Consider the following 72,089-nt stretch of genomic DNA (forward strand, 5'->3'; position numbering starts at 1 on the left):
GTATTTTCATTACTGTTCTTTGAAACAACGCTTAAAATCGCATTGTCTCAAAGAGGGGCAAAATGTAGACACCTAAAAATGGTCAACGCTTGCGAGGTCATATTTTAACATTTACGCATTGCCTCATTTTAGGTTTTTGCGTCTCATTAACATTTCTCCTATGATTCGCACTTGGTCTTTATCATTTGTGAGCATCGAGTCATTCTTCTACATTCTTCATTCATCTTGCCTTTGAATTTGGTCTTGTCGACAACAATCTTCAGTCATGATTTTGGTCGATCTTTGTCCTTGTCAATCTTGTCATATTGCAATTGATTCGTCATCGATCCTTGTCCTTTTCAATCATGTCAATTTGGTCAATTTGTCATTGATTTTTTTCAACCAACCTCAATCAAATCATTTATCAACACTGGTCATTTATCAATTCAAAATCATGATCGAGTCAATTATCTTTCATCAAGACCTAATTCATCTTCTAGGGTTTTGTGATTTAATCATTTAACCTTGATTGTCATTTCTCTCTCTAGGATTAATAAATTATTTATTTATCCTAAGTCTTCTCATCGCAATTAAATATTCATTTAATTGGCTAATTATTCCTCTTTGGTGAATTAATTAATAAATGACAAATTATTAATTAATTTACCTAATTTCCTCATTTTTTCTAATTTCTTAATTTTCTAATTCCTAATTTCAATTTCCTCCTATTTCTCTCCTAAATTCATGGAAATGACATGTCAATTTGTCATAAATTTGTCATAATTGACAATCAATCAATTTTGACATAGAAGTTGTCATAATTTGTCATCAATTATCAATCAATCAAATTTTGCATAGAAGGTGCATAATTTGTCATAATTTGTCATAATTGACACGATTGATTTGCAATTTCCATTTGAATTGAGTCATGCTAATCTTTTCATCTCTCCAATGCTTCTATAAATTGGATGATCTTCATCAATCAAGGCTAATGGGTAATTGGTAATTGGTAATCAGACTATTGAATTTCTAGTACTCTTGATCAATAATCAATGTCAATTTTGCTTTCAATTGTGTATGTGCACTTGTAGGTGAGATCCACAATCCAACCATTTGAAGAGGAAAGAAGAACAATGGAGCCGCATGAAGGAGCGTTCAAGTCATGTCTATGGTTTGCATAATCTTTCATTTTTGAATGCTTTTATCTCATGTCTCTATTGAGTGTTGTTTAGGATTAGATCATTACATTTTGTGTTGTTGTGATTGAGTTAATGTCTAGTGTTTTGATATACTTGTTTGTGATGATTCCTAATTTCCTAACGTACAGGTATATTCATATTTGCATATTTGCTTTTACCGACAAATAGGTCCAGGGTTATCTAGGGTTACACCGGCAGGTTTATCTTTTCCAGATCAACATGGCATGCTATGGAGATGATTAATTATTGTTGTAAATGCATTAAGCCAACATGTTTAATCAGTTATTGCATCGGATATTATATTGTTTGTAAAATGTTTTTATTGTAATATCTTGTAGAGATGACCTACTAAAATTGGTCTTAGGCTATGATATAAATGTAAGATCTTATTTGTAAGATCAAGTGTGGAATGCGAAAAAGGATTGTGTGAAGGTATATGCGACATTAAGAAGAGATATACACAAAGACATCATTTGAAGGTGAAGCTAGGTTTTTGTGAAGGCATATTAACATTACACCAGTACCGAATCCAGCATATGAAGATGCTATTTTGTGCAGTAAATTCTTATTGGATTTAACCATCCAACTATAGTCAATGTGACTCCCATTTTGTGATTGAGCAGTGAGCTCTAGGCACTTGGCCTTTCTACATGTGCAGACCCCATTTATGTACACTTAGTATCTGCAGTAGTATCATCTGATTGTGGGTAAGGTTTCCACCATGGTTTTTCCCCTAACAGGGTTTCCATGTACAATATTGGTGTTATGTGTTGTGGATGACTTTGTGTTTATGTTTCATGCATTAATCTTTATCGGTATAGCAATTAACTATTTAAACTATCTACCAACACACTTAACTGGTTTACCGGTATTAAGCGTTAAGTTGGTTAAGTTGCTTTTGGTTTGAATTTAGTTGACAACTAATTCACCCCCCCCCCCCCCGCCCCCTTAGTTGTCTCTAGGACCTAACAATTGGTATCAGAGCTTAGTCCTCTTTTGCATAAGTTTAACAACTTGATGAGATCTAATGTATACTAATTATTTCAAGAAGGACAGTCCTAAACTATGGCATATGGAAGATCAGAATGGAGACACATCTAAATTGCATTGGTAAAGATGTCTGGGAAGTTACAAAGAAGAGTTATACTGTTGCTGTACCTGGTCAGCCCAGTCCAACTAACTTGACTAAAGATGAGGAAAATGATTGCAAAGAAAGAGAAGCACTTTTGAGCACATTATCAGTTCAACAAATCATGGAACTATTAGATAGGTCTACTGCTATAAATGAATTGAGAACAATGCTTAGTACATCAATAACTAGGGATACATTGATTGGAAAACTTTCAACTTTTGAAATTGAAGAATTTGGTCCTGTTGCTACTATAAAGACATATTTGGCTTTTAAAGAATCAACATCATCTACTCCATCATTCGACAAATCTGATTAGAAAGCCTTTTATGCAAGAGAACTTGAAGAAAGTAGGAAGGAGAATGAAGAACTTGAAGAACTTGAAGCACTGTTTGCTAGAAAAATGCCTAAAGGTCCAGTTAGAAGTAAGTATGAAGGTAAAGCACCCTTTAAATGTTTTAACTGCAATAAGATTGGTCATATGGCTTCGAGATGCCTTGATAGACATGCTAGACTAAGAGAAGAAGCTAGAAGAACATACAAGCCTAATCCTAAATATCAGAGATACAGATTTAAGAAGAATAAAGATAAATCTTGTTACATTGCTGATGAAGGTGTGACTGATGATTCTGATGAGGATCCAGTAGATAATGGATGCGTTTTTGTTGCTATAATAGAAGATCAACCGACACCTACTACTCAACTGGTAGAACAAGCCCTAGCAGCTAAAGTTGAAGTAAAGGATGAATGGATCATTAATTCAGGATGCTCACATCATATGCCAGGAGACAAAGGTAAATTCTTGAACTTTCAAGAATACAATGGAGGTTTAGTAAGATTTGGAGATGATAAAGCCTATTCAATCAAAGGTAAGGGTACAATATCTCTTGACAGTAAGCATAAAATTGACAATGTCTACTATGTTGAAGGATTAAAGCATAATCTTTTGAGTGTTGGTCAATTAGTTGAGAAAGGATTTCAGTTACAATTTAAGAATAGAAAATGCAAAATCATGAATAGAACTAGTTTAGAAATTGCAACCGGTAATTAGACTAGAGGTAATATCTTTCATTTGAATAACAGTGAAAAGACATGCTTGATTGCACATATAGATGAAAGTTGGTTATGGCATAAGAGACTTTGTCATGTAAACTTTGATTGCATGGTGAAGATCAGTACTTCTAAGGCAGTTAGAGATCTACCTAAAATTGTCAAACCTCAGAATACAATATGTAAGGAATGTCAATTTAGAAAACAAGTTAGAGCTAGTTTCAAAAGTATTCCAGAAAAATCCAATAATGCTCTTGTAGTCACATAAATCTATCCAGTTTAATTAAATAAATATTTTCTATTTATTTGATTAAAAATCCACTAGCCATCAGTTAATTAAATTAATATTTAATTAATTCATCTCCAAACATTCTCCTATTAATTAAATAAATTATTCAATTTATTTTAATTAATTCATTAAACCAAATTCACAATCAATTAAATGAATAAAATCTATTTATTTAATTAAATCCCCCTATTCCTCTTTTAAATAAATTAAATTAAACATTTATTTAAATCATTATCCCCCCCACTTGCATTTTCCTACAAATGCAACTTGCACACATTTATTGAAATAAATGAATTTTTATTTTAATAAAATCTTATTTTCCCTCACCCACCAAATCCAATTGCATTCCTAAATCCCCTTCTAGATTCTTCTAACCCCTTCCTAATTAGCCTAATCCACTCCCTAATTATTGTCACATTCCTAAACAAAATGGAGTCACTTCTCAAAGACTTCAAAAGTCTTTGAAAAGCATTTAATGCTTTGTGTGTTCAACAAATTAACCTCCAAAGTCTTCAAAAACCACTAATGGCTAACTTGTCTCCCCAAACATTTATTGCTTTGACCATGTTTATCCCTCTTGCCTTTTGCACAAGAGTTTATCCATTGGATAAAAGATTTATTCTTTGAGTAAAGAGTTTATTCATTCAACTAACCTTGAACTTAAAACTCCCAAGGTCATGTCAAGCATTTAATGTTTATTCCCTCTCCTCTCAACCTATCTCACATTGACACTTGTCATCCTGGGATTGGGTTGAAAGCCCTCACATGGATTTGAAATCATTCAATCCTAACCCTTATTGAGATTTCTCAATCTCAACCATCCATTGCTCCATTTTTCCTATAAATAGAGCCCATTTCTTCATACTCTAGATCCTGAAAACTTGTATGCATTTAACCTATAGGCATTTTAGAGAGCATTTAGCATAGCAAACTAAAATCTTGTTATTTTGGTTAAAATCAATCATTTTAATATCATCTAGTATTTTAGCTTTTTATTTTACATTTAGAGCAAAATACTCAAATCTCAATCCTCCATAAGCATCCATAGTGCAAAAAGCTGCTGAGAGCTACACTATTTTGGAACTTGGAGAGGAGAGGAACAAGGGAGAAGGAGCTAAGAGCATGTTAAGAGGCATTTGGAGATGCCTTATTATCTTTGTTTCATTTGTTAGATATATTAGCATGATTTTAGTATCTCTTTTGATATGTCTGTTTAGATTAGTTTTTGATTGACTAACACTAATGATTTTCTTGTGTCTTGTGTTGTTTATCATTTGCTAACCTTGTCCATTTAGCAGCGCATCATTTGGTGAACCCGACGTGAATCCAAACACCTAAGAGATCATTTTTTTTTTAAACCAATAACATGTTTGAATGTTGAAATTGTCACATAGGTTGTGCTTTAGCACTATTGATCGCATTCTAGCGCTATCGATACTTGTTGTTCTAGCGCTATTGTTCTTACAATAGCGCTATTGTATCAAGTTTAGCGCTTTTGACACTGTTTTGGTGCTTTCAACACTGTTTTGGCGCTATTGAGCCTATTTTAGCGCGTTTGCCTTCTCTGTCTTTCTTTTTCTTTTAGCGCATTTGTGTTAAATAGTGCTTCTGTTCAAACATAGACTAGTGCTATTGTAATAGAATGTTGTAAAAAGGACCTTGTAACTGAAAAAGTGAAAGCTTTTAGGCTTGTGGGAGCCCCCCCCAAACATGGATTTTACTAACCATTTGTTGTTTGTGCAGGTTTAAAACTTACCATTAAAAATCACAAACTTTATTTTGGTGCTTTAAAAACTTGAACAAACAAACTTTCCTTGCTTTCTAGTTAGGGTCAATTGTTTCTTTGGTGCATTAAAATTGAACAAAGAAAACATTTGTTTTCTTGCAAGTTAGGAAACACACTTCATTTGGTGCTTAAAATCAACACTTCCATTTTTCTTGCATCAAAAGAATTTACAATCCACACTTCTATTTTTGGTGCACATAAAATACACAATCAACTTGTTTAAAACTGTTTGCAAAATGATTTTTTTCATGCATAAGTGCTTCAAGTTCAGTTGACCAGGATTTCCAATTTCTAGATTACAAAACATTTTGCCATTTAAGTTAAAATGAACACCACGACTGTTGGAGCAACATCTCCAAATAGTTAGATCACATTGCAATGGCAGATTAAAAAGAACAAGTGTTTTTCATGCTTAGCACACTTGTGCAAAAAGTCGATCGAGTGGTCCCACTTCTAACACACACTATCCTCTCCGTTAGCTTTCGTGGTCCTAGGTGCAAGAGAAAAGTGTTAGTAACACTCAATTTTTTTAATATTTTTAAGAGAGGCCTACCAAGAGACACATCACTCTTGGGAACGACCTCAAACGGTAAATCCTTTGAGCCGCTATAGAAATCAGGTGAGAGCAAAAGCTGTAGCCTTGGGTATAGTTGTTCCTACAGTGTAACTGGCCGAAAGGACATATGGGCCCCACCACTAGTTACAAGGCTCTTAAGTGAGTCACTGGAGAATGAACTTATGTCCAAAAACATCGAACATGACTAAACACCTTTAAGTAGTAGCCCACTTGTTCTATTGGTTGAGGATATTTGCGATATATTTTAGTACAAGAGCATAGATGGTTTTGCTCCCAAGATACTCACCATACATATTTCCTTGAGTAGAAGCATAGCTTTTTGAAAAGTCACTTGTGGCTTGATAAAAGTGGTGACTCCCCCATCATAGGGATCATCTATTTTTTATGCTCATGCAAGACTTAGTATATCACATCCTTACCTACCAAGGTGAGATTCATAAGGTATGTAGTACCAAAGTCGAAGAAATATCAAGATGTGGGCTAAATTTATCACAACTGGCCATTTGACCTTAGGGATAAAAAGTGTTTGAAGTGTGCTCATTTTAGTCAAGACCAAGTGCAAATTAAGCCAACTTCAGGCTTTGCAAATACACCTTAAAATACATCTAAAGGAAGGGTTATATACAAGTCCAAGGATTGGGTTGATCTAGACCCATACTCATTTGTGCCTTTTTAGGCAACATTCTTGTGTTTGTGAGCTTGCTTTGTTTTCTTGTCAAAGAAAAAAGAAAGAAAATATCAGAAAAATCACTTCCAAAAACAAAGTATTCATCCAACCAAACATTTCCCAAAACAACCAAAAATATCAAAAAAACAAAGTGCAAACAACAAAGAATCAAAACTTTATGACCATTCTTCACATCTTGCGAAAGAAGAAGCATCATCAGAATATCAACTTGAAAAGAAGACCATTAAGCTCAAAGGCTTTTATCAAAAGGAGGAAATTCTTTTATCTAAATAGACAAATCTTTGTCTCCCATAGAGTTTTTCTACAACACATGCGTCTCTACCTTCAAGGCAAAACAAACGAATTTGATTCAGAATCATTGAACCACAGAGCTTTTATGCAATATAGAGCTCTGAGTTATCATAAAAACCAAGGAGGTAAGATTAATCCCAACTTTTTCCCAAACGTCTGTATCACATACAACGTAGCTCGAGAAATACCACTAACACCCGAAAGGGAAGAGGTAGAGTTTGTCCCATTTGTGACACAAAGTTTTCATTGAAGTTGAAAACATTTTCATCCATCATCTTTTTCATACATCATCACTTCATCATCAATCCATTCCAACTCTCAAAAACATTAAGAGGTTCTTGTCCCAAGTTCTCTTTTTGAGATATTGCTTGAGTCAAACGCATCACATCACTTTTTATATTGTTTCTACATCTAGGATAAGCTCATCCTAAGAGACACATCTACACAAGTTAAAACTAGTTTATGAGTGAATCCTCTCATTACTAGGTAGTTAAATCTGTAACACATCTCAGATTTCTCTACACCTTATCACATCAAATATTACCAAAACAAACAAGCAATTCAGAGAAGGAATTTTGGTTACATCTACCTTAAAAGTGCTAGAGATCTACATGCAACACAATTCACCAACCATCAATCTCTCATTTCATCAAAAACTCATCATCATTTTCACTCAACTTCAACAAAGACTCATAAGCAAAATGGCTCAAACCCGATCACAGTCAAGGCAATGAGAAATAGAAATGGAAGAAGAAGAGGAAAATATCAATGAATTTCAAGAAGCACTTGGAGGAAATGCAAATGATGAAAACCCAAGTACTCCTACTCCTACAACAATAGAAAGGGCCCAGCATAACCCTCTCTTTAACAGACTTTTTGATGAAATACTCAAGAGCAATGCGGATTCTCACTTCTTAAAGCTCACTCAAGAAGGAGCAAAACTCCCCTCTGACTTTGATCTGGCCCAATTAAGGCAAGCATTAGAATGACAAAGTCGCCATGAAGAGGACAAAGGAAGAGATCCCATTAGATATAACATTCCTCGAGGTAACCCACCACCTCCTCCTCCAAATGAAATGGAGATGTTGCCACAACAAGTCAAGAATCTCGCCCAACAACTTCATAGTGGTGTCAAAACTAACCAATTCTCACTTAATGACATATGTCCCTATCCTTTTGATAGGAATCTTTATATGCCACCCTTTCCATGAGGATTCAAAACACCCAAATTCAAAAAATATAGAGGAAAGGGAGATCCTCGTGATCATGTCAGAGAATTTCATTCTGCTTGCCTCGAAGTGGCATATGAAGACACCTACCTAATGCGCCTTTTTCCCCAAAGCTTGGGAGGAACAACCACATCACGGTTTTCCTGACTATCAGGTGGCATTAGAACATTTGAGGAACTTATCTAGAAATTCATCGCTCATTACTCTCATAACATTGAATGCGACATCACCATGGCCGATCTGTGCAACACCAAACAAAAACCAGGTGAACTATTCTCAGTATTCCTGCAACAATGGCATCAAATGTCTAGCAGATGTTCTCTTCAGTTACCTAAACAAGAACTAGTGGAAATATTCATTTCCAACTTAAATGAAGAAATGGAATTTCACCTGGATGTCAAAGACAGAGACTCTTTTAATGATATGATCACCAAGGGTTTGAAATGTGAGCGGGCCCTCATCAAGAAAGGACTCATCAAAATCTTTAATGAACCAAAGGATGGTCCTTGCCCATGCTTCAATAATGATAAACCAAGCTTCTAGAAAAAAAACAAGAATATCATCAACGATGGGGTCATGGATGACGAGACTATACAAACTACACAACCTGTGGTTCTGTTTGCAAGACAAAATCCTCCACCTAAGAATAACACAAATGTTCCTACCAATCAAGGTCGCATCACATCTCACGATGAACCAAGACCTCGTCAGTAAAAACAAAAACACACATACACTCCCTTAGGGGAACCTATTGAAACAGTATTGCGACAACTCATTTCTCAAAATTTGGTCACTCTCCCTAAGACATCAAACTATGAACCTCAGGTCAAACCCGCATGGTGGCGAGATACTAAACACTGTGATTTCCACCAAGGGAGAGGACACAAGACAAGTAATTGTCATCAATTGAAAGATCTTATTCAGGATCTTATTGATCGAGGAGAAATTGAAATAGAAGGAAATGACCCAAAAACAACAAATAATGATCATCTGATGTTCAAAAATCTACTTCCATCACAAGATCAAAGGGGTCCTTCCACTTCTAGACAAGGCACTGATACCACTAATTATACACAGGCTGCGTATAATTACACTATAAATCATCTGTATGATGCCAGTGAACAAGTTGCAACTATAAGCTTCAAAAATCCCAACTCAAATTGCAATGTTGTTACACGTCATGGCAAGGTCACCATAAAGGCAGCTCCACAAGGCACCACCTCCATCCCAAAGCAATACAATCTTGTGGAACAATTAGACAAAACGCCTGCACTTATATCCATTTTAGAACTATTGCGCCTATCGCCATCTCATAAAACTATCTTGGATCAAGCACTCCAAGAGGCGTCAGTCCCTGCAAACCTGAATACAGACCAATTTCAAGCCATGGTTGGAAGTCTAAGGTCATCACCTTGTCTCACTTTTTCTGAAAGTGACAACTCTTCTTTCCAGCAACCTCATAATGCTTTGCTACACATTGAAGGCTTTATCAACTAGCATAGGATCAAGCGAGTCTTGATCGATAATGGAGTAGGCCTGAATATTTGTACACTATAGTTGGTCACAGCATTGGGATATGCCATAGAATCAGTGGATCCTCGCAAGAAGATCACAATCAAAGCCTATGACGATGCAGAGCATTCATCCAAAGGAGCTGTGGTACTCCCAATCCAAGTGGGCCCTATGGTAAAACACATCATCTATCAAGTTCTGGACCTTCCTCTACCATACAATCTATTGTTAGGAAGACCTTGGATACATGCCATGCAAGCCGTTCCATCTACCTACCATCAATGTATCAAGTTCCCACATAACGGTGTAGAGATCACAATCCTGGGCGATGCAAATCCCTTTGCGTATTGCCATAATATCAGCCATCAACCAGAGATCACCATTCCTAATAATAGAGAAGCCATTTCCTCCACATCATATATAAGTCCTGCCTCTCTTTCTAGTTCGAACACCACTATACCAAAGCAAGAAAAGCTTAAAATGAAAATAGCAGAGGAAGGTCCTGGGGAATACAACTTAAGTCAACTCTTTTGTGTGGGACAGATGCCCACTTCTCCTAGAACACATGGTAAACCACAACAGATACTCCAACAACCAGTAATCATGCTAGCATGTGCTTTGACGCCTTTCATCCTTGGAAAAAGTCAAGAAGAATAAACCCAAGATGAGGACTTAGCGGAATGGATCTATAAAGATCCCATCACCACTGATATACCGCAAGTTAAACTTCCTATGGATCAATATGACAAAGGTCTCCTCATTATGCAAAGAATGGGGTATGATGGTCAGAGTGCTTTGGGATATTGCAAACAAGTATGACATGAACCTCTACTACCGGAATTCAAGCCCAAAGGTAATACAGGCCTAGGCTTTGAAAAAGAGATCTTTCCTAAACTCAAATTCAAAGGAAAACCTAGCAAACCATTATGTCAGCCTACTGCAAAGAGGACACATTTCATTATCAAAGCAGCATCAAGCACCATCACAACTACCCCACCGAAGCTCAAAATCCCAACACCACTGTCTACAATACCAATCATCCCACCAATAAAACCAGTAATCCCATTCACAACAACCATTACATCCATAGTACCATTAGCAGTAGCAACTATATCAAAGCCCGCAACAACATCTATAACACCAGTAGTTCTAGCAGAAGCGACTAAGTCAACACTACCGATACTCCCCGTATTGGATTCCTTAATCCCCATTGACCTTCTTGCAACACCGATCATTTCATCTACAAAGGTACATCAACCAATCACACCTGGAGTATTTAACTCAAAGGACATCCCAGTATTGTATAGTAATTAGATGCTGGAAAGTGACTCAGAGACTGACTCACATGAGTGGGAATTTGATTTTGTACAACTTAACACTTCAGATGAGGAAGATGTATCACTACCTCCGCCACACAAAGATATCCCTATTTATAGAGAAGCATAGATAAAGACCACTTGGGTTCCCAAACTGGAAACATCTTCCACAGACCCTACGTCTCATCCTATGCCTGATTCTGATAGGGAGAGTACCATCAATGACCTTCACCATAACGTCTTAACCCTCACTAATACATCTAGCACACTTAACCTAATCGATGAAGTAATGCCCATTATCCACCGTGAACTCATTGAATGGAACCAACCTAATCCCCCATGTCTTGACCTCTTCCAAAATGATGAGGCCATCATTGACTTTTTGGAATTAAGGGATAACCTGCCAAGCGGGGATCATAAAGCTGGATTCGCCATAGAACTAAATAGTGCAGCATACTTTGGGGTAGATGCCAAACCTTTCAGCTGCAAAAATATAACAATAAAACATGGATCTTCTAGTGAAAACCACACCGTGGCACAGTTTGATTCAACAAAAGTAAAAAGAAAGAGCATATCCAATGGTGAAAACCTCTCTGAGGTGCCTGCGGATGAAGGGTTTGACATTCTCCCTGCTAGTACACACAAAGAACGATCAATGATTCTCATCGAGGAAACCAAAGAATACAATGTGGGGACTCCTGAAAATCCTCACCTCATACATCTGGCATCTCTTCTCACTCCAGAGGAACAACCTAAATTTATAGAGTTCTTTCAAAAGCATTAGGTCAACTTTGCATGGTCATATGCAGACATGCTTGGGCTTGATCCTGATTTAGTCATGCATCACCTCACCGTAGCAGAAGGAGCCAAACCTGTCAAGCAGAAGCTTCACAAGATGCATCCTCAAATTGCAGTGCTAGTCAAAACAGAACTCAAGAAACTCCTAGTTGTTGGTTTCATTAGACCAATTGATTATGTAGATTGGATATCCAACATTGTTCCTGTCGGCAAACCAAAAGGGGGCATCCACATTTGTACTAACTTCAGAGATCTAAACAAGGCATGTCCTAAGGATGACTTTGCCCTACCAAATATCGACATCATAGTGGATCTAACAGCAGGACATGCCATGCTTTCACTTATGGATGGTTTTTCAGGATACAATCAGATAAAGATCGCACCAGAAGATCAACATAAGATAGCCTTCACATGTCCATGGGGCACATATTGCTGGAATTTAATGCCTTTTGGTCTAAAGAATGCAGGAGCGACTTATCAAAGAGCAATGACCACCATCTTCCATGACATGATGCATACTATGATGGAAGATTATGTTAATGACTTACTAGCAAAATCACTCACCAGAGCAGGGCATCTCCACATCTTAGATAAAATCTTTGATAGACTGGAACAATACCATGTTCGACTCAGCCCAAAGAAATGTGTCTTTGGAGTAACCTCTGGGAAGCTCCTAGGATACATTGTCTCAAGCAAAGGTATTGAGGTCGATCCGGCAAAGGTAAAAGCAATCATGGACATGCCACCTCCAAAGAATATCAGTCAGCTAAGGACATTATAAGGGTGGCTTCAATCCATCCAAAGATTCATTGCACAATTGGCTGATAAGTGTCATTCTTTTACACACCTGCTACACAAGAACATCCGCTTTCAATGGGATGCCAAATGCCAGCAAGCATTTTAGACGCTCAAAGACTATCTCATGAATCCACCATTGTTGATCCCACTAGATCCAAGTAGACTGTTGTTACTCTATATCTCAGCAACAAGTACAACATTGGGTGTACTACTGGCACAACATAATGCAAAAGGAAAAGAGTGTGTTGTTTACTACATCTCTCGAACACTGGTGGGCTATGAACTCAATTACACACCTATTGAGTGAGCTTGCCTAGCAGTAATCTTGTTAGCAACAAAACTAAGGCATTATCTGTTGACGCACAAGGTACAACTCATTGTAAAGATTGATCCACTCAGGTATTTACTCAGCAAGACAGCATTGACAGGTCGCTTGGCCAAATGGGTGATGATTCTAAGTGAATTTGACATTGAGTATGTGGACCGTAAAGCTATCAAAGGTCAAGTTATTGCAAATCAGTTGGCTGATGCACCACTCATAGGCGATCATCCTCTCATTTCCAATTTTCTAGATGAAGAGATATTCATGATCACAACAACACAACCATGGAAATTATACTTTGATGGTTCCTACACTAGGCACAGCTCGGGGGTAGGCATTCTGTTTATCACACCTCAAGGTGACATCATCCTGAAGTCTTATAGGCTCACATTTCCATGCACCAACAACATAGTAGAATATGAGGCCTTGATCACAGGACTCAGGCTAAGCGTACAGTGGAAAGTACAAGAACTACAAGTATATGGTGACTCACAATTGGTCATTCGACAAGCAACTGATAAGTATCAGACCAAGGATGATAAACTCATGCCATATAAGCAAATGGTGGACAATCTAAAGATAACATTTACTACTATCACTTTTAAGCAGATACCAAGAGATCAGAATTGAGCTGCTGACGCTATGGCTACCATCACATCTCTCCTAGATCTTCCACAGAATTCAACACGCTACAAGTTCTTGGTAGAACTGCTTTGGATTCCTGCTTATGATATCCCTGAATCCAAAATGATATGTCACCTTGTCAGTTTTGAATCCCCGTGGTACAGTGAATTCTACACCTATCTCCGCAATCACACCCTTCCTCCCAACCAATCGAATAACCAACGTAAAATCTTCATTCGCCAAACTGCTCGATATACCATTATTGCTAAAACCCTTTACCGACGTGGTCTTGATGGTACTCTCCTTCGATGTCTGGAACAAGGTGAGATAACAAAGGCTTTGGAAGAAGTCCATGATGGAATTTGCGGGACTCACTCAAATGGTCCATCACTAGCCAAGAAACTCCTGCGCAATGGATACTATTGGCCATCTATGGAAAAAGATTCCTACTACTTTGTCAGAAAATGCAAGAAATGTCAAGTTCATGGTGACTTGATACATGCACCAGCCTAGGAACTGCAACCAATCACAACACCATGGCCTTTTTGTCAATGGGACCTTGACCTTGTGGGTAAGATTCATCCATCTTCATCTAATGGCCATAAATTCATTATTACCGCCACTGAATATTTCACAAAGTGGATCGAAGCTGTTCCACTTACCCAAGTCACCAGCAAGAAGATCACCTCATTCATCCTCAACTACATCATCTACCCATATGGTGTGCCCATGTCCATCATCACAGATAACGGTCTTCCTTTCAAAAATTAGGATGTCCGTGAGCTTTGTGAGAAATTTCATATCCAACACTGCTTTTCCACTCCCTATTACCCACAAGGCAATGGTCAGGCTGAAGCATCCAATAAAAACATATTGAGGATCCTAAAGAAGACAGTCAATGATGCCAGCCGTGATTGGCATGTTCAACTGAATCCAACACTATGGGCATATCGAACTAGCATTCGAACCCCTACAGGTGCAACTCCTTATTCATTAGTCTATGATGCCAAAGCTATCTTACCTATTGAGGTTGAGATACCATCACTATGGGTTTCTTTACATAATCTAATAGATGATGAAGCATACAGAGTCTCACACCTCCAAGACTTAGAGTTACTTGATGAGAAGTGACAAGCTGCATACAACCATCTCAAAGCCTATCAGCAGTGCATGAGCAGAAGCTACAATCACCGAGTTAGACCTCATACATTTGAGGTAGGTGATCTTGTTCTTCAAGAGAATCCTCACAACCAACCAAACAAAGAACATCAGGGAAAGTTTGAATCAAACTGGCTGGGCCCATATGTTGTTAAAGTTGTATTCAGGTCTGGGGCATATCATTTGACTACATTAGAAGGAGAACCGCTCGCAGATCCAATCAACAACATGCACCTCAAATGGTTTTATACCTAAGCTATATAGAGCATTAGGCTCCCTTACATACCAGAAAATACCAAAAACATCCAGATAAAATGACCTAAAGAAAATACAAAAACATCAAAAAACAAAAAAAAAAAAGTAAATAAAAATCATGCATCCAAATGGTGAACAACCACTCCAGTGGCACCTTGGGTAAGTGCAATGGTGAAACCCTGGCAAATAGGTGCCACTCGTAAAGACAATGGCTCCAGTATCTTTCAAGCTCGTTGCGATCACATTCATGCATACACACACCCATCCATCTAAACCATGGCTTGTTATTTGATCTGTAATCAAAGAAAGTACTTCATGTGTCTAGCATCCCGCTTTTTCATAGTCATGTCCAACTTGGGGGCAATGCCCTTAAAATCTAGTTGATGGAAGTGGATTCTACATTACTGGTGATTCATTGGCTAAAACATTCAAAACCGTCTCACAAAATCCAAAAACATTCAAAACTATATCACAAAATCCAAAAACATTCAAAAATGTCTCACAAAATCCACAAACAATGAAAAATCATTGAAAATCACACAAAACCATGGCAACATCTTGTACATACTCATCCGAATAGATACAAAACAAACATTGACAAAATAATCACACGATGACCATTTATCAATCACACCAGACAATCAACATCAACAAATTGGAATTGTCTTTAACAAGGATGCATCCTTCCTTACCAAAACAAAGACAAAAGTGACGTTTTCTTTGACAAGAAAATTATGTTAAGCTATCAAATACTTGATTGATTTGTGAGTACAATCATTCATTTATCTATATCAGGATCTTTTAGCATTATTTTGTATCATTTGCGCATTATTTCTGATGAAGTTCTGGGGCATGTACTAATGGTGTCTACGTGGGAAGTTCACCAAGCTACGTGATCTTATGCAAAATGTAGTCATAGATCATTACGGCTTGCTGACTACAGCATATACCCTGACCATATGAGCATGAACCATTACCAAGGATCCATATTCTTTCTTCTTTATGTATATACTATTTGTTTGTAGGTACAATGCTCCTTCTTGGGTTCCCCCTTGTCCAATTTGGATAAAGGTTTTATCTCTTATTACGGTATGCACTTGTCTTAGGATATGATCAGCCTAAGATCAAGGAGGACGATCCAAGTCATGCATTTATGGAGATAATCCTTGTCTGTTCCACAAGCAATACTCTGGTCGACTTGACCCTTATGTCAAGTCATTGGTATTAACTTGCTATATAAAATCCATGTAAGGAATACTCAGGTCATCTTGAAACATTATGTCAAGATGCTTGTATTCTCTTCCAACATTTTAAAGCTCAATGATGAAAATAGAGCACTATGGATCATCATTTCATCTCATATGTTTATATCTTGCATTCTGTTGCATAATCACCCATCCATTCACTCATTCATATGTATGATTTATATGCCAAAAGTAAACAAGGTTCATATGAACAGTTATGTAAGAATTGAGCTGGTCTTGGATACAATCACGACTGAGTACTCTGATACATCATCAATGCATCATACAAAATCTCAAAAACCTTGCATTCCTCATGAACATATCATCATTACATTTAGTTGCATCTTGCATTAAATACATTCATGTCATTTTAAACTTAACATTGCATATAGTTCATTTTTGACATTAGTTTTCATTAATCATTTGCATCATTGCATCAATCACAAATAATTAGATTCATTCGTGGGATCAAATTGTCCTTGATTGTATTAAGCCATTTACTATGCATTCATTTAGTGTCAATTATCCATCATCATTTCATTATCATTTATCATTGCATACTTTCATTTATCTATTTATTACTTAAAAGGTGCATTCATTCATCCATTATTAAGTATCTTATTATGCTCATTTTTAGGATTCACTCACATTACATTCATTATCCTCTTTTTAATTGCATTAAGGTGCAGTTATTAAAACCAGGAGTTGTATTATCATCACATTATCATTTTTTACTTAATCATATTTAAGCATTTAGAATCATAAATCCATTTGTTTCCAAACATTGGTTCATACCATTTTATATATATCCATTATACATAGGCATTTATTTCGACATTATCATATAAAAATTTGTACTTTACATTTTGTTTATCCGTATTACATTCATTTAAAAACATCTAGATGCATATCCATACATAAAATCATTCATTTGCATTAACATCATCGCAAAAATTATCTCATCATTATATCACAATAGGAAACACCAAAATCCTATTCCTAAATCATCATAAACATACATCATCATCATGGCATTACATACATAAAGCATTACATCCCAAATCAAAACAAATCATACATATATAAACCTGCATTCATATGTCAATATCCGACATCATAAATCATCGTAAAAACATGCATATAAGAAACATCTCATCAAATGCATACATATACACATATCCATCTAAGCAATAACTCATCATCTTGCATAAACATCCATACATAATCAACTACATATCATCAAAATATGGGATCTCCTCATATATATCATCTCATATATCAGAGTACAAAGAAGTCTACAAAATCGGCTACCAAGAGCCATCCAAGATACAGTAAAAAAAAGAAACAATGATACAATATGCACAAATTCTCTCTCAAATGCCACTCTGGCCAGATGTTGTACCACCATCACCACTTGCTCCCCCATTGGTACCTGCACCACCTGATCCATCTCTCTGTGGAGGCCTCATCGAACCCCCACTCACTTGTGCATCCCCTGATCTCTCCCTCCGCAAAGGACCCATCACACCCCCACTGCTCTGCACCCTCTGTGATCGCTTTGATCTGGCCTGCCACATCTGAGAATAGCTAAGAGTTTGCTGACTAGCTAGCACCCCCTGCTCATATAAACCCCACCAGTAGTCTATCTCCGCCTATGCTCACTGCATCTCCCTCATCACCTCTCCCATAGGCCCCTGTGCTCCTACTCCAACCTGGACTCTCTCCTGCAGCTCTGCCAATCTCTCCACTGCACTATCCCTCTCCTACAGCACCACCACTAGCTCTAACTCCTGTGCAAATAGCTACACATCCCTAGCCACCACCTCTGCCTCCAAATCTTCTACTCGGGTCTGCAAATGTGCTATCATGTGATCCCAAAGATCTCCAGTGGCTCCCTCCCCAGTATCCATGGCAACCTCACTTATACCACCCTCTCCAGTAGCTCTCTCCCCTCTGTCCATCGGGATCTCCCTCTCCATACCCCTACCACCCAGTTGAACTCCTCCCTATATCAACGGTCCCTATGCTATCCGTAGTGGCAGTCCACCTCTCCCTCTCTACTGAATCTGCATCCCCAACCCACCACCACCTCCTCCTCCTCCTCCTCCTTCGTCTCCACCCTCTCCTCTACCTCCTCCACCTGTCCTCGGTCCTCAACCTCCTGCCCTCCTCCGTCTCCGTCCCTCTCATCCTCAAAATCCAGAATCGGCTCTGCTGGATCAGATATCCATAGGATCAAGTGCACCGCCCGGTACTGTGTGTACTCATCTGCTACTCCTGCATCCATGACCCTCGGTCGTATGTCCCATGGTCTCGCCTATAGCATCCAAAACTTTGCCAATGCCTAGTCATACGGTAGCACTGGCCCCCATGCATACCTCTCCCGAATCACTCATGCATACTCCCCTGATCTACTAGGCAGTCCTTGTTGCCATCCAAATTGTCTCATCACTCTCCCCGACACCTGTCTCTCTACATGGTACGAGGTCCTCCCAGTGAGGAATCGGGTCATAAATGCATAGGGCAGTGCCTCTGCATCAGCATCCCATGGCTCACACTCTAGGTATGGTCGCCATATGACTGCATCTAGATCATCTAATGCCCGTTGCCACCACTCTAACTTCCCCAGGTGGGGCTGGCTCATCATGCCACTATACATAAACATATACGATTGATCTACTGCACGAAACCTCAAACTCACTAGTCGAGTCACTAGTAGGTGCTCCTAGGCCCAAATATGAAGCAGTGTCACTCCCACTACTAAGGAACCCCTCCCCCGGTAAACCACCTCATGCAACTCCTGGTAAAGGTGCACTAGCATGCACGACCCCCAAGCAAATCGGGTCCCCTCGGTAATCATCATCTCGATCACCTGCTCCCACCCCATGGCCAAACCATGTGATCACCTATCAGGACATAGAAGTCCTCCCACGATACCTTATAGAACTGCTAGTAGAGGCTCATATAATGCAGCTATCTCCTCCCAAGCAATAGAGCCATCATCAATAAAAACATCCTCATCAAAGAACCTCTGAACTGCAAGGGTCCCCCAAGATCTGTCATACGTGACCAGCTCCCCCCGAATCGGAATCCGCAGGATGCACCACACATCCTCTAAGGTCACTGTCATCTCCCCCTGTGCCAAATGGAAGGTGCACGTCTCGCTGTGCCACCGCTTGGGTAACGCTGTGATCAATCTGTGATTCATTCGAATCACAGGCATGTGCATCACCTCATACAATCTAGTCATGGCAATACAATCTCTCTCGGCCTCTCTCAATTGATTTCGCAACCCCTCTATCGCAGGATGTCTCTCGCGTAACTTCAACATGCCTAGATCCTCCTGCACATGGATATTCATCAATAATCATTAGTTATTTTGTTTCAAACTTTCTTAAGTTTAAACCTAGATTATCAATAGATACTTTGATCAAGTATCTTCGAGTCTCAACAGGTAAGCAATCATGGCCACCTAGACTTCAACAGGCATTTATCCTAAAAATGACCTAGGTCTCATCAGGTTGCTATGGTTCAAAGCAACTCCCACTTCACATCGCCATCCATCCATCATTGGCATTAGGAGATTTTCTTCATCCAAACTGGGGCATCTATTTATCCTAAAACAAAAGCGCTAGTTTCTCAACAATAGTGCTACAACCCTAACAAAAGTGCTCAATTAGCTATCCAATAGTGCTCAAACTATAAATGCACTAAAACAACTATACAATAGCGCTCATTAAAAGCAATAACGCTCAATTAAGCACTCAATAGCGCTTATTAATCAATAGCACCTAAACATGCATACAATAGCACTAAAACATTTCAAAAGTGCTCAAAAAATAGTCCAATAGCGCCATTGCGACACAGTAGCGCTAGTTAATTGGGCAATAGCGCCAAAACATAGTTTCGGCGCTATTGCTCCGACTCAACTTGGACTCAGCAAAAAGCCTATCAAAAATGCATAAAACTTCAAAATTCAAATTTGCGTACCACTGGTCCGTAGTCATCTGGCCGCTGGAATCGACGGACTTGCTCAAATCTGTGCTCTGTAATCAATACCGGCATCCTGACTACTGTTCACTCCTCCCAAATGTCACTATCAGAGCTCTAGTTTCACACTGGTCGTGGTCACAAATGATCCTGTTTCCATCTCTTTCACCCCATTTATACCCTTCGCCGTCACCATAACTTCCTCCCGCTCACCATCGTGGTCCCTATGAACATCCCGAGCCCCCCATTTCTCCATTTTTCCTCCGATTTCTTCTATTTTTTTACCCGTATTGCTCACTTCTTCTTTTCTAACACCCTGCCAATTTTCATTCATTTTCGAAAGATCACCCGATTTTTAAAAAAATTTCGGCCCATCTCTCGAGGGGGCATACCACCCATTAAATTAACATTTTATGGGGCATTTTCTTCACACAAGTTTTTTTTTTTCTTTGAGACGGTGCGGTAGGGCATTTTCTTCACACTAGTTTTTTTCTTTCTTTGAAACGACGCGATAAACTACACTGTCTCAAAGAGGGGCAAATGTAGTCACAAAAATCTGTCCAGTTTAATTAAATAAATATTTGCTATTTATTTGATTAAAAATCCACTAGCCATTAGTTAATTAAATTAATATTTAATTAATTCATCTCCAAACATTCTCCTATTAATTAATTAAATTATTCAATTTATTTTAATTAATTCATTAAACCAAATTCACAATCAATTAAATGAATAAAATCTATTTATTTAATTAAATCCCCCTATTCCTCTTTTAAATAAATTAAATTAAACATTTATTTAAATCATTATCCCCCCCCACTTGCATTTTCCTACAAATGCAACTTGCACACATTTATTGAAATAAATGAATTTTTATTTTAATAAAATCCTATTTTCCCTCACCCACCAAATCCAATTTCATTTCTAAATCCCCTTCTAGATTCTTCTAACCCCTTCCTAATTAGCCTAATGCACTCCCTAATTATTGTCACATTCCTAAGCAAAATGGAGTCACTTCTCAAAGACTTCAAAAGTCTTTGAAAAACATTCAATGCTTTGTGTGTTCAACAGATTAACCTCCAAAGTCTTCAAAAACTACTAATGGCTAACTTGTCTCCCCAAACATTTATTGCTTTGACCATGTTTATCCCTCTTGCCTTTTGCACAAGAGTTTATCCATTGGATAAAAACTTTATTCTTTGAATAAAGAGTTTATTCATTCAACTAACCTTGACCTTAAAACTCCCAAGGTCATGTCAAGCATTTAATGTTTATTCCCTCTCCTCTCAACCTATCTCACATTGACACTTGTCATCCTGGGATTGGGTTGAAAGCTGTCACATGGATTTGAAATCATTCAATCCTAACCCTTGTTGAGATTGCTCAATCTCAACCATCCATTGCTTCATTTTTCCTATAAATAGAGCCCATTTCTTCATACTCCAGATCCTGAAAACTTGTATGCATTTAACCTATAGGCATTTTAGAGAGCATTTAGCATAGAAAACTAAAATCTTGTTATTTTGGTTAAAATCAATCATTTTAATATCATCTAGTATTTTAGCTTTTTATTTTACATTTAGAGCAAAATACTCAAATCTCAATCCTCCATAAGCATCCATAGTGCAAAAAGCTGTTAAAGGCTACACTATTTTGGAACTTGGAGAGGAGAGGAACAAGGGAGAAGGAGCTAAGAGCATGTTAAGAGGCATTTGGAGATGCCTTATTATCTTTGTTTCATTTGTTAGATATATTAGCATGATTTTAATATCTCTTTTGATATGCCTGTTTAGATTAGTTTTTGATTGACTAACACTAACGATTTTCTTGTGTCTTGTGTTGTTTATCATTTGCTAACCTTTTCCATTTAGCAGTGCATCAGCTCTTGATTTGATTCATACTGATTTATGTGGTCCAGCTAGAACTAAAAGCTTACAAGGTGATAGATATTTCATGCTAATTATTGATGATTATTCTAGAATGTGTTGAGTTACTTTTCTCAGAGAAAAATCAGAAGCACTTGGAAAGTTCAAACTGTTCAAAGCAATGGTTGAAAATGAAACCAGTAAGAAAATAAAATGTTTAGGATCAGATCAAGGAGGTGAATTTACAACTAGGGACTTTAATACACTCTGTGAAGTGAATGGAATCAGAAGACAACTATCAGCACCTCGGACACCACAACAGAATGGAGTTGTTGAAAGGAAAAACAAAACTATCTTGGATGCAACAAGAAGTATGTTATCAGAAGAAAACCTACCACATGTATATTGGAGAGAAGTAGTCAGCACATCGGTCTATACATTCAACAAAGTTCACATCAAAGGTGAAACCGGTAAGACCCCTCATGATCTATGGTTTGGTAATACTCCTACTCTTAAGTATTTCAGAATTTTTGGAAGCAAATGTTATATCAGAAGAGATCAATATATTGGCAAATTTTATCTTAGAAGTGATGAAGGAATATTTCTTGGTTATTCATCTAAGAGCAAGGCATATAGATGTTTTAACAAGAGATTGCAGAAAATTGTTGAGAGTACAAATGTAAAGATTGATGAACAATTCAGAGGAACTTCAAGGTATATAGACTCTGAACCAGCAACAAAAATTGTGACAAATGAACCTACACAAAATCCACCGGTACAGAATGAAGATCCAGTTACCCCGATACCATCTGAGGATTCCACAGTAATTGAAGAACAACAACAAACAAAGACACCCCGGTATGTAAGATTGAATCATTCAGAAGATTAGATAATTGGAAACAAATTTAAAGAAGTTATGACAAGAGGAAGATTGGAAAATGAAGAGGTATGTCTTATTTCTCAAATTGAACCATCATCTATTAATGAGGCATGTGAAGATAAATTTTGGATTAAAGCTATGGAAGAAGAATTAGAACAAATTGAGAAAAACCACACTTGGACATTAGTTCCTCAGCCTAAAGATAAAAATGTAATTGGAACCAAATGGATATTTAGAAACAAACTTAATGAAGATGGTAAGTCTGTCAGAAATAAAGCAAGACTATTGTGTAAGGGATATTTTTAGAAAGAAGGAGTTGATTACAATGAGACCTTTGCACCAGTAGCTAGAATTGAGGCAGTCAGATTATTCTTGGCTTTTGCAGCACACAAGAACTACAAAGTTTATCAAATGGATATTAAATGTGCATTTTTAAATGGAGATCTTGAAGAGGAAGTCTATATTGAACAACCTAATGGATTTTCTTTGACAGATGGCAATGATATGGTTTGTAGGTTAAGAAAAGCTCTGTATGGACTAAAATAAGCCCCAAGAGCATGGTATGCAAGATTAGATAAGTATCTTTTAAAGATTGGTTTTACTAAAGGAAATGCAGACAACAATTTATATTACAAAATAACTAATGATGACATCTTGATTATAGAAGTATTCGTTGATGATATAATCTTTGGAGGAGAAGATGGATTATGTAAGGAATTTTCTATTAAAATGCAACAAGAATTTGAAATGTCTATGATTGGATAAAAAAAATTCTTTTTAGGATTGCAGATTTCATAGACTAACAAAGGTATATTCTTGAGTCAATCCAAATACCTAAAATAATTACTAAAGAAATTTGGGATGGAGAGCTCTGAACCAGTAAGCACACCTATGACAACAAATGACAAATTATCTCAAAGGGATGAATCTACACCTGTTAATCCAACTATATACAAATCTATGATAGGAGGTTTACTGTATTTGACACAAACCAGACTTGATATTATGAATGCAGTATGTATTGTTTCAAGATTTCAAAGTAATCCTAGGGAAAATCATGAATTAGCAGTAAAAAAGATTTTTCGGTACTTACAAGGCACTATAAATCTTGGATTATGGTATCCTAGAGATGAAAAATTTGAATTATGTGCATACACAGATGCAAATTGGGCAGGAGATGTGGATGATAGGAAAAGCACCTCCGACGGAGCATTCTTTATTGGAAATAGATTAGTTTCTTAGTTGAGTAAGAAATAGAGTTCTACATCTTTATCAACAGTAGAATCAGAATATGTTGCAGCATCAACTAACTGTACATAGGTACTATGACTTATTGAAATGTTGAAAGACATAAAGGTAAAATGCAAGGAACCTATTACTATATATTGTGATAACACTGTAGCAATTGATATATCTAAGAATCCGGTATTACATTCTAAAACAAAACGTGTTTCTATCAAACTAAATTTTCTAAGGGAAAAAGTTGAAGAAAAAGAGATAAAATTGGTTTATGTGTATACTAAAGAACAACTTGCAGATATTTTCACAAAACTTTTACCTAAGGAGACTTTTGAATACCTTAGAGATCAGCTTGGAGTCATACCACCACCGGTAGAGACTTAGATAGTTGATGATTGTCATCAACCGATAGAATTAAAAGACAAATCTTTTATTCCGATCTTTGATGAGGAAGCTACTTCTCAGAGGGAGTAGTTGGTATATTGAAATTGATTGGTATTTTGTATATGAACTTGGTATTATTATAACTTTGGCATTTGATGTCAAAGGGGGAGGGATATCTATGGAAAAACACTTTATCTTTTGAGGAGAGATTGGTATTGAAAAACTTTGCATAACACATGTTTCTCCCAGGGGGAGAAATTGTTAGTTTTTGGTATTTGGCATTTCTGTTTTGACACTTTGATGGTTTTTTCATCTTATGTTTCCATCAATGCCAAAGGGGGAGATTGTTGGTATTTTGGTATGGTTTTGTCATTGATGTCAACACCTACTAAAACACTAGCACTTTGGAGATCCAGCAACATTCACCAGCAAGCAAGTAACTATTGCACAGTTACTGGTATATGGTTCATCGATGGGATATAATGATCACCGACACTCAAAATTATATGGATGACACTTGGTAATGTCAAAGACATCATTTGGACATCTTTTCCTAGAGTTTTGTTCATTGATATATTCATATTTGCATTTTTTTTTTTACCGACAAATAGGTCCAAGGTTATCTAGGGTTACACCGGCAGGTTTATCTTTTCTAGATCAACATGGCATGGTATGGAGATGATTAATTATTGTTGTAAATGCATTAAGTGGACATGTTTAATCGGTTATTGCATCAGATATTATATTGTTTGTAAAATGTTTTTATTGTAATGTCTTGTAGAGCCGACCTACTAAAATTGGTCTTAGATTATGATATAAATGTAAGATCTTATTTGTAAGATCAAGTGTGCAATGTGAAAAAGGATTTTGTGAAGGTATATGTGATATTAAGTAGAGTTATACATGAAGACATCATTTGAAGGTGAAGCTAGGTTTTTGTGAAGGCATATCAGCATTACACCGGTACTGAATCCAGCATATGAAGATGCTATTTTGTGCAATACATTTTTATTGGATTTAACCATCCAACTGTAGTCAGTGTGACTCCCATTTTGTGATTGAGTAGTGAGCTCTAGGCGCTTGGCCTTTCTGCATGTGCAAACCCCGTTTATGTACACTTACTATTTGTAGTAGTATCATTTGATTGTGGGTAAGGTTTCCACCGTGGTTTTTCCCCTTACAGGGTTTCCATGTACATATTGGTGTTATGTGTTGTGGATGACTTTGTGTTTATGTTTCATACATTAATATTTGCCGGTATAGCAATTAACTATTTAAGCTATCTATTGACACACTTAACTAGTTTACTGGTATTAAGCATTAAGTTGGTTAAGTTGCTTTTGGTTTGAATTTAGTTGACAACTGATTCACCCCCCCCGCCTCAGTTGTCTCTGGGACCTAACAATTTCTTGGTTATTATAATGAAAACAAAGCATATAGATATTATAACAAGAGATTATAGAGAATTGTGGAGAGTGCTAATGTCAAAGTAGATGAGATGAACAAAAGTTAGTTTAGAGTTTATTAGAAAGAACCGATAGTGGAAATGATTATATCTGACTGAGGGCACCTTTTCTGGAATAGAGAGTTGAACTAGTTACTCTGACAATATCAGAGAATTCTACAGTAACTAAAGAACAAGAAAGAGGAAGAGAAAGTCAGAAGACTCCTAGGTATGTGAGATTGAATTATTCAAAAGATCAAGTCATTGGGGATAAGAGAAATGGAGTGATGACAAGAAGAAGACTAGCAACTAATGAGGTATGTTTAATTTCACAAGTTGAACCAGTATCAGTAATTGAGGCATGTAAAGATGAACATTGGTTCAAAGCTATGGAAGAAGAATTAGATTAGATTGAGAAAAATAACACATGGACCTTGGTTCCATGACCTCAAAATAAAAATGTTATTAGAACTAAATGGGTTCTTAGGAATAAATTAAATGAGGATGGTCAAGTTCTAAGAAATAAGGCTATATTGGTATGTAAAGGATATTTTCAGAAGGAAGGAATTGATTATGGAGAGACTTTTGCACCCGTAGCTAGGATTGAAGCTGTAAGATTATTTCTTGCCTATGCTACTTATAAAAACTACAAGGTTTATCAGATGGATGTTAAATGTGCATTTTTGAATGGGGATCTTGATGAGGAAGTTTATATTGAGCAACGTGATGGTTTTTTACTATCAGATGATACAAGTATAGTCTGTAGGTTAAGGAAAGCTTTATACGGATTGAAACAAGCATCGAGAGCTTGGTATGCAAGGTTGAATAAATATCTTTTGAAGCTTGGTTTTACTAAGGGCAGTGCTGAAAGTTTTTTATATTATCTCTGATGATGACATACTAATTATTGAAGTATTTTTTGATGACCTTATTTTTGGAGGTGAAGATAAGTTATGCATAGACTTTTCTAAGAATATCGAGAAATAATTTGAGATGTCTATGATTGGTGAGATGAAATTTTTCTTAGGTTTGCAGATTACTCAGACTAACAAAGGTATTTTCATCTATCAAACTAAATATGCTAAGGAATTGTTGAAGAAATTTGGTATAAGAGATTCTAAATTGGTAAGTACTCCTATGGTTACAAGTGAGAAATTGACAATAAAAGATGTTTCTGCATCGGTAAATCCTACAAGATACAAATCTATGATTGGAGGTTTGCTTTATTTGACTTAGACTAGGCCTGAATTTATGAATGTTGTTTGTATTGTTTCAAGATTTTAGAGGGATCCTAGAGAAAATCATGAGATGGTGGTGAAAAGGATTTTTAGATACTTGCAAGGTACATCAGAATATGGTTTGTGGTACCCTAAGGATGATAAATTTACTTTATGTGCATATACAGATGCTAATTGGGCTGGAGATGTTGATGATTGGAAAAATACTTCTGATGGAGCTTTCTTTCTTGGAAAGAAGTTGGTTTCATGGATGAGCAAGAAAGTGTCATGTACTTCTTTATCTATTGCTGAGGCTGAGTATGTTCTTTCTTCTACTAACTGTACACAAGTTTTATGGATGAAGAAAATGTTGAATGATATAAATGTGGATTGTGATGCACCGGTAGTTATTCACTATGATAACTCTATTGCTATTGATATATCAAAGAATCCGGTATTTCATTCTAAAACAAAGCACATATCTATCAGGTATATCTTTTTGAAGGAAAAGGTGGAAGCAAATGAAGTTAGACTAGTTTATGTGAACAGTAAAGAGCAAATTGCAAATATTTTCACTAAACCTTTGTCCAAGGAATCATTTGAGTACTTGAGAGATAGATTGAGAGTTTTGGCCCCTTTGGTAGAGACTTGATTGATGTGGTTTGACATCAATCTAGCATTCATTATTAGAGATACTATTCATTCCAACACTCATGTGGGATGCTACTACTCAGAGGGAGTAGTCAAATTTGTGATTCAGTGGTTTATGTTTTTCCTTTGATATTTCTATTAGATTTTTGGCATTGATGTCAAAGGGGGAGTGATATTCATGTGAAAAAGAAAAAGAAATTTAGAGCTTTAGAGAGATGTTATTCACAAGGGGAGATATTGATATTTAGAGCTATATGCCTGAGATTTTTGGTTGTCTTCCATTGGGGGAGACTTGTTTGGCATTTCTTGGTACTTAGATGTTTTTCACATCTAGTGTTGGCATGAATGCCAAAGGGGGAGATTTTTGTCCATTTGGTAGAATTGATTATGTGTTGGGTTGATGGTTCACCATTGATGCCAACACTAGCTGTTTGGATGCTTTACATGACCCTTCTGTTCCCGGTAGGTTGAGTGGTTATTGGTTAACTTGGATTTGACATGATCTAGTAGGCTCCGATATAGTGTGGTTATGGAATTGGATTGTTCATGATACTCATGATCATATTTGGTCAGTTGGTTTTGGTCTGGAGATCAAATGCTATCCTGCTTGCTTAGAAGCTTGGCTTCTGGTTCTGGTGAGGGTTTCACCGATAGAGATTTTTGTGGAGATCCTTGATGAATTGCATAAGTGGTGTTGATGCAGCTTTTGGTGATCATGTTTGAGACTTGCCGGATGGAGATCATTTCTATAGCGTATGGACCTATACTTGGTCTCAGTTGATCTAGGTTATGGATTGACTTTAATGTAACATGTGGATAGGACCTATTGATATATTTCTATGATGTCTTATATGTTGATATTATTTGTTTGGCCTAATGCCAACATGGTTTGTAATTATGTGATTGGTTTATTGTCTGTTGGCCGACCTAATTGTTTATAGTCAAGTGTTTGTATATATAGATGTAAGATCTCATTGTAGATTATCATGGTTATTGTTAGAGGTCATGGTCAAGGAATGTAATGTGCAAATAATGTAATATCATTCAAGAAAAAGAGTTGGTCGATCATTGGAGATCGAATTGGGTTTGTGTAAGAGGATTTAGTCCTCTGGTATTGAGCTTAACCAGAACTATACTCAGGCATAGGAGATGATATCTTTTGTTGTTCAACACTTCTCTGGATTGTAGTATGGATTTCTATGTAGTTAGTGAGGCTCCTTTTGTGATAAGCAGTGCGCTCTAGGCTGTTGGCCTTCTTGCAAGTGCACTCCCCTCAATTGTAATTCACATACTTACTACAAAAGTACTATCTGACTATGGGTAGGCTTCCCACCATGGTTTTTCCCTTTACCAAGTTTTCCATGTACAAATCTTAGTGTTATGTGGATGGTATTTATTTTGTGATTATTATTTATCCTTAATTGGTTTATTTTCTATTCCGGTATTAATGTTTTGGGTTTTGGTATTAAAGTTTAAATTGTTAATGGTTTTGGTAATCTGTGACAACTGATTCCCCCCCTCTCAGTTGTCTTCCGTTTATTTTAATTTTCTAACATAACTATCCAAGAAGTCCCTCCTCTGCCAAACCCACCCCCTATTACATCCACCCGCTGATATGATCTTCTTGACCATCTTGGGAAGATCATCACATAGATCTCCATCTTGGAACTCTTGAAGACCTCCCCTATCCACAAGGATATTTTGGAACAAACCCTCCTTGAGTTGTGTGTCCCCGACAACATCAATGTTGCCCAATTCCAAGCCCTCATTAGAAATCTTGCTTCCCAACAACACTTTGTTTTCACTTCCAATGATGCTCCCATAGATGAGGACCATAAAAAACCATTGCATATCAAAGCCCTTATCCAGAAACACAAGGTTAAACACATTTGATAGATGGTGGATCTGGGAAAAATCTTTGTACATATAAGTTAATAAAGCAATTGGGGCTTTTCTGAGAACCTGGTTGATACGTCAGGAAGAATCACAATAAAAAGGCCTACGATGATGCAGAAAGGGTTTCTAAAGGAATGATCACTTTACCTCTTCAAGTGGGCCCTGTTACAATTGAGACCCCTTGCCAAGTCTTGGATCTTGATCTCCCCTATAAAATCCTCCTTGGACACCCATGGATTCATTCTCTTCAAGCCATTCCTTCCACTTATCATCAATGCATCAAATTCCCCTTCAATGGTAGAAAGATTACTATCAAAGTTGATCCATGACCCTTACAATATCTCAAGCTCTTAGAGGGGAAACATCCATATCATTTCTCATTAAATAGACCCTCTCCAACTCCCCCATCTAACACATCTAAATTTGCCTCCACCTCATCTCAAATAGAGCCCAAAGTCAAGACCCTAGACAATGATGGTGGAGAATACAAACTCAAGGATGTCTTATTAATAGGAAATCTCCCTTTGTCTCCCAAGTCATTTGGTAAGCCCAAATAAATAAAAAAAGATCAAAAACCTGTTATACAATATAAGGATACTACCCTCACACAATGGGGTCTACTTGATGAGGAAAGTCTTGATATTGATGTTTTTTAGTGGTTGTACCGTGAAGAAGATGAAGATCCAACAAAAATACCTAAGAAGATGTATCCAAAAGTATTAGCCATGGTGGAGAAGATGGGTTATAAAGGACACAACCTAGGGCTGAAAGGGAAGGGAATCAAAGCACCAATAAATCCCATCTCATACAAGTATAACAGGGGCTTGGGTTATGCTCCACTACCTAAGATCACTATCATCGATGCCCCTTCAAGTCCTTCTTTGGATGTCAAAGAATCTGATGAAGAGGAGTTCCATGAAATGCCTTTTGAATATGAAGATGACATCTTCTTTGACACCCATGTCAAAACAATCACCCCCATAACCCCTTCCACCCCGCACAAACTGCAACTCATTCACCTTGAGCTTTTAGATTGGGACCAGCAAGACAAACCTGCTTTAGACATCTGGACCAATGATAATGCTCTCATGACTCTCTTTACTATGCACAATTTAGAAGACTGCAACAGAGTTCATGGGATTCAATTACATGAAAAATGATACTTTGGTAGTCAGGTCAATTCCTTTAGTCGCAAAAAAGAATAATAAGAAAAATCATGATTTCCTAGGTGAAAACCTCTTTGAGGCACCTTTGGATGAGGAAAAAGTAAAAACAAAGGGTGTATCTGAAAGTGAAAACCTGGATCAAGCACTTGAGGATGAGGGACTTGACCTACCTACCTAATTTCCTCCTCAACAAGACATGTCAACTTTACTGATAGAGGAAACAAACATTATCAATATGGGCACCTAAAACACTCCAAAGAATGTGCTCATTGCCAAGTCCTTAATCGATCAAGAGAGACAAGACTTTTTCTATTTTCTCACAAAAACAAAGATCAATTTTGTTTGGTCATATGCTGACATGCTAGGCCTAGATATCGACTTGGTAGTTCACAATCTTTTTGTTCATCCAGATGCAAAACCAGTAAAGAAGAAGTTACACAAGATGCATCCACACATTGCAATCCTCATCAAAGACAAACTTAAAAAGATCTTGGATGCTAGATTCATAAAACCAATAGACTATCCTGAGTGGGTATCCAATGTTCTACTTGTCAAAAAAAGTTGCTGGGGGCATCCACATTTGCACAAATTTCCAGGATTTGAATAAAGCCTTCCCTAAGGATGATTTCCTGCTCCCCAACGTAGACATGATTGTAGACCTCATAGCAGGACACAAAATTTAATCACTTATGGATGGATTCTCTGGATACAATCAGATTAGGATCACAGAGGAAGACCAACACAAAACAACATTCACAACACCATGGGGCACATTTTGTTACCAGGTCATGCCTTTTGGTGTCAAGAACACTAGAGCTACATATCAACGAGAAATGCCAATAATTTTACATAACCGCACAAAATCATGGAGGATTATGTGGATGATTTTATAGGAAAATCCAAGATAAGACATGAGCACATCCCTATCCTAAGACAAATCTTTAAGAGATTGGAAAAATACAAATGATGCCTCAATCCCAAGAATTCGATCTTTGGTGTTGCATCAGGGAAACTCTTAGGCTTCATTGTTTCATGTAGAGGTATAGAGATTGATTCTATAAAGGTGAAAGCTATCATGGAAATGCCTCCCCCAAAGGCCCTTAGACAACTACCCAGTCTCCAAGGAAAGCTCCAATCTATCAGATGCTTCATCTCACAACTTGTAGACAAATGTCACCCATTTTCTCACCTATTACGCAAGGATACTAAATTAAAATGGGACTACTTGTGTTAGAAGGATTTTGAGAAACTTAAGGAATATCTTGCATCACCTTTGGTTCTTATACCTCTTATTCCAAGGAAGCCACTTCTTTTGTACACATATTCTACTACAGTGGCATTGGTGGCATTATTGGCACAGACATATGATCAGGGAAAAGCAAATACTATATACTACATTAGTCACACACTAGTAGAGTATGAGCTCAATTATACCCCTATTTAAAGAGAATTCTTAGAAATTTTCTTCAGTACACAAAAGCTTTGACACTAAATGATTAACAATAAAACAAAATTGATTGCTAAGATTGACTCTCTCAAGTACCTCCTGTCAAAGGCTGCTCTCACTAGCAGAACTGCTAAATGGGTCATTTTGTTAAGTGAATTTGATAGTAAATATGTGGATAGAAAAACAATCAAAGGACAGTAATAGCAGATTAGCTGTCGATGCTCCATTTCCAGGTGATCACCCGATCCTCATAGAATTTCCAGATGAATTCATAATGACTGTCACTACATCCTCTACATGGTAGTTATACTTTCATGGGTCTTGCACCCAAAATGGATTGGGGGTAGGAATACTATTGATCACGCCCCAAGGATATTGCATCCCTAAATCATACAAGATAGCCTTTGCATGCACCAACAACACCGCAGAGTATGAAGCATTAATCACTGGTCTACTCCTGGCCATCCAATGAAAGATATTGGAATTACATGTCTATGGTGATTCCCAACTTTTCATTAAACAGGTCAATGATGAGTATCAAACAAAAGATAATAAGCTGCTTCCTTATCGCAGTATGGTTGAAGACATCAAGAAGCATTTCACATCAATCAAGTTTTATTAGATTCCACATATAAACAATAGAGCTGCAGATGCAATGGCCACTATTGGTTCCCTCCTTCAGATGTTGGCAAATAGTAAAACTAGTGTGTTTTTTGTCAAGCAACTCTTCATACCGGCATATGATTTACCAGAGTCTGAAATGGTGTGCGTACTCATTGGTCCCAAATCCCCTTGGTATCAAGAGACCTTCACTTATGTAAGAGATAACACCATTCCACCACACCTCATCAAAACCCAACAAAAAACCTTTATTCGTCGATGCACACATTAGACTATCCTTTCTGACACCCTATTCAGAAGGAATTTTGATGTTTCCCTCCTAAGGTGTTTAGAAAAATAAGAGGTTGAATGTGCACTACATGAAGTGCATGAAGGTATCTGTGGGGCACACTCAAGTTGTCTCACTTTGGCTAAGAATCTCTTGCACATGAGATACTACTGGCCTACAATGGAAGTGGATAAATACAATTATGTCAAGAAATGTATCCCTTGTCAGAAGCATGGTGACAAGATTCATGCTCCATCACAAGAGCTGCAACCTTTTATGACACCTTGTCCCTTCTCATAGTGGGGGCTTAATCTCATTGGGAAAATCCACCCTATATCCTCCAATGGCCATAAATTCATCATCACCGCCACTAATTACTTCACCAAGTGGGTGGAGGCCATTCCTCTTACCTTCACCACTGGTAAATAGATCTCTAAATTCATTCTAAACTACTTGATCCATTGATATGAAATTCCTAAAGTTATCATCACAGATAATGGTAGACCTTTCAAAAATCAAGATGTTAAAGAGCTCTATCAGAAGTTTGATATCCAACACCACTTCTCCACCCCCTATTATCCACAAGGTAACAACCAAGCTAAGGCTTCTAATAAGACCTTAATCAAAATTCTTAAAAACAGTCAATGAAGTTGGTCGTGATTGGCACCTCCAACTCCATCCTGCTTTGTGGGCCTACCACACTTCCATCCACACACCCACAGATGCCACTCCATATTCCCTCATCTTTGGCTCTGAAGATATCCTTCCTCTTGAGATCGAGATCCCCTCCCTAAGGGTGTCACTATAGAACATCCTCCTAGATGAGGAATATAGAGTTGCTAGGTTGCAAGAGCTAGAATTGCTGGATGAAAGGCACCTCAAGGCCTTAAATCATCTCTAGGTAAATCAGAATTGCCTACGCTTGAGTTAAAACAAGAAATTTAGAACCCGAGAGTTAGAGGTTGGTGATCTGGTCCTTATGGAAAATCAAAGAAACCTTCAAGAATGAGGGAAGAAAGGCAAGTTCGAGCCCAATTGGCTTGGACCTTATGTGATCACAATAAAGTATGGGTCATGGGCATATCAGTTGGATACTCCTAAAGTAGACACCTTGGATGAGCCTATGAACATCACGCACTTGAATATATTCTATGCCTAGTCCTCAGAGGGTCACCAATTGTCTTTAAATCTCAAAAATTCAAAAAATAAAAAAATAAAGGAAAAAAAAATCAATAAAAAAAATCAAGAAAAATACAAAAAATGAGAAAAAGGTCTTGAAAAAAGATCATCACTCTGGTGAAAACCTAGTAAATAGGTGCCTTGTGACACAAAAAACAAGGAAAAAGCAAAAAAGTAAAGAAAAATCAATTCGTCCATCAGTGAAAACCACTTTGTGGTGCTATGGGCAAGTACCTTGGTGAAAACCTGCCCAGGCATCAAGGTAAATAATCTGGATCCATTGTCTATCAAGTCAGACTCGCTCCCCATCACCTACTCATCAAATATCCATGTTCGCTACCACCCAATCCTCCTAGCATAGCATTCATCATCCGCCCACTCAGCCACATTCCATAGAATGATCACTTGCATGATAATGAGTCTTTGCTTGGATCATGAATAAGGTTAAAACCCATTAATCTGAGCTTTATCCCATTAATATGAGATTTCCCCCATCAAAATGAGCTTTATCTCATCAAACTAATCTTTGTCTCGCTTCTTGAGCTTGTGCCTCATGCGAGCTTCATCAAGTCTTCCTGTTAGTCCTACGTGTGCAGGATAATACTCATGGTCATCTAGTCAATTTCCTAGTCAAACTTATCCACCTTATCCTTTACCCTTGGGATGAATCCTTCCATTTTCATGGTAGTTTAATCTTTTATCCTAATCCTATTCTTGGCAAGAGATGATAGTTGGTCATGTATGGTTGACTTGTTTGATTTTTCAGATTTTAAATTTTAGTTTGCATCTTTTTCCCTACTACTACTCCTATCTACGACTACCTGGATCCTCCATATCCAGGTATGTTTATGATGGGTGTATACTGGAGAATTTTTCATGATATGGAATGTATGGGATCTCTCTTGTATGAACCGGTGACCTGGTACCAGTGTTTATCAACACTTACCTTGTCGTGTACAAGGGATATCTGTGTGCTTGAGGGTGTCCTTGCACGTATCCACTATTAGGATTCCCATAGATACTAAGAGGGGGGGGGGGGGGGGTGGGTGAATCAATATCTAACTGGTGAATATAATTTCTTAACCAAAAAACATGTAGAACATATTATAACAATGTACCGGTATGCAAGAAATAAAGCAATAAACAGAATTAAAAGCATCCATATGAAAAGCACACCATAACACAAGGATTTAACGAGGAAACCCAGTGTGGGAAAAACCTCATTGGGATTTGTGACCCACAATACTCACTTACTGGCCAATAAGAGAATATTACTTACAAAAGGGGCCTACACATGCAGGAAGGCCAATTTCCTAGAGCTCATTGCTCAATGGGAAGTCTCATTGACTTACAATGATGGATTATACAAATCCAATATCTTGTACTGCTCTACAATATCATCTATAATGCTAGATCTAGTACCGGTTGCTACTCTGTTTCTTACATAAACCCTTAACCTATATTTTTCATAATAGGTTTACCTTATATCTTTTCTTATTCACTCACTTCTGCTTACAAAATGTCTACAATGATCTCTATTATATATAAGAGTCATTTTACAACTTTAAAATGTTTTAACAATAATAAACAAAATGTAATATAACAAAAACCCTATCGGCCTTTGTGCCGGTATACTTCCTTTCTCTGTGCCGGTGTCGGTGGTCTGAGTGCCAGTGTAGAGTGATCTGTTGATGTCAGTGAACTATCTTGCCGGTGTAATGTCTTGTCGGTGCCATAAGATTGTAAGGTTGCCATCAATGACAAAACCTTCAATACCTACAATGTCTCATTGGAGTGTGCATATGCCAACAATCTCCCCCTTTGGCATTGATGGCAACACTCATGAGAAATTTCAAAAGTGTATCCAAAAATGTGAAGTCCAAAAAAAATGTTACCAAAAATGTGTGCTCCCCCTGAGCATATGATTCCTGTGATATTGAATTTTCTCATACCACTACTCTCTCTTTGGCATCAATGAAAAAGGTTGTCAAGGTGTCAATAGAGTTGTAGTCTCAACCTTGTAACTGGGTGGTTACAATTTGAAAAATCTCTACCAAAATCAAGTTTATACTCTCCATAAACTTCTTGCTGTCTCTTATTGCTGTCTCTATTCTTTTAACTATACTGGTGAGGTGTGTTGAGTGTCGATGTAGAGTGTGATCTGTTGATACCGGTGAACTATCTTGCTGCTGTAATGTTTTGCTGGTGCCATAGGATTGTAAGGTTGCCATCAATGACAAAACCTTCAATCACCTACAATGTCTCATTGAGTGTGCATATGCCAACATCCACAACTTTGTATCATTATTCTTCAACACTTTCATAGTTGTGTGTAGGTAATTCCTGCTTGTCTATGAGTCAATCCACACCTTGGGTTTCTCATGGCATCCTGGTTCCTATAATCAGTGGTGTGGGTTACCTAGGGCAATATCAAACTAGGCTGGCTCTCGACATATTTTATGCACAATTCTCCCCATCATTTCCATTTTTCATTATCATCAAATCCTCAAAATTATCCCCATCTAACATCCCGGTGGAGTTTTCAATTCCCCCCTATTCTTCTCTCCTACTTAAGGTCATTGTATTATGCATATTCACAAATAAATTTGGCATTATTCATATAGGTGCATTTTTATTGCATTAATCACTTAGATTGCATTTCAAATTCTGTTGCATTTTTTGTCACTTAGTTTGCATCCAAATTTTTATACCATCATTTAGGTTTAAAATTTTGTTGCATTATAAACATATATGTTCATTTCATTATCATTGCATCACATTATTATTACATTACATATCCATTGCATTACATATCCATTTTTCTTATTACATTACATATCTATTGAATTATACATTCTCAAATCATTAGAAAAATCTCAAAACAACACATCATACAAATATACATTTATAAATGCATCATAAAATCTCAAAAACATATGCATCCGCATAGCCAATCATCTTGCATCCATCAAAGAGTCAATAACATACCATAAACACATGCATACGTGTCCATCCTGCATCCATCAACATGTCGATAGCGTATCACAAGCATAGACATATATAAGCATCCATCCTACATCACAAATAGGTCAATACAATACATCTATAATCATCATCCATGCATCACATCATAAAATAATAAGTAATGTCCATCATAATGTCCATAACAAAGTACATGTATAACCATCACCAAAATCATATATATATCTCAAAAATGAATATGTTAGTCATGATACAATGATCGCCCTGAAGGTTCAAAAATAACACAAGTCAAAATAGAGCTAGCTCTCTCTACCTGTCACCCCAACCCACTCCTCATCACCTCCTCCTCCTTAGGATCCCCCTGCTCCTCCTCTCCTAGGTGGTCTAAAACCCACCAATCCACTTGTCTAATGAGTTTGTATGGGATGCCAGTTGTGGGTTCTATGGGAGCATAAACTCTCAGTGTACAAGGCCTCTCTATGGTCTATTGGTACCACCCCATAGTATAATCATCTGTGATAGGCAGCCTCTCATCCTGCCCTCTCTGCCCTCTCCCATTTCTACATCATGTCTGAGTACATCTGTCCAAGCCCTATGGGGACCAAAATTTGTCGTGCTGCATCCCTCTCCTCTTCCAGGTGAGTAACATTTGCCTTTGCCCTGTGAACCCTTTCTCACAACCCCTCCATCTCCTCATCCTACTCCCGTAAAGCATCCTACAACTCCCCAATGGTACTCCCTAATCTAGCCTCCTCCAACATCCTCTCTGAATCCTCCCTATCCCTCCGCAGGTTATCTACATCCATCTTGGCTATCTGAAGGCTCTTAGTCAAATCATCGACCTCCTATCATAGCCTCTCCACCTTCACCTCTAGTCTCTCCCTCCTCACCCTCTCAATTTGCACCTCATTCTTGAGCAAGTGTAGCCTCCCCTTGGTAGCATCCCTCTTCTCTAGGAGCCTGCCAAAATTTGCATGCAATAACCATCCTCCACCCTCTACTCCTGCACCTTGTACTTGTACCTATGGTATGTCCATAGGAGCCACCTCACCCATCCCACCCTCTCCTCCCCCAGCTGCCTCCCCTATCATTTCTGCTTCTGCATGTTCCTATTCTGCCTCTACTTCTCTCCCTCGTACCACCCACCTCCACTACCTCACAACACCCCTATGTCCTTCTACCAAAACCTGGTCTTTAGGTGCATCCTCCTATCCTCTGACCAACTCATTGACTGTCGACTGTAACTCATCATCCTTCACAACTCTAGGAATGGTCAGACATACTGGTAGGTGCACCTCCCACCAGCTCCTATATCCTTCGGTCATCCCTGGATCCTCCCCTACACCCCTCCGCTCATCCCACACCAAATAAATTGCCATCTAGAAGTTGGTCCTCCCCTCCAACGGACTCACCATCTTCCCCCATGTCCCAACCTCCCAAGTTATCCAAGGGTATAATGGTATGTTCTCCACTATATCTTGCACCAAACCAAACTGTCGAGCTACTCTAAAAGGCGCGTAGTACTCCATAACTTACATTGACCCACCAAAGAGCCACATCTCTACACTATCCTAGTGCAGCTACTAATCCTTGCTCCATCTCTCGTAATCTAAAACTGGCCACCATGTAAAATCCATGAGCTCATAAAAAATGAGGTGCCAAAACCAAATAGCTCCTATTTGTGTATAGTGCAGAAGGTCCTTGTATTTATCGATATAAGGTCGTCGGGCTCGCATATCCTATATACCAAGTGGCTCTGTTACTGTGAGGTACTTCCATGCCCATATGTGTAGAAGGGTGACCCCTACAGATAGACTGACATAGTCCTTGAATACTATGAGATGCATATCATGATAAAGTTGAGCCAGCATCGATGCTCCCCAAGCATACTCTGTGCAGTCTTGTATCATGTAGTAGACACATCGGCTCCATCCAATGGGAAATCCATGTCCTTTTAGATCAGATATCATTCGTCCTCTCAAAAAACCATAAATCACAAGTACTAAGAGAGGAATGTATGGGATCTCCATCACCCTACCTAGATGCATCCGACTTCTATCCAGCATGGGTAGTGCATCATACTCACAAATCTTGTGAAGGTAGAAATATGATGCATCTAGTCGGTCCTTAGGGATGACACCGCGAATGGTGATCTTCAAGATCCTCCATACATCTAACATAGTCACTATTGCCTCTTATGTGGGCAGGTGGAACATACAGGTTCTGCTATCCCATCTCTCCACTAGTGCAATCATCATGGCAGTATGTGCTAGAATCCTCGACCATCGACTGACAAAATGCAATCTTATTGTGGCTAGTATCTCCAACGCGTCTGCCCTTAGTTTCCTATAAAGCCTCATGGTCATTGGCCAGTGCTCCATTGACGCCAACGGTCCCAAATCTGCCTACATCCACACAAACCACTTTATTATCTCATAACATTCTTGGTCCTATTCTATCACTGAGGCATTCATGATCCCCCCTAAGCCATTTTATTTAACTTTACTTATCAAATTCTTCATCTCCCTCCCCTCCTTGCACTCACATTGATTCATTTAGTGCTCACGCCAAACTTGTGGCACTCGTGCTATGGCACAGACGCACGCGCTGACCTCCCCCTGACCTCGGACCTTAACCTAGACTAGTGTAGGCACTCACTCCACGCACCCCTTCTCCCTCCAACCCAAACCCTAACCTTGCCTAGCATGGGCGCTCATGCCAAATGCATGTACCCACCCCAAAACCCCTTGAGATCCCTTTTTCCTCGTGAGTGCTAGCACTACTCGTGGGGTTCATGCGCCAAAATGACAATCAACGTGTCTAGCTTGTCTTACTTCTTAGCCTATTTCTAACTCTAGATTTAACCTTAACCTATCAAATCATAGAGGAGGTTAGTGATACATACCAGTGGTCCATAGCAGGCGGGTCTATCATAGTGACTAACTCTCTCATCATGGTGCTCGTCTGTAGGAACACGATCCATCTCTTCTTCTCTTCTTCTAGGCTCTGAAATGCTCCAATGCTTATGTGTGACAATGACCTTTCATTGGGACCTGTGTAGTTTATATGGGCCCCCTTGCAGGCCCACTTTCATTGTTTCCTTCCTTCTTCTATCTCTTTTCATATTTCCTCAATCAATTCTATCTTTCTTTCTCATTCGCTCCTCATCTTTTTCTACTTCCTTCTATTTTTCGAGGAATTTTCTACCAATTTTTAAAAAAAAATTTGAAAAATTCTCGAGGGGGCATACACCATCCACACATTGCACTGGGGCATCCATTTTCTTCTATATTTTACCCATCCCCAAATTTTTCCTCTGCGTAAAAGAGGGGCAAAATATAGACACTTAAATTAATTATTTTGATTAATTTAATTCTCTCACATAGTTAATTTATTTAATTATGTTAATCCTTGTTCTCCTCAGTATTAATTAAATTAAATATAATTAATATTGTCACTATGGTCCAATAATCGATTTATTTAATAAATCAATTCTCCCCCATTCTTCCAAGGTATCCAACATTAATTCTTCCTAAAATATCCCCTTTAGTTAATTAATCACAATTAATTAACTAACCCATGTTATTCCTATAAATCACCTTTTCTTAATCTATCATCAACCTATTTAATTCTTCTAAAAAACTCTGCTAATCCCACTTACCATTATTTCCTAATTTTTAATTTCCTCCACTCATTCTCTCTCCTAGTCAAATCCTCCTACAAATCCCAGTTGCCCTAATCTCACCTAATCATTCTTCTAATCTCTCCTTTAATGAGTTGCTAGTGGCTAATCCTGATGATTAGCCACAAAGTCAACTTCTTGTCCCCTCACTCAACCAACTTCCTTAAATTCTCTTTTCCTAGGTGAATGTGAGAGTTTCAAAATCTCACATTCCTCTAGATATCCCTTCATTCAAGGAATTTTTAATTCCTTTCTATTCCTCTAATCCCCATGCTCCTCCTTTTAGGGAATTTTTAATTCCTTCTCATCATCCAAGGAATATTTTGTTCCTTTTGTCTTCCCTAGGTGCATTGGGAAGCCTTCCCAATGAACCTTGAGGAGTGTGGAGACAAGAAATGTCTTTATGGCATATCTCTTGGACTCCACACTTGTCTTGTTAACTCCTCTTGATCCATGTGTGGGATCACATGCAATCTTGACCCTCCATCATCAATCAATCCTAGCCCTCAATTTCCTCTCTCCTTCTTCTATAAATTAGAGACTCCACTCCTTCATTATCCATCTCCAAATCAAGTAAATTTATGCTGCCCATTTGAGTTCAAAACAATCATCCAAGCATCCAAACCATAGCCAAATCCATACTCATCCATCACTTAGTCATTTATCCATCCATCTCATCCTCCCATGAATCATATTGTGCACATTCTGGAGAGCCAACTACATATAATCCAAGAGAAAATCCAATCGGGTTGGATAAGGGTTCTATTCCAACCTCATCATGCTCAATCCGAGGAACAAGTGAATATCTGTGGAGGTATAATGGTTTTTATTGTTTGTTTGAGTATTTTATATTTATTTATGCTTAAACTAACCATTTACTTTCATTCTAGTTTCCCCTTGGTTCAGCTTGGTAATGAATGCTTCATAGATGCAAGAATGCTAGGAGAATAGGTACAAACTGGACCTAAAAAATTGACAAGGATAGGAGATGCTAAAGGAAGGGCACAAACATAAGGTGTAAATTGGCTTGGTGACAATATACGATACTACAAAAGGATAAAATACTATTTCATGAGTAAGAGATCAAACATAAAGGCAGTATAGATGAGGACTTTGTGGCAAATCTATGCATTTTTTATGACCTCCATGATCTTCTTTTTCTATGTGAATTACAAGTCAGCATAAGGCATCTTCATGAGCATTTCAACACAAAGAAGGCCTATGAAGGTATAATAATTTATTTTTCAATTCTAGCCTCTACTACCTAACAACACACTTTCAATTTCAATTTCAAGTTTAATTCCTAAATCAGGGTTTGACTTAGGAAAAACCCTATTTCCCTAACAATTTCTTCTCTTTTATATGTTTGAAAATAGGTGAAAACACTATGAAAAAATGTGCAAAATCATAAAATAGAGATCTATAGTCTGAAATTCGTTAGAGCTGAAACTGACAAGATTAGGGTGCCTTAGATGATGGAGTCCCATGAGTGGAATGAGCTGGGTGACTAAGTCCTTGCAATTTTTCTTGAAATTTGGACTAAAAGTTAGTTATAGTTTGTAATTCCACATACTTTTCTATAGTTGGGTTTTGAGTATATTGTCTTCCTGTACATGCAAAAACTATCATTTTAGCTTACTTTCTCTTAATTCATTCAGTCTTCCTTATAATTTGCATAGTAAATTTCAACTCAATAGAGAAGGATAATTGTATCCACTTTGTGCTTGAATAATCTTGAGCCTAGTGGATCATTCTCCTTTCAAATGTAAGAGTGGAATAGGCCTAATATTCTTAGTTTGCATACAAAAACTAGTGAACCCTCTTCCCCACATTACAATTATCAAGGATGCTTATCAATTTTCCTTGAAGTTAGATGGAGGTTGAACAAAATATTAGAGAGGAAGAAACACGGAAGAGGTGTAGGAGGAAATATTGGAGGATGATCCTATAGAGATTTGAAGGAGATTGAATTAACAAGCAACAATTCGAACCAAAGGGGAGATAATAGCTATCATCCCCATGATCAAAATAATGATCAAAGATGAAGAGGAAAATTTGGAAGAGGTTTTGGAGGAGGAGAGTTATTTGAAACTTTTTTATAATCTAGAGAATAAGAACCTTGAGCCTTTGGCTATCCCCAATATCAATGAACGACAAACAAAAGACTTGAGAGTGATGCATAATTTTCCCATGTAGATGAAGATATCGAGTCTTCACATTCTAAGGATGTAGAAAGATAAAATTTTCTTGTCACAAGAAGAGCCTTGGTGAATGAGGAGGACGATCTAGTTCAAAGAAAGTGATTCTTTCACACAAGATGAAAAAGTATAGGTAAGATGTGTAATATAACTATTGATGATAAGGCCTGTAAATCCAAGATTAGGGTAGGATGACGATTTTATGAAATTCAAAGATTTACCCGCTTTAATTTTATGACATTGAAACAAATATAAAATATAGTTTCTACAACACGATAATTTAGTGTATTTTAAAATATTCAAGATGAGTCAAAGATTGAATGCCATGATTCCAAGGAGTATTTCTAGAGACAAAGATCAAAACAAGTTATGGACACATTTCTACTACAATATAGGACATTGAAGAATGGAAAAATTCTATGCAAGAGTTATAACACTCGATGCATTTACTACTACAAAGTAACTAGTTTGTAATTGATTATAAAGGGCTAGAGGTATCCCCATGTTTCTTGAAGCACCAAAATTACATTTGGAATGCATCCCCAATTATGATGCTTCTTAGAGAAAAGTGGTAAAGGAAGGAAGGGTCTACACAGTCTTGAACCCTAAGAAAATAGCTTTCAATTTTGACACTCCAATGTGTGAGTCTAAAAATTTGTTAAACAAGACTAAGTTAAAAAATTCATACTATGATCATGAAGTTGAATGTAGGATCAAGATCTATGGAAAATGGTTAGATGATAATGTAAACCTCCCTTGTCAAATATGCCTAAGATTTTATATAGAAATGAGTCCAAGTAGGAGATCAAAGAGGAAATAACTCTACTTAGTAAAGTTGCATGACTTCTCAAAACTAGCACATTATAGACATGGATGTTGCTGGATATTAGAGTTGCTGGGATGTGTTGTTGTCATTGATGTCAGCATATTCCTAAGTTCTTGTGCTCCTGTGTTATAAAGAGTTGAGTTAGTTTGGTTGTAGATATGCTGATGTAGTTTAATGATTTTTGAGATGCTTATCTCTAGTTGATTTAGTATGAGTTTTCGTGTTCTGAAAGATGATTTGGTCAGGCTATGTGATCTGGTGTGATGGTTAGTTTTTTTGTTGGTTCTGTATTGTAGAGTTGTGATTTTTGGTTTGTGTTGCTTTGGAATTGATTCCTTATGTTGTGCAGATTTTGGAGAGTGTTTGGGAAATTCATGTGTGTCCTCAATTTGGATGGTTCATGATTTGGAACTTCACAAGCGTATCTTTCAGTTTGTCAGTAAGCATTGTTGAGCTCTGATGGTGAAATAATGATGATTCTAGTTATCCTAGTTGTTGTGGTGATTGCGGAAGAATTCACATTGCCTGTTGATGTTATTTGATAGTGTTATATGCATTCAGTGGTCCATATTGATTGTGGTGTATGGTATTAAATATTTTATTGGTCTGGTGGTATTCTTTGTGTTATATGAGTTTCTGGCCAACCCGATGGATATTGCATATTGCAGATGATCTTGGTGAGTTATTTGGTAGTGTTGCATGTTCGAGGATTTGATTTGGGTCCTTGCTATGTCATTGCCAACATTGTATTGGTCTAGTTGTTGATTTATGTATCGTGTGATGTAATTTTTTAATTAGGTCCTGTGTGTTGAGTCGACCTTAGAGTTAAGGTTGATGATTTGCATAAGATTGATGTAATCATTCAAGATCTATGTATGCAATTGTATTTATTCTTTGTGAGACTATTGTATGTGCAAACAAATGAATTAATCATTCAATAGTGTGGAAGAGAAGAGAGGTGTTTTTATGCACATAGTGTGCTTAACCGAAAATGTGATCAGGCATTTGGAGATGCTATTCTTTCAGTTCATGTAATCCAGATTATTGTTTGATCTTTGTAAGGTAGTGAGCCTTCCCAAGGTTGTAGCCCTTTGTTGTTTTGAGAAGTGAGCTCTACGTAGTGTACCTGAATGCATGTGTATTCCCCATTGTAATATTTTCACATACTACTATAGAGTATCATGTTATTATGGGTAGGATCCCACCATAGTTTTTCCCTTAACTAGGTTTTCCAAATAAAAAAATTGTGTGTTATGTGTGCTATTGATGTGGTGATTATCTTTGCTATTGTTGTTCATGATGAGATGTAAAGTTAAGGTTAATTTGTTTAAGTTTGGTGAAAACTTATTCACCCCCACCCCTCTTAGTTTTCCTTCTTTGTTGTTGTCAACAATTGGTATCAGAGATAGATCCTCTAGAAGTAGCTTGACCACTCAAGAAGACCCATGATGGAAACTATTGTTTTCATGAAGGAGAGTTCAAGATTCAATGGAAAAAATTACTCTATATGGAAGAACCAGATGGAAGTTCACTTGAATTGTCTAGGAGAAGATTATTGAAAGATCACAAAGAATGTCTACAATGTTCCTCAGAATGGCCTTATTACTGTAGTGAAGATAAACAATGCTGAAAATAATATAAGAGATAAAGAAGAACTACTGAGTGCCCTGGCCAATATAGAGATTACTAATGTGAGGGGACTCTTGGACACAATGGATCACTGAGAGGGGGGTGTATCAGTGATTTAAACAATTTTTTACTTAATCAAATCTATACTGATTCAATATGAAATACACAAGATGCAGACCAGTTACCAAAACAATACACACATTGTGTGTAGGAGAAATAACTAAAGGATTAATACATCATACATCTGAAGATGCAACACATAACACCAAATGTAAGAGAAAAAACCAATATGAGAAAAACCTCAGTGAGAATAACTGCTGGAGATCTTCTACTCCAATCTAGCCTCACAATAAAAGGATCTGACTACAAATTTTAGGGCACCAACCCAAGGAGCACCAACTCAAAGGAGCACCAACCCCTACACAATTTAGAGGCTACAACCTAAAGGTTCTACAACCCTTGCACTAAGAACCTACTCAGTGTAAACAATATGAAAAACTCATATATATATATGAGATCCTTGTTGCAAATGAAGTTTTGCAACCTTTCAAAGATTTGCACTATCGGTTTCTATCTTACTAGTTTGTATCAACTCAACACACATTGCACCTTAGCCTTCCTATTGGTTCTAACTCTCTTTAATATTCTCTACCTCTGTTATACTGAATTCAAATCGTACTGGATCATTCTCTATTAGGTACTACTTCTTTCAATTTGTCACCTCTGCATTCTATGCTCACTCTACTAGTTTGTTCCTTACACTGATTTACCCTGCTTCTCCTTACCAGTACAATCTTCACTCACAAACACTTCAAGTGTTTTTCTCTTTAGCTCTCAAATAGAAGTTTCGCTCTCTTCTTTTTCCCTTTAGCAACAACAACTCTATCTGTCTTAGGTTGCCATCTTTTTAAACTAAATCTTTCCCACCAAAAACTATTTCAAACAGAGGGTGGATAGGGTTTCCTTCTTCTGACCAAATCTGCATCCAATCTAATCTAATCCACCTTGCATCGCACACCTACATTGGAGGAATAAGCCATCATGCATTTTCCATCTATCCAAAAAATGTTTACCAAAAATAGAAAACCCGACCATGATTTCTGGCCTTGAAATCTGTCAACTCATTTATGACCCAACTGTTTCCTTCTCAAGGTCCTCTTGCAATCTAATTTCCTTTCTTAGATCTAGGTGCCAACAATGCCCTGATCTTTCTTTGTCATTCATTTTTCCTCAAGCTACATCAATTTGTTATCAACCCATGATTTGTGGCTCTTTTATTTAATGTCGACTAACTACTCCAACAACCCTCTCGATGGAAAATTCATTAGCCCCTGCATGCTCACCACCTCTTCTCCATGTGGCATCACATCAAAATACACTCAGCTCACTGACATAAGGTTGGTTTAAACTTGAACATTCAACAAACTCATACCATCACAAGCCCTTACCAGTGAGAGCTTCTCCTACTACTAACCGGTAGTGTACACTACTCCGGTAGCACAACTTCACCTCTGGTGGTTTGTGATCTCTTTGTCACTCTGCCTCTATATCACAAACCTTATCACAAGAAAAGATCCAGCCTTTATACTAGTTACAACTTGTCATGCCAACACTCAACTTCATATCACCTCTTACCCATGATGTCACTGAGTCTCAATACCTACTTGCCTTCCACCATAACAGTTGACAAGCCTTCATGTTAATCTTCCTTATACCTGACCAATCTTCTTCATGCTGGGTTGATATACCTCTACCGGTAGCCTACAATACCAGTTGACATCAATGAAAACTCAATGCCAACAATCTCCCCCTTTGGCATTGATTTAAACATTATCTGTTTCAGTTTCTCTCCCCCTTTGACAACAATGGAAAAGGGAACCTTAGTCTGACACCAATAATATCTTGCTTGGATCCACCTGATTAGGACACAACATCCCCTTGTGTCCATGCTTCATGATTCAAGAGTCATAAGAGAGTAACAAATATTGACTCCCCCTGAATCATACATCCTCCTATGTATTTAAGTGTTGTCAGATGGTGGGACAACTCTCATCTTTTGTCTTAGGTACTCAAATGGGCCCAAAGGAAGTGGCTTGGTAAATATGTCAACAATCTACTCACCAGTTGGAACATATTCAACAATGACCTCCTTGTCTACTACCTTCCCCCTCAAGAAGTGATACTTTATTGCAATGTGTTTTGTTCTTGAGTGCATTACTGGATTCTTGGAGATGTTGATTGCACTTGAGTTATAACACTGGATTGGAATAGGATCCGATTTCTCTACCTGTATGTCCTTCAATGTCTACTTCATCCATAGAAATTGTGAGAAACATGTAGCAGTAGCTATACATTCGGCCTCAGTAGTGGATAATGACTCTTCTTGATGTGCCATGATACTAATCAACCTCTTAAGTAGAAAGAACCACCACTTGTTCTCTTCTTATCATCAATACATCCCACCCAATTTGCATCAGTATAATCCTACAAAGAGAAGTCTCCTTTCTTTGGATACCACAGGCCATAATTGATAGTTCCTTGCAGATACCTAATGATTCTTCTAACTACATTTAGGTGACACTATTTAGGAGCATCTTGGAATATTTCTACCATGAAAATAACTTGTACAATATCTGGTCTAGATGTTGTCAAATATAGTAGACTACCTATCATAGACCTATATAGTGTTTGCTCAACTTCTAGTGAATCATCTAGTTTTCTTAACTCACAACCGGTTACCATGAGAGTACTTACCGGTTTGTTGTCCTCCATTTGAAATTTATTTAGCATGTCTTTTGCATATATGGTTTGGGAGATGAAAATTCCTTTCTCCTACTATGAGATCTACAAACCAAGAAAATAGGACAACTCACCCAACATGGACATCTCAAATTCTGTCTTCATCCGATTTGTGAATTCTTTGCACATGATGCCCTTATCTCTACCAAAGATAATATCATCCACATATACAACTACTATAATCATGTGATCTCCATTTACCTTGACATACAAGTTACTGTCTACATTTCCTTTGTGGAATCCTTGCTCCTTCAAGTATTTATCCAAACAGGAATACCATGCTCTAGGAGCCTGCTTCAAACTACACAAGCATTTCTTCAACTGGCATACAAAATTCTCATCATCATGTATAAGATAACCCTCTGGTTGTTCCATATATACCTTTTCTTCAAGGTTACCATTCAAAAAGGCAGATTTGGCATCCATTCGGTAGACCTTGTAATCTTTATAGGAAGATATAGATAAAAACATTCTTATTTCCTCTAACGTAGCGACTAGTGCAAAGGTTTCTTCAAAGTCAATACCTTCCACTTGAGCATACCCTTTGAAAACTAACCTTGCTTTATGCCAAATTATCTTGCCTTCTTCATTCATCTTATTCCAATAGACCCACTTGGTACCTATGACATTCTTGTCTGTCGGTCTAGGAACAAGTTCCCATGTTTGATTCTTCTCAATTTGTGTCAACTCTTCATCCATGGAATCTACCCATTTCTCAATTTTGGTAGCTTCATCAAAATTTTTGTGTTTGAGTTCTATCATGAGGCAAAAATTTACCTGCTCATCATTCTGGGCTAGTCTTCTTCTGGTTTGCATACCTTCATTTTTATCTCCTATGATCTGTTCTTCCAGATGGTTCTTCTACACATACCAGTTGGAGTTCTTCCTTGGTGCTTCCTATACTAGTCCATTTTCAGATTGATCTTCATGCTCATTATCTGAAACATCAATATAGGGTGCCGGTGCACATTCTTTCTTATGTAGGTCTTCATCTATTCTCACATTTATACTATCAACCATTTTTCTTAAATTCTTGTTGTAGAATTTGTAGGCTGTGCTCTTGGTTGAGCAACCCAAGAAGATTCCTTCATCACTTTTAGAATCAAAACTTCCTAATCCATCTACATCTCTCTTGATGAAGCACTTACTTCCAAACACTCTAAAATGATTGGGTGATGGTTTCCCATTGTACCATTACTCATATGGAGTCATTCTACTATTCACTCTTAGTTGTACCCAATTTAATGTATAGACAACAGTATGAATAGCTTCCTTCTAGTATGTATCCTATATGCTAGCCTCATTTAACATTGTTCTAGCCATTTCCTTTACTATCCTATTCTTCCTTTCTGTCACACCATTATGCTATGGTGTTCTTGCTACTGAATACTGTCTTTGAATTCCATATTTCTCACAGTAGTCAATAAACTCATTTGAATAATATTCTCCACCTTGATCTGATCTTAAACACTTTAACCAGTGTCCACTGTCATTTTCAACCATCCTTCTAAAAATATTGAATCTTTCAAATGCCTATGATTTTTCATGCAAAAATGTCACCCAAGTCATCCTTGAGTAGTCATCAATGAACAACATGAAGTATCTCTCACCGGTTAGAGCCCTTGTCCTTGATAGCCCACACAAATATGTATGCACTAATTCTAAAGGTCTTGAGGTATTGCACTCTTTTGTTTTGTAACTTACTTTGATTTTCTTGCTTCTGATACATTCATCACAAAAATTACTTGCTGGTTTTGTTATTTATGGAATGTTTCTTACATATCGGTTCTTGATTATCTTCACCAGATTGTCAAAGTTCACATGACCTAATCTCTGGTGCCACAATCAGTTTTCATCAACCTATCCCATCATGTATTGAGACTCATAGCATTCCTTCAGATTGTAGACATTTCCATCTATTCTCTTTCCTTCTGCCACAACCTGACCTATAATCTTCTTTCTTATTTGACAACCGGTAGAGTCAAATGTGAAATTGTACCCTTTGTCACATATCTAACTTACACTCAGCAGATTGTGCTTTCATCCTTCCATGTAGTAAACATCATGAGCCTTAAGCTTTCCATCAATATTCAATGTACCACGACCTTTAATCTATTGGAGGAGTTGTCACCAAAATGGATAGAACCACCATTCCAATCATCAAGCTTGATAAACATTTTCTTGTCTCTAGTCATGTGATTTGAGCAACCACTATAAACTACCCATAAAATCTTCCTTTCAGCATGTAGAGTAGTCTGCACAATCAGGCTTGACATTGTCTTGTTCTTCTCCTTCTCTATCTAAACTTCTTTCTCTTCTTTCTTCTCCTCTTCTGTAATCTTGTGTTCTGGTTTAGTCTCTATCTTCTGATTCGGTATAGTTTTCTTTTGCTCACCAGTTCTTAGCTTACAATGCCTTGCTATGTGACCAAAATTTTGAAACTTATAACATTTTATATTAGCATTAAAAGATGTATCCAAAGCATTCTTGTAGGACATCTTCACACTTCTCCTACACTCATAACTCTCATGACCAAACTCATTGCAATTGTAGCAAGTGACATATGTACCTTGTAATGCAGAAAATGAGTTTCATCTCTCAAAATGGGGATTTTCATTCATTTTCCTATAGTCTTCCATTCTATGAGCAAACTTATTACATTGGTAATAATAACCATGAAAGTTTGGAACATACCAGTTAGATTGTCTTGGTCTTGCAAATGACTACCTCACTGAGTGTCTTCCTTTCATGCTGCTAGCTTCTCACTTTCATTTCTTGCTTGCTTTTCTCTAATTCCTTATGGAGCTTGACAATTTCTTCTTCTAGGTTATGATGCTCCTCCTTTTTACTCAAACCAATGCTAGTAACTTCATAGATCCTTGTGGCTTCTTCCAATTTAAGTTTTAGATCTGTAGTTGTTTTCTTGAACTCTTCAAGAGATTTCTCCAACATCTCTTGTTCTTCAGCTGCAACATTTTTCACCTTCTTTAGATCTCTTCTTGTTTTCTTCAGCTCTTCCAAGGCACTGATGAGCTCTACTTCAAGATATACTTCTCCTTCTTTCTCTTCCTCTTCTCCTTCTTTAGGTACCAAAACCTCTTGGGCCATGAAAAGGGTTGCACTAACATCATCTTCACTGCAAAATTCATCGAAGACACTCTCCTCATCCATGGTATCATTTTCATGTGTGTAAAGAGTGTTTTGCTTTTGGTTGCCTCTTCTACCATACCGGTAGACATTATTCTTCCTGTCCTTACCGTATGATCTACTACCACTTGATTGATCATCTTCAATCTTATCACCATAGGGACATTTGGCAGCAAAATGTCCAATCTTTCCATAGTTGAAACATTTTAGAGGCAGTTTGCCTCTATATTTGCCTGACCCCATCTTGAGTCTTCTGACAAAGTTTTCCATGATATCATCAGAGTCTTTGCCAGTTCCATCATGAGCATAGTCTTCTTTTCCTTTTCTTGATGCTTTGAAAGAAGCTTCTTTCTTCACAGCCTTAGTACCGACAATATTTATTTCATAAGCAGTTAGGGAACCATGCAACTCATCCATTGTAAAGACTTTCAGATCTTTTGCTTCTTCTATTGATGAAACTTTTGTATCATACTTAGGTGTGAGGGATATAAGTACTTTCTTTACAACCACCTCATCTTTTATTTCTTCTCCAAGCCCTCTAATGGTGTTTGTTGTTTCATAAATCCTTTGGAGAAAGTCAACAATCTGTTCTTCATCTCTCATCTTCAAACCCTCAAGTTGTGCTCTCAATGTCTGTAACTTGGCTTCCTTGAGTTTGGCATCAACTTCAAATATTTTCTGCAACTTATCCCAAGTTTCTTTGGCAGATGAGCAGTGCATGACCTTAACAATCTCATTCTCAGATAACCCACTAAGATTAACATTTTTTTCCTTAGCCTTGTTCTCATATTCCTTCTTAACATCTGGATCAGTAGGAAGATTATTAGGGACTGTATACCCATTCACAACTAACATCCATACATCACAACCTAGAGAGGACAAATAGGTTTCCATTCTTCTACTCCAAAAGGCATAATTGACACTATTGTTCTCAAATTTTGATTTCCCTATCCCCTCTATAATAAAATTCAAAGCCTCTCTTACATGTGGAGAGAATGACAAGAAAATCAAAACCTAGAATAACATATAACAAGGTTTATGCAAAACCTTCTACACTTAAAGCTTGTCATAAGCTTAGGTGGGTATACCTCTCATGAATACTTTCACAATTTTAATATAAGATGCACAGTAAACTAGTGTTAGAAACCTATGAACCTCATCACCTCAATAATACTGAAAACTAAAGAGAAAACATGTATTCATTTTCAGTCTTGATCCCAAGGAAGATAAAAGAACTCCATAAATGATATCAGTTCCTATTCTGGGCTATAGAGTCACCCAAACTAAACAAGAATTCCAAATCTGAGCATTCACATACATTTCATTGCCTCAGCTTTAACAACCTAATATATGCCTGACATATATATATGTCTTTTCTTATTCTAAACCCTGTCATCAAATTCAAGCAGAAAATGGTTGATTTAGTAACACAAAGGTCTCCCGTATATTTAATTCCCCTCCTTGAGAGAGAAACCTAAAACATGTCTATAAGATTGCCTTGCAAACCCTATTCAATCAAATAACCCTAGATTATTTAAAAGAAACCAGTAAATCAATGAATGCATAGAAGAAGACAACAAAGATTTAGGCTCATAATTCTTTGATTTGTATATTAATATTCATTTTTAAAATCTTACATAACTCAAGGAGATTTCAAAATGAACTAGAAAACCTTAGTTATATTTCAACAGAGTTTCTTTACAAATTCTTGTGATCACCTCTTTTCAAGTCTTGGTATCCATTTATAATGATATGGATGCAAAGAAGCTTCGGACTTTCCTAGGAATAGTTTGTTACAACTGTGATTCCCTCTTAAAAGAGGTTGCAAGTCATTTTCAATCCTAACTTCCTGAGGGTCATTGCAATACTGCAACATCAATCAATCACTATTGATCCTCCACTTCTTGCACCACATATTTGTCTTTCCATCCTCGAAATATGTCATCATCAGACCATGGAAAGTTAATAATTTTCTTTTTCAATTTATTTAATCTTTTCCAGGTGCTTCTTAACTGCTTGACTTCAGCCTCCAAAAAACCATAGTGTGACTTCATCTTTTCAATTTCTTTAATTGTTCGAATAAATAAAGACATGTCATCTGAATTGATGACTTCATTTATTGGTTGAGACAAATTATGTCCTAGCTCGTCTAGCCATACCTTTTCATCTTTTAACCAACTTGAACTAACAAAACCTCCAAGAAATAGTTCAAACTTCTGGTTAGCATTTTCTTTTATGTAGAGGTTGGCCTTTCTCTCTAAACCAACTCTTCCTTCTACTAACCTAGACATACCTTTAACCAGCTAACATGTGGATTTAATATTGGCATCAGCCTCTGCCTCTTCATAAGATGAACACATAAGTTCCAAATCTACTTCCCTTTCCATCCACTTATTGAAAATTGGCTCCAGGGTAGCCTTGTCTTCCTTTACATTAGTCAACTTGCTCAAAATTCTTTTGATATATATGTACACAATAAAAGCTCCTACTGTGTTAGCAAACTTCAAAATTGTGCGACTAATATTTTCCTCATATTTATTAGCAAATATAGCTTGAGCCTGCTTCAATTTCTCCATTTCATCTTGAATAGATTCAGTGGATTGGAAACCGGGGTTTACAAGGGACAAGGGAAACTCAATGATTGGACTGGCAGAGGGAGGTTTGGCTGGAGAAGAGGCAATCATCAAGGTAGAGGATTCACCTTGATGATGTTGCCCTGCTATTTGATTCTTCACTCTGGAAATCATACTGTCCGTTTGGGATATTTCATCTTTGGCTTCATTGTAGGTTTTTAGAATTACCTCCAACTTAACCTGAAGATCTGCCTTTTCGTTTGCCTCTTTCATAGCCACAACCATGTTGAATTTTGCTGATTCCAATATTCTATTAGCAGCCTCCACTACCCCTATGTCTTTTACGCTCTTCATAATCAGGCCTCCGAGATAACTTGATTCTGAGGTGTCTCTCCTCCTTTTATTCTCTTCCCTCTTTAGTGACCACATAACTAAAGTAGTATAATCATTTGTATAAGTTATTCCTTCCATAGGCTTTGTCTCCTTCCTCACGGCCTCAAGCACTAATGCATCTACTATATCCCATTCAGGGAGAATCAAAACTCCTGCTTCTACAAATAGCTTCCTCCCTTGTGCTGGGGTGATTCTCCCAAATATTGTGAACATTTCTTGCTTAATATTTGCTTCAATTGCAAATGCATCATTGTGAGGATTCTCATTTGTTCTTTTCTCACATCTTGCCTTGAATAGGCCTATATTTCTCCTCCAAACAAACTGCAAGAAGGACCTTGTTTTGATGAAGCTATCACTTGCCAAAAATTATTTACTGGCCTGCTTAATGATAGGGTTGAGTTCTTTTCCTATGAAGTCTTCTGCAGTTAGGTTCATTTGGGCACTTGCCGACTCCTCAGGCATTCCTATTTGCAACTCCTCATAAGTGAGGGCAATTTCCCTAGGAGTCCTAATTGCAGCAATTATTCTGCTACTATATGTTCATCCCCTACATGGATTGGGGATTGAGATGGAGAATACAAAGGCTCATTTGTTTCTACCTCTTTTCCTACCTTTTCCTTTTAGGAGAGTCTTGAATCTCAACTATATCTTCCAATGCCCTTTTATCTTTTGAAGTAGAAGGGTCTTCCCTTATTGGCATCAGTACATTGTACTTTGACATTTTCAGCACTGTGTATTTTCCTAGGGAGATCACCTTAGATAAGGAAGGGTTAGCTAAAGCCAATTTGGCCTTTTCAAGGTTGGCTTTCATCACAACCTCCTTCTTTTCCTTCAAGGTTTGCATTAGATCCTCAAATTAATCTATCCAAAATTTAATCTTTTCTTGAAAAGGATGAAAACTAACAAGGGGATCATAACCACTATCAAAATAATAAATGAAATCCAAAATTTTCCTGAAAGCCAACCATATTTCTTTCCTAATTTCTTTCTCTGCAAGATTGAACTCATTCCTTATTAAATCCTCAAGGAAATGGAACTGGTGTGTCTTACCTTTGCATATGACTCTCTTCTTAAACATACCATTAAAGAAGTCTTTGGGGTCAACAAATCTTGCCACTGCAGTAGACAACCTATATGACCTAAAGAAATCATCAAAATATGTCCAACCACCCTTGGTGATTACAAATTGATGTGCTATGTTGACAGTTGGGAAAATTGTTCCTTTCCCCCTATTTGTCAATTTTGCTTCTTGCAAACTCAGGACCTCTGCAATTCTTATCTTCAATGGGACTTGATAGGGGAGCAAATATGGAGTTCTTCTGGAACTGAACACTCTGAACACAGTGGAGACATGGTACAAATATATGTCACCCCAATTATGCATAATTTTTATATCTCCAGCGAATTCTTTAGGCCTAAGGAATTCAAGGAGAGCTTTAGGAATTCTTGGGTTCTTCGGGCACAAAAGGATTCTAAGCCTAGATGCAAAGCATCTATCAAACTTTAAGTAACTTGGATATTCTCTATCCCAAGACAAAATTGTGCTCCACAACTGAACTAGTATCTCCTCACCATCCTTTTCCTTGATCAGGTCCATTTCATTAGCAAACTATTCAGCACTCATAATTAAAAACATATGCATGAGGAGAGAGTACCATCCAAAAGGTCTATCCACCTTATCATTTTTTATCCTTATCAATCCCTCGTGAATGGCATCAGTGAGATAAGGTGCAAAATCAAAATTCACACCCAGAGATGGGTTCAAAATTTGTGCTATCATGAGCATGTAGTGGGTTGGCATAGTGGTTTATGCATCCTCCCCAAAAATATGACACAATGACCAAGACATCCCTTTAGCCCTCAAAGTGAACAAGATGGTTCCATGGTGCTAGGGCCTACAACTATTAATCCTCCTATTTTGGCGAAGAATTCCTTCAAGGGGCGATTTTTGAGGTGGTCTCTCTATGAATTATAGACCTGTGCAAGTGTTTCAAATTGATGGGCTCTAAATAATTTGACACCTCACTAAGTCTAAACACTTTCCTAAATTCATCATCATTTACCTCAATTAAATACATGCCATTTACATTCTTTATTGTCTTGGTATTGGGGTCATAGTTATCTACAATTTGGGTTAATAGGTCCACATCCATGAAAACCTTAGGGACTATGAACTTCCCAACATCTAGTTCCCATATACTGTTCATAGGAGCAGGGAAAATCTCTGGCAAAAACCCACTTTGAAAAGTCCCAAACCTAATATTCCTATTTGGGGATCTCTCAACCAATTGTCTTTATCATATAGGCATCGCCAATTCTGAGGTGGGAAGCTTTAGGTACCAATTCTTTCATTTTACTTGGGGCATTAGTGGACCTATTTAACTACTCTAAAATGTCATCATAAATGGCTCTCTCCTGGTAATTAACTTTCCCTATGAAATCTCTTCTTGGTGGCATCTCAGAATTACAATTATTTCAGCTAAATTTTAGACAGAGTTCTTCAAGAAATCAAACACCCAGTGGTACCAATTCAACTATAACTATCAAGAAATTTGGAGAAAATTACTTGTCACTTGAAAAACTTTGCTCTGTTCACTGGTTCCTCTGCAAGACTCTTCGAATTGACACCGAAGTCTCAATTGATGTGAAGTATTACAACAAGTGAGCATTGATTAGAAGACATTAAACCACATGCTTCAACAATCAATTTGCAATTGAATTTGAAAAATGGCTCCAATGGACCACAAAGAATTTTCTAAGTGTCTTTCCTTTTCACTGCTTCGTGAAAGATAAAAACCTCGCATCTTTTTATTGCAAAATAGCGCCATCCGTTGGATCCTAAAAGATGTGCATGTTCTTTACCTTACCTGAGTCATCCTTCTTAGAAATGGGCCTCGCCTTCCTTTCGCTGCTTTGTGAAAGATACAAATCTTGCATCTTTTCAATGCGAAACAATGCTAACCATTGGATCATCCACTATCTGCTCGACCGTTATCCTTCATGGCATCTGCTTGTCTATTCAACTAACCATGACCACCACCGCTAGTGGTTCTTCACTACTTCGTGAAAGGTAACCATCTCACATCTTCACCATACGAAACAGTGCGAGGCATCCGTTCAACTTGAAGTTGATCGGTCTTTAATTTCTTTAGTCTTCAAAGTGGGCCCTCTTAGCAAAGTCACTCATCTACAAACCCTCTTTAAGTATCTTCCACGTGGCTATCATTGATTTGTCCAAGTGATCTGACAATCGCCACATGCGAACTACCACGTGTTTCACTATACTATGCATTTTATCAACACTGCCACCTTTTCAAAGAAACCAATCTTGAAATCTAGTTGGAGCCATGTGTCCCATTGAATAATCACCTTTTAAAACAATTGTGCCTCCAACTGTATCACCACCTAACCCACCACGTTAGAGCCAACTCCTTTTTGCTGCTTCACGAAGAGTAAATTTCATGTTATTTTGGGTTGCAAAACAACACGCACCGTTGGATCTTCTCAAAGATACACTTTCTTTTACTTACAAGCCACCCTTTTGCTAGGACCATTGCCTTTTTGCTTCTTCACAAAGAGTAAATAACACGTATCTTTACCATGCGAAATAGTGTTGACCGCTAGATCTTGAAAGATGTGCACATTCTTTAACCAAGGGATCCACTTACCTTTGGGGCCCGCCATCCTTTCGTTGCTTCACGAAGGATATACTTGATCGTCTTTTCATTGTGAAACAACATGGACCATTGGATCAACCAGATGATATTCAGCCTTTAGCCTTCCCCATGACTGCTTTGCTCAGGCCCGCCACCTTTTCGTTACTTCGCAAAATGTTAACTTCGCACATCTTCTCATCGCGAAATAGCACCTGTTGTTGGATCCACCAGAACTCTCATGAACATTATGAAATAAGACACATTAATAAAATGAAATAAGACTTAGGAAAAAGGCACCAATTCAAAAATATTATGACCCGCGAAGGCAAAGGCTTCAAAAGGGACCCCTCTCTAACAATAACCAACCCTTCCACTGAAGTGGAAAAACTAACAAGAAAATAGAACGAAGGGATTTCAAGATGGAAAAGGGGAATTACAAAAACCCTAAAACCTTAGACAAATAACCCTCAGAGGCAGAAAGAAGCCATGAAAGCCCAAAATTCAAAGGATTGAAAAGAGAAATCACCAAAAAAATAGTGATAACAACGAATTTGATTGGGGATGGTTGATTGCAAGATCAACACAAGAACACATAAAACTCTGGAGAACAGACCAAAAAAAAACAAGCCCAAAAGAAACCAATAGAAGTAAACCTAATTATGTACAAACTGCAACCTACTGTGCATGGACTTTGAAACTTAAGAGAAGTAGTACTTTAGGAATTGTCCATGCACTGGAAATTCCTGTACTTCACCATTCATTTTCTACAAGAAGTATGAGTCTTTCCATTAAAATCACAGACAATAGAAGGGCCTACCCATAGTGACTCAAATTTTTTATGCTTGCCATTGTCTTGTCCTCTTGCATTCCATTGAAGAACAATGTCACTGATTTGAAACTTCCTTAATGTGGTTCTTTTATCAAAAAGATATTTGGACTGTAATTGAATCTTCAAATTTCTTTTATGAGCTAGAGTCCCAATTTCTTCCACTTCCACCATCTCAACCATTCTATCTTCCATGAATTCTGACAACTCCAACTCCTTAGCTTGTAGGAACTTGTATACAAGGAGAAGGCTATTGATTGGCACCCTAGTTTGTGTGCCATAAACCAATTCAAATGGTGATATACTAATTGCTTTCTTAACAGTAATCCTGTCTACCCATAGGGCCAATTTTAGTTTCTGATCCAAAGACCTTTTGTTCTCCTCAAGAATTTTCTTGATAATATTCAAAAGGCTTTTATTACTGGATTCTTCTTTGGCATTTCCTTGTGGATGGTATGGTGAAGAGTAAGACATGATTATCCCACAACCAGTACAAAATTCAGCGAATTCCTCTAATCTAAAACTCATGGCATTGTCCATTATCAGTTTCACAGGAACACCAAATCGTGTTATGACATTATCCATCAGAAATTCAATGACAACTTTACTAGTAGCTCTTATAGTGGGTATGGCCTCAATCCACTTAGTAAAATAATTAGTAGCTACTATAATCCATCTGTGACCTCTTCCCGATTTCTCAGCTATTTCCCCAATAAAATCAATGCCCCACTGAACAAAAGGGTCTTCCACTGTAACTAGGTTAAGGGGTAAAGCTCCTTCGTATGTTAATTTGGAAGAAATTTTTTGGCATGGGTCACACCTCTAAACATGCTCATGGGCATCTTTGAACAAAGTAGGCCAATAGTATCTGGCCCAGACTATCTTGCTAGCTGTGGTCTTGGCAGAGTAGTGGCCTCCACATACTCCATTATGCATTTCAATTAGCACCCTTCTAGCTTGGGATTTATCTAAGCACATCAACAATGCCCCATCTCTATTTCACCAATATAGATCACCCTAAATAAGGACATACTTTTGAGACTTCAGTTTCAATGTCCTTCTCTGGTTAGGAGTCATTCCCTCTGAGTATGTTGCATCCCTAAAAAAATGTACTACTTCTGAGTACCAGGGCTGTGTCTCAATACTTGTGACCAAGATATTCTCAATTTCAACATTGTTAACTTCAACATCAAGGAAATTTGATTCAACCATCAACTTAGCAAGACCTAACCCTCTTACCAATTTAGTAATCTTGATTTCTAGATCAAACTCTTGAATCTAAGTTATCCATCTGTACCTTTTTCCAATGACCTCAGACTGAGATAAGATGTCCTTGACAGCCGCATGTGGGACATAGGTAACTATCTGTGCATTTACAAGATATAGCCTAAATTCTTTTACAACTTTAACCAAAGCATATGCTTGCTTCTCCATAATTTCATATTTTAGTTCTATAGCTTGTAGAGATTTGATATAGAAAGCAATAGGGTGTTCATATCCCTCGGCATCCTTTTGAAGAAGGACTGCATCCACCGTATGATAAGAAGAAAAATAGAACAATGAAAAGGGCTTACTGTAATCAGGGGACTTCAACACTGGTGCCTCTTGAATAGCCTTTTTAATTTTACCAAAAGCCTTTGCAGCTTCTTCATCCCAATAAAACTTTGCATCTTTCTTAAGCAACTTAACAATAGGTTTGACTATTTTAGCAAAGTTAGTAATGAATCATCTAACAAAATTTACCTTGCCCAAGAAAGATTGAATACCTTTGACATTCTTTGGCTCAGGTACATTGTTTATGGCTTCAATCCTTTGAGGGTCTATTCTAACCCCTTTCTTGGAGACAATATGCCCAAGCAACTTCCCTTCAGTAACTGCAAAATGACACTTTTTTGGATTTAAGGAAACACCAAACTCCAGGGCTTTGTTGAAAACCTTTTCCAAGTGTCAGCAGTGGTCATCTGCCTTTTTAGAGAAACATGTTAAATCATCCCGGTACACAACCATGATGATGTTGATAAATTCCTTGAAAACGACATCCATTTCTCTCTGAAAAGTAGCTCCAACATTTTTTAAACCAAAAGGCATCCTTACATATACATACATCCCCCAAGGGTTGGTAAAAGCAGTCTTGAACTGTTCAGACTCTTTCACTAATACTTGATTGCATCTTGAGAACCCATCCATCATGGACAACAAATCACACCTAGTTACTTTTTGCAACATTGCCTCCATATTAAGGGAAGAATAGTTGTCTTTCAAAGAAGCAACATTCAAATTTCTGAAATCAACACAAAGCCTTATGTCCCCATTCTTCTTTCTAACTAGGACTAAATTAGACACCCATGATGAATGTCTTATAGGCTTAATGATCCCCCCTTCCCTCAACTTGGTTAACTCTTGTTGCATTTTGGTTTCCAAAAGGGGGTTGATAGGTCTTTGCTTTTGTCGAAAAGGCTTAGCATCTGGATGCAAAGGGACTTCATGTTGAAATAGATCTTGTCTATATGCCTTCAGGTCCTCATACGACTAAGAAAAAACATGTTTATACTTTCTCAATAATTTAATGAGGGTTGCCTTAATGCGAGGAGCCAATTTCTTCCCAATATACACCAACTTAGGGGATTATTCTATCCCTAAATTCACTTCCTCCAATTCTCCTAATTTGGTGGTTGACTGTTGATACAAATGGTTATCATTGTGACTGAACATACCTTCCAGTTCTACCAATCCTCTGAGGATTTCATTGGTTTCCAACTGGACCATGTCATTTCGAAACACTGTTTCTCTATCTTCCACTACTACTAATGCATTGCAATCGTTTTTTTGTCCATCATAATCATCAATGCACTGTATGAATTTAAGAATATCTTTATCATCTACAAACACTTGTCAGTTATATACATTATCAGGAATAGCAGGCCTAGATTTTATCTCAACTGTAGACACGCCGGTTAGTGTTACATCATCATTATTTAATGCAACATTAGCTAAGAAATCAGCCATGATGTTCTTTGATCTTTATATCCAGTTAATAGAAAGTGCATAAAAATGCTCAATCACATCCCAAACAACATGTTTATATCTTTCAAATGATCATTTTTGGATGCATATTTAGACCTTATCTGAGAAACCACCAACTCTGAATCCCCAAATAATCTTAACATCTGAATTCCATGCTTGTTAGCAACTTCAAGCCCCAATAACAAAGCTTCATATTCAGCTGTGTTATTTGTACACTGGAAAGCTAACAGAAAAGAGTATTTGAAAGTCATACCTGATGGGGACACAAAAAGAACTCCTACACCAGATCCTTCCTTAGAGCAAGCTCCATCAAAGTACATATGCCATGTTAGTCTCAAATTTTGATTTCCCTTCTATCCTTCCTATAAGAAATAAAATAACTTTGTTTGCATATAAAGAGATCATGGAAATAGAACTCAAGAGTAACATATAACAAGGTTTTGAGACATACACTTTAAACTTATCTAAAGTTCAAGTGGGTATACCTTCTGTGAATATTTTCACACTTTAAGATTGAGATTCACAGTACACCAATACTAAAAAACCCATGGATTTCATCACCTCAATGAAACTGAAACACTAAAAGAAAAACTTGTATTCATTTTTAGTATTGATCTTCAAGAAAGATAGAAAGAATCCCACAATTAGATACTAGTACCTTATCTCGGGCTACAGAGTCACCCAAATCAAGTTAAAGCTCCAAAACTGAATAACCTCATGCATTTCATCACCTCAGCCTTATGTTAACCCCATACATGCCTTACATATACATGAGTTTTATCTTCTTAAAACTAAAACCATTCGTTAAATTCAAAATGAGCAAACAATTGATTTATTGATAGAGATATTTCATGCATTTTTAATTCCTCTTCCTTGAAGAGAAAAGCTAGAAACATATCCATATGACTACCTTACAATCCATGTTCAATCAAATAACCCTAGACTATTCAAATGAAACCAGCAAATTAATGAATGCATACCAGAAGACAACACAGATTTAGGCCTGAAAAGTATTGATCTGTATCTTTATATTCATTTTGAAAACCTTTTTTACATGACTCAAAGTGTTCTCTGTAAAAAACTAGAAAAACCCAGATATATTTCTGCAGAGTTCCTTTACAAAAATTCTTGTGATCCCTTTTTACTAGTCTTGGTATCCATTTATAATATCATGGATGCATACAAGCTTCAGACATTCCTAACAAAAGTTTGTTACAAACCGCAATATCCTTCAAGAAATAGTTACAAGTCCTTTTCAGTATTATCAACCTCTTCAGTTTGTTGTTCCACTGCAACATCTTCTAACTATTCTAGAATATCTTCTCTTTGTCTAGCATACTTGTCCTTCCACTCCTAGAACACGTCATCACTCGGCCAAGAGAAGCTAACAATATTCTTCTTCATCCCTTCTAGCCTTTTTCCAAGTGACCCTTAACTACCCAATTTCTATTTCTATGAAACCATAATGCAACTTTACCTTTTCAATCTCCTCAATTGTCTTGACAAATAAGGATGTGTCATCAGTGTTGATGATTTCATTAACCCTTTGTGACAATTTGTGGTCCAGCTCTTCCAGCCATGCCTTCTACTCTTTTAGCTAAGTCAGACCAACAAAACCCCTGGGGAACAACTCATATCTATGATCAGAATATTCCTTCCTATACAATTGGGCTTTTCTCTTCACACTCGCCCTTTCTTCTGAGAGTATATTCATTTCTTTTATGAATTCACAGGTGGATCTGAGACTATCATTTGCCTCTGCATCTGCATGGGATGAACACATAAGCTCTAACTCCTTTCCCCTAGGCATCCACTTATTCAGAATTGATTCCAAAGTGGTCTCATATTCTCTTAATTTAGTCAAAATGTTCAGAATCCTCTTGATAGAAATATGTACGACAAAGGCCCTAACTGAATCAGCAAATTTTAAAATTGTGGCCTTTACCTTCTCCTCATACTTACTTGCAAACATGGCTTGAGCCTGTTTCAACTTTTCCAACTCATTTTGAATAGCTTCAGCTGATTGGAAACCAGAAGGCATAGGAGAAGGGGGATATTCTATGATAGGACTTGTAGGTGGAGGTCTTGTTGGAGAAGAAGCTATCGTTAGAATAGAGGACTCACCTTGATGGTGCTGTCTTGCCAACTGACTCTGAATTCTAGCAATTATGCTATCTTTGTTAGCTATCACTTATTTGGCCTCATTATATGCCTTCAAGATTGTTTCCAATTTCAACTGGAGATTATCTTTTTCCTTTGCCTCCTTTTCTGCCACTGCTACACTGAATTTTGGAATTTCTAAAACTGTACTAGTAGCTTCTACCACCCTTGTATCTTGGACTCTTTTCACAATCATACCTTCTAGGAAACTAGAATCTGAGGCATCTTTTCTTCTTCTATTTTCATCCTTTTTCAAAGACCACATGACTAAAGTAGCATCATCTTTGCTGAATGTCACTCCTTCCATAGGCTTGGTTTCTTTCCTAACCACTTCAAGTACCAGAGCATCGGCTATATCCCACTCAGGGAGGATTAAAATACCAGCCTTTGATACCATCTCTCTTCCCTTTTTTAGGAGTAATGGCCTTGAATTATTCAATCATTTCTTGTTTTACCTCTTCCTCCACCAGAGTTGCATCTTTGTGAGTCTGCTCACTCTTCCTTTTTTCACATCTAGCCTTAAATTGTTCCATGTTTTGTTTCCATACAAAATGCATAAAGGCCCCTATTGTAACAAAGTTACTATTAGCTAAGAAATCCTCTCTAGCTTGCTTGACAGTTAGGTCTAGCTCTTTAACTTTGAACTCACCTTCAGTCAAGTTCATCTCAGCACTGGGTGGCTCTTCTGGCATCCCCTCTTGTGTTTCCTCATATGTGTAGGCAATCTCCCCAAGACTCCCTAACTGTAACAGCTGTTTGGCCACCGCTTGCTTATCTCCTATGTGTATAGGGGCTTGAGATGGACTATACAAAGGCTCATTGGTTTGCACTTCCTTCCCCACTCTTTTCCTTTTAGGGGAGTCTTGGATGTCAATGACATCTTCAATTGCTCTTTTCCCTTTTGAAGTAGAAGGCTCACCAGTCACTGGTATCATCACACTGTATTTTGATTTCTTGTGCATTACATAATGACTTGGTGGGATAGCCTTAGCAAAGGAAGGCTTAGCTAGAACCAATCTAACCCTATCAGGATCATCTCTCATTATAGCCTCCCTCTTTTCTTTCAAAGTTTGTATGAGGTCTTCAAAATAAAGAATTAAGAATTTGATTTTTTCCTCAAAGGGATAAAAACTATAAAGAGGGTCATAACTACTATCAAATTGATGAATGAAGTCAAGAGCCCTTTTGTATGCCACCCACTTCTCTTTCCTCAATTCTTGTTCATCCAAATTGAATTCATTCCTAATCAAATCTTCAGGGAAATGAAATTGGTGCGGCCTACCTTTACATACTACTCTCTTTCTAAACATGCCATTGAAAAAATCTTCAGGGCCTGCAAATCTTGAAACTATAGTAGACAACCTATATGGTTTAAAGAATTCTTCAAAACACTTCCAACCACCTTTGGTGATCATAAAATGATGAGCCATGGTAATAGTTGGGAAAATAGTCCCTTTACCTCTATTTGTCAGCCCTGCCTCTTTCACACCTCCAATCTGCCTTAAGACTTCTACAATTCCTATCTTCAGTGGGACTTGATAAGGCAATAAATATGGAGTGCCTCTAAAACCATAAACTTTGAAAACTGTAGAAACAGGGTACAAATACATATCACCTCAATTATGAACAATATTAATACCTTCAACAAACTCCTTGGGCCTGAGGAATTCTAAGAGAGCCTTAGGGATCCTAGGGTTTTCTGCACACAAGAGAATCCTGAATTTAGATGCAAAGCACCTATCAAACTTTAGGTAAATGGCATCTTCTCTATCCCAGGACAAAATGGTGCTCCATGATTGCAGTGGCATCTCTTCACCATCTTTTTCCTTTACTAGTTCCATTTCACTAGCAAAATAATCAACACCTTTAAATAAAAACATGTGCATGAGAAGGGAGTACCATCCAAAAGGCCTATCCACCTTACCATTTTTTATGCCTACTAGCCCTTCATGAATTGCATCAGTGAGGTAAGGCACATAATCAAATGTTATTGCCAGAGAGGGGTTTAGAATCTATGCAATCATCAACATGTAATGGGTTGGCATGTTTCTCTCAGCATCTTCTCCAAAAATCTGACAAAGTGCCCAATACATGCCCTTAGCCCTTAGAGTAAAAAAATTTAGGGAGAAAGGTTCCATGGTACTGGGGCCTACTACAATTAATCCTCCTATCTTGACAAAAAACTCTTTCAGTGGGCCACTCCTTAGGTGATCCCTTTGTACATTGTAGACCTGTGCTAGTGTCTCAAAGTTGATAGGCTCTAAATAATTGGACACTTCACTGAGCTTGAAAACCTTCCTGAACTCATCATCATTAATCTCAATTAAGGCTTATCCCTTTGTATTTCTGATACATTTGGCTACAGTGTCATAATTTTGTGCAATCACAGTCAACAAATCTATATCCATGAAGACCCCTGGGACTATAAGAATTCCCACATCTAATTCCCATATACTATTTAATGGGGCAGGGGAATGTCTTTGACCAAAACCTACCCTGAAAAGTCCCAGGCCTAACATCCCTATCTGTGGATCCCTCAACCAATTGCCTTTGTCATATAGACCGTCTCCAATTCTTAAATGAGGGTTTTTGAGCAACAATTCTTTAGCTTTGGCCCCGACATTAGTAGACAGAGTTAGTTGTTCCAGGAAGTCATCACATATATTCATATCTTGGTAATTTACCTTCCCTATGAAATCCCTTCTTAGCGTCATCCCGTTAATGCAATTATCAATTGAGAATTACACAAAAATTTAACAAGGCAATTCACATAGTAACATTGATTTTCAGACTACAACTAGCAAGAAAAACATAAAAACCTATTACACACCTAAAGAAACTTGCTTTGCACCGGCTCCTCTACAAAAAACTTGTTGAAATGATGCTAACATTCAATTGATGTGGACCCTAATATGACAGCTTGGCATTGAATTGAAAAGTTAATCCTGCATGCTTCGGCCATCACCTCAGAATTGAATTTGCAAATCAAATTAAAAAATGAGCTCCAACGGATCACAAGCCTTCTAAGTTTTTCTCTGTTTCGTTGTTTCACCATTTCACAAAGTTTAAAAAACCTGTAATGCCCGCCAAAATACCCTAAAGAAACTAAACAATAATATACAAATGGAGATATATATATATTTTTTAATTAACATCTAATAACAATTAATGCAACACATAACATCTCCATCTATTTACATTCGTTCATCAATTAACCAATATGAACATATATCATTACTCATTTCATGAATTAATGCAAGCGGAAATATCACAACATCATTAATCTTTCCCTAGGGTACTTTAACATCATTACTTAAATTCATTTCCACAATAGCATACTATACACATGAAAGATACATTTCACCTTCATTATTGCATCATAATATAATTATCTACTCATGAGATATGCAACCTACAACATTACTTACTTCCCATGATATGCATAATTTTCTTTCCACCAATGCATCTATATGAATCATACATGTTTACTAAATTCATTTAATATCCTATAACATATTCATTTATTACTCCATGAACATTCCTCTTTCAAGATTGTTTAACATTCTAACTAGCCTCTAATCATCCCATGAGATAATACAACTGATCCATAATGCAATTCCATTCTATTCCAACTATAATCCATTCATTTCCATGACTCATAAGATCACCTCTCTACAATAGTACAATACAACTAGGCCTTAGTTCCAATTTCCAACTACAATTCATCTACAAATATAAGTACATTAAATACATCATGAGCATAGCTCTTTCTACTACACTATTCTATCTATGATATACAAAAAGTGTTACATTACATACATTTTATCTTATCGCTTACATAAATCTGCTATAAGGTACATCTGTAGTACATCATGAAGAAGAATCCACGTCCATGCAAGTAGAATCCAAAAGAACATCCCAATGGCTAAAAAGCACCAACCTCCCGATCATGTGGAACCAAAACCTCCCGATCATGTGGAACCAAAGGAACCACCCCCCGTGCTAGGAGATGACACAAGGTCCCAACACACACTCTAAATCTAAGCTGGAACCTAAAACCAAGGAGACTAACCACACAAAGACTCTCAAGCAAGAACTTACACAATATAACAAGAATGAACTCCCAGAGGCATAGCTCATCACGACATAAGTGCATCCAATAAGAATAACCATAAATCAATAAGGGGAAACACATGTAGGAGTGGAGTGTCATCACATGCCATCCTCATAACACAATAATATAATAACACAAGGCGCTAGCCTGATGGACATGTGGAGCCATCTCAACCTATGAGAGACTAAGGGAGATTAGCTTACCGTCTTCACGGCCTTCTCATGCTTATCCTAAAACATCCTCCCTAGGACTAAGTCATGAGGCACAATCAATTTATCATCTTATTAATTAATCTAACTACCCAACCCATTAATTATTAAGTTATCACTTATTTACAAATCATGGAAAACTCCAATGTGCCCTGGTGGTCTAGACTTCATGCATCCTTACAAGGAACCTCATGCAAGTCTATCTCTCATGACCCCAGTCATCACAAGGAAGCCCACTCCCCCCTAACATGGTCTCAACATGAAAACACAAGAGGCTCTAGAATCATAATTGGATTTGCGAATATACATAAATCTGAAATCACAAATAATCCATATGCAAACAATAATATCATCTCATAATCATAAAACATGAGAAAGTTAACATCATGAGAACCAAAAATCAATTAGCCTCTTGGCCAAATAAACATATCAAGGCCATAAGAAATGCCATCAAATATGAAATGAATCATCACATAATCTCAGCAAGGCCTATCCACTTGCTGGCACATAATCACAAGAATCTCAATCTCTCTCTTGGTGCATCAACAAGAGAGGAAGCACAAACAACTCAAATGGAGTAAAATGCATACAAAACAAAAATAAATAAATAATATGAAGACATCACCAATCATAAATAATTTTAAACAACATCATAAATGCCCTCAAAAAGTCTCTGGTATAACTCCAAATCCAACTGACCTCAAATAGACTTCAAACTAGATAAAACTTTAAAAATACACATAATGGCACATATGACTGATATTTTAGTGCATAAAAAAAAAGGTAAATTTTGGCAGAAAACTACTTAAGTGCAAAATCAAAACTGCTCGAAATATAAACAACCAAATATGACATATTTATACTCATTGGAATCGGCACGAAATAAACTATAAGAATATGTGAACAAAATAAAATAATAAAATTCACCCAAGGAACTCCAATTGAAAACATAATGCAGACTTTTTGGAGGAAAAACATCTCCAGCACTGTCAAAAACTGAGGAAATTCTACAACCTTGAATCTAAAATATAGAAAGAATAATATATGACTCAAATACATTTAAAAAGACATTCCACATAACCAATAACATCCATACACAAGGGGATGTGTAAAAAAAATAAAAAGGGGAAAAAGTCATGTGAGTCTCCTCTACAGCAAAGCTAGATTGGGAGCTCACAAAGACTCTCCTCTTTCCTAGAATTACAATCTCCATAAGAACTCATCTACCAGGTTAAAATATCCTTAATATACAATAGAGATCTCATTAAAATAATTCACACAACACATATACAAAATCTGCAATATATTCCTCATGTTGAACTTTCACAGGTAATGCACAGGAAGCATTATTTCCAAAACTATAAACCAAGAAAAGAATCTAAAATCCCATGGAATATAAACCAAATTATTATTATTATTATTATTTTTAATCAAATCAAACACAGAGTATACAAGTTTCAAAATTTGAAAGCAAAATAAGAAACCAATGGAGAAGCCTCCAACCTGCAACCTGTATGATGGTTTGTAGTTGAAGAAGAGCTCCCACAAGCCAAACCAAAATACAATCAAGCTCCAGCCAAAAACGAAGAGTGCAGCAATCCAAAACCAAGGAAAAAAAACTTGCTAGAGAAATTTCCAGAGAATAGCAAAAATCCCCCTGAAAAACTTCACGGAAATGAAAATTAAAAGCAACAATAATCCAAAAACCCTAGCCTCAATTTCGGCCAATCAAAATATTCCATTTTGAAGTATATTTTGCCAACCCACCATATAATATAATTTATTCACCCATTTTGAATTTAACCAATGAGAGTGAAGGGTAGGTAAAGTAAATAAAATATACTTATTCAACTAAGTGGGATTGTTTTTATTTCTTTATTTAATTTATTGTGCTCATACCCCCCACTTAGAAATAAAAAGTCAAACTATTAAATAAATATAAGATGAAAATAAATTTAATCCAAAAAGGGAATTAAAATCAATTAAACCAAAAGCTAATAAAATAAATTAAAGAACCAAATAGATAAAAGATGTCAAATAAATGTTAAATCATAAAAAGTTAAATAAATAATTAAATAGTCAAATACCATTAAAGATTAGTCACAAATATTAAATAAATTTTAAACAACAATAAAGCTTATCAAATATTAAAATAATCATAAAATCAATTAATGTTAATTATCAAATAAATATAAACATCAAATAATTAAATATTGAAAACTTATAAATTATATACATTAAAATAAACATTTCCAAATAGAAAACTACACATAATTACTCTAACATCATCAAGTAAATCAACTGGCATAAACTGGACTCACAATACCAAAGGACCAAGTTTACTAACTGACATGGCGAATTATGCCAAGACGCTGACTAAACATGGTGAACAACTTAGACCTAGAGTATGTGAGGGGAATCTCATGCCATCTCCGAACCACATAAGCCATTGGAACTAAAGACACGCTCAGACCTGTGAAGCCAGGTGGAGTCGATGTCTGGTACCTGCAAAATCCTGCAACCACGAAACGACAACACAACATATACATATACATATATAGAACAAGCAAGTGATAGAGAATCACAACGATACATCCTGCTCGCAATGAGTGATGTGGAATTGTCTCTATCACGAAGACAGACAAACAATAGTCAAACACATCTCATAAACATCTCATCATATGTAATCACAAAGTAGGGTTAGCATAATCATAATCATCATCAAAAACCATGATAAATCTAAACTATCAATAATCCATCACATAGTGAGCATATAAAGTCCATCAAGTACATGTATCATCAAATCACATGATGAATCATGATAATACCAACATCCATATAGATCATCAAAATAGCATATGTCTAATAGTATCTAACATCAATCATAAGTCACTGAAGTACATGAGTAATCATCATCCAAATCATCAAAATATAGTCTAGATAAGTCTATCAAGCAAAATATAAAAGTCAACTCTAGTAAAAATAAGTCGAATCAAGGGTGGACACTACAAAACCCACACCTTTCCTTCACAAAGCAACGATGATCATCAGATCTTTGGAAACTTACACTGCCTTTACTCCTTCCGGTCCCTCTGTATTAGTGACGGGCCCTACCTTCATTTTGCTACTTCACAGACCTTAAACCTTGTGCACTTTTACCACATGAAACAACACCGGCCATTAGATCATCATCTACTTGCTCAATCTTTACTTCCTACAGCAACCGCCAGTCCTCTTAACTAACCGCACATAACCATGATGGCTAACGGTTTTCGCCATTTTGTGGAGGCTAAATTGCAGGCATCTTTGGGCTGCGAAACAACCACAACCGTAGGATCCACCTTGAGAAGAATACCATTTAACCTGCTCAGACCTTTAAA

The sequence above is a fragment of the Cryptomeria japonica genome, chromosome 2, assembly GCF_030272615.1.
Source record: "Cryptomeria japonica chromosome 2, Sugi_1.0, whole genome shotgun sequence".
NCBI classification, from domain to species: Eukaryota; Viridiplantae; Streptophyta; class Pinopsida; order Cupressales; family Cupressaceae; genus Cryptomeria; species Cryptomeria japonica.